The 72,089-nt window shown below is 41.0% G+C and overlaps 1 protein-coding gene across 3 annotated transcripts; it reads right to left on the minus strand.

Annotated features, from left to right (window-relative positions):
- Positions 1-18,567: 18,567 nt before the first annotated feature.
- ZNF831 (zinc finger protein 831) lies at positions 18,568-51,306 on the minus strand. 3 transcript variants are annotated; one of them, XM_030533502.1, is made up of 6 exons: positions 51,171-51,306; positions 32,787-37,138; positions 31,607-31,755; positions 27,522-27,694; positions 22,957-23,126; positions 18,568-22,079 (listed from the first exon to the last, which is right to left on the minus strand). In XM_030533502.1, the coding sequence occupies exons 2-6, from the start codon at positions 37,104-37,106 to the stop codon at positions 21,228-21,230; spliced, it is 5,664 nt and encodes a 1,887-aa protein (XP_030389362.1). In that variant the 5' UTR covers positions 37,107-37,138; positions 51,171-51,306; the 3' UTR covers positions 18,568-21,227. The 3 variants fall into 3 exon arrangements, with proteins under 3 accessions (XP_030389362.1, XP_030389363.1, XP_030389361.1); XM_030533503.1 differs by lacking the exon at positions 51,171-51,306 and adding an exon at positions 43,008-43,090 and having other exon boundaries at positions 31,607-31,752; XM_030533501.1 differs by lacking the exon at positions 51,171-51,306 and adding an exon at positions 43,008-43,090.
- Between the last annotated feature and the right edge of the window lie 20,783 nt (positions 51,307-72,089).

The following is a 72,089-nucleotide window of genomic DNA, read 5'->3' on the forward strand; positions in this document are numbered from 1 at the left end:
ACACAGATAGTTGTTCAGCTGCACAGGCATTTAGTGAATTTCAAGCATCATCTTGGGCTGTTTGGCTAATTAAGTCCTTTCTGAGCCACCATATTGTTGCTTGTGGAGCTTAACAATGCGCTTATAAAGAGAGTTTAAGGTAGCTGTCTCGGGAGACTTATGCAAGTCCACCCCATCTCAGAAAGCATATACAGTGCAAATGGAAAAGGTTCAGAGAAGGGCAGCAAAAATGATCAAGGGTATGGAACAGCTTCTGTACGAAGAGAGACTAAAAAATTCAGGGCTCTTCAGCTTAGAAAAGAGATGATTAAGTGGGGTTATGATGGGGTCTAGAAAATCATGATTGGTGTAGAAAAAATGAATAGAGAAGTGTTGTTTAACCTTTCCCACAATATAAAAACCAGGGACCACCTGATGAAATAGGCAGCAAACAAGACAAAGTATTTTTTTCACGCAATGCACAATGAACTTGTGAAACTTATTGTCATGGAATGTTATGGTGGCCAAAAATATAACTGGGTTCAAATAAAGAACTGCTATCATGGAGGATACATCCATCAATGGTCAGGGATGCAACCCCGTGCTTGGGGAGACCCTACACCTCTCATTGCTAGGAGTTGGGAGGGGAAGACTGGGGTGGATCACTCTAACCGTCCCATTCTGTATACTCCCCCTGAAGCTCTGATACTGGCCACTGTTGGAGACAGGATATTGGGCCGGATAGGGCATTGGTCTGATGTTCTCATTTTTATTCCTGTGGCAGCACTGGTGAGGGGAGGAAGCTCACACCTGCCTGATTCCACATCTGCCAGGGAATGGTTAGGCAGCTGGCCTAAGCCCTAGGTCAGCCCTGGGGCCTGCTCTGAGTTGCACACCAGCTGCTGTGGCAGGGCAACAGCCAAAACATAGCACAATCCCAGCGTCACCTGCCCCCATCCGGACTCCTCTTCCTGCTGAAGTGTAGAGCAGCAGTAGCTCCCTTCTTGCTCTGACTCACCCCAGCAAGCCTTGGGGCGGGGGCTTCTGCAGGAGAGTGGCAAAGCTGGCACAGGGAGGGGTGGGAGTGCACTGCACTGGGGGATGCAGCAGTGTGGTGTGGGGCTGCTTTTTGGACCCCTTTGCGTTGTGTGTGTTGGAGAAAGGACAACACCAAAGCAGGCCTATTTGTGGCAGTGTTCAAATGGCTAGTAATTTGCAGCCAAAATTGAGTCTGGAAACTGGACCCAAGAATGGAGAGGCTTGTAAGTAAGGACTTAGTGTGCTTGCTACGTTCATTTGTGTTGTGCTCATCCACTTAAAGTCAACTGTAATTAATTTAAAAGGCCTGTTGGTTTATTTTGTTGACATGGCACTGCTTGCTGAAAAGGAACAATGGACCACGAGGTAGACCTTCTGCAGCTCAGAAAATGCGTATTTGTATCAACCTATCATTATTCCTTTATCACCTACAGATTTGTATAGTGGGCATATACTAGTGTATAGAGCCCTGGAGAACTTGCAGTCTAACTGGGATGGTTACAGTACATATTTAGAAAGCAAGATGAGGCATGAGAACTGGAACAAATATTCTTAGGGGATAAGGGACAGCCAAGAAGGAACTGAGGGGCAGGGGGTCAGCAGGGCCTTACATTGGGCGCCATGAAGGCACAACTCCAGGGGGCACCCAGGCAGACCCTAAGGAAGCTGCTAAGGGAAAAATCTTCCAGCCGGTGTGCACACAGCGCACACACACCTGATTGGCATGGACATGAACAAGCACTCGAAGAAGAATTCTTCTGAAAACCCAGTGCTGTCTATACTGGGGGTAAGATTGGCTTAACTATGTTGCTCAGGGGTGTGGATTTTTCACATCCCTAAGCGACACAGTTAAACTGATTTAATTTTCTAATCTAGACCAGGCCTTATTCTCCAGATGCTAATTGGCCATATTTAGCTGGCTTATCGCTCCCAGACGCAGGCTGAAGAGAGGCATGACTTGCTGGGGTGCTGCTGACTCATGATGCCCCATCTATCACTGCTGTGGGCTGTTGGAAATGACTGATTAATCTGTTCCTGGGTAGTTTAAATATACTCTGTTCCCGCAGGGTTTCTTGTTGCACTACTCACTGGCAAGAATTTAGAGATAAACTGTCCAGAATAATAAGGAACCAAGATACAATTGGCATGTCTGGGGAAAAAGCTATTTACAGCTATAAAATGAAGGTGGTTGAAGTATTCCACTGAATAATTTCCTGTTGACTCTGTCGTTCTCATTAGTTTTCCTATCTTCCTCAAGGATGTTAGAAATACACATGGGGAAGCATCAAGAAATGATTGAGTCTCTGTACTGTAGTCTCCTTTTGTAGATATTTTTGTTTTTTAACAGATTTTGACTTACTATTGCAACACAGTTGCTGCTTCTATAATCCATCTTGGAAAGTTTCCATCGTAAATTGCTATTTTAAGTACTAATGTTCTCAACTGTGCTGAAACTTGGCATAACCTGATCTTGAGAAGTCAAAATAATAATTTAACTCAATTTCAAATTAATTCTTTGCTGCACTAATGATGAACTGTGTCTTGTTGCATTTTTGGCATAAGCTATGTATTGATTTCCAAGAGGGATCCTCGAGCATTAGGTAATAGAGTCCGATGAACAGCAGCTTGTAATTTTGTAGTGCGCGCCAGCATCTGCAGTGAGAGAGGATGGATCCCGCACTTCTCTCCTATGCGCTGTTAGCTGTCGTGAGGACATCACGCATGGCAGAACAGTTACTCACAAAGTTGGCAGAGGAGGAATCACAGGCACCCAAGTGTCAACTTATCAGTGCTTTGTGCATTCACAGAGCAGCTGCATACAGTAAACTGTCGCTTTTCATCTAGGGAAACAAGCACTGATTGGTGGGATCGCATTGTCGTGCTGGTGTGGGAAGACAACAAGTGGGTACAGAACTTTAGGATGCGTAAAGCAACCTTTGTGGAGCTATGTGCTGATCCGTCCCCGACCTGCGGCTCAAGGACACCAGAATGAGAGCTGCCTTTCGGTAGAGAAACGTGTTGCAATTGCTGTGTGGAAGCTGGCAAATCCAGACTGCTACTGGTCAGTTGCAAATCAATTTGGATTAGGAAGATCCAGGTTGAGTTGTATTACTCCAAGTGTGCAGGGCAATAAATTGCATCTTGCTGCATAGGGCCATGACTCTGGGAGATGTGCATGAAATAGTGGATGGCTTTGCAGACATGGATTTTCCTAACTGGGTGGGGCGATTGATCGCAGACACATTCCAGTTTTAGCGCCAGACCACCTTACCTTTGAATACATCAATAGGAAGAGATACTTCTCCATGGTGTTGCAGGCGCATATGGATCACTGGGAGAGTTTCATGGACATCAGTGCAGGCTGGTCTGGAAAGGTGCATGACACATGCGTCTTCAGGAACAATAGCCTGTACAGAAAGCTGCAGGCGGGGACTTTCTTTCCAGACCACACGTTCACGGGGGGGAATGTGGAAATGCCCATAGTAATCCTGGGAGTTCCAGCTTAGCCCTTACAGCCCTGGCTCATGAAACCTTACGCAGGGCACCTGGACAGCAGCAAGGAGCATTTTAACAACAGGCTGAGCAGGTGCCGCATGGTAGTCAAATGTGCCTTTGGCCGATTGAAAGCTCACTGGAAGTGTTTAAATAGCGGGCTAGACCTTACCGAGGATAATATTCCTGTGGTCATAACTGCGTGCTGCATTTTGCATAATCTGTGTGAATCTACGAGTGAAATGTTTGCTCAGGTGTGGAGCACTGAGGCAGAGCACTTGGCTGCACAGTTTGAACAGCCCGTTGCTTGGGCTGTCAGAGGAGCCCAGAGGGCTGCTATTAACATCAGAGAGGCTTTGAGAAACCACTTTGACAGTGAGGGGCAGTAACACATGTCTGCTTTGGAGTTGCTTCCCTGTTGCATCCATGTAAAAATTCGGGGCCCAAGATCCATGCAACACAATGCTTTAGAAGCCTGTTTCCAAGAGTGAATTGATTGCTCTATGCTTTTGTAGAACCCAGAATAAAAACGCTGTACCATTAAATACCTTAGCCTTTATTTATTGTTAAAAAGGGTAACACCTCACAACTGTGTGTAGCAAGCTGTGAGAGGGAGTGAAGTGATGGGGAAATTCAGGAGTGCTGTGAAATGAAAAGGAATGTGTGAGCATAGAGGCGGGGGGTGGCAAAGAATTGTGCATCTGCTGTAGAGGTGCTTGAACTCGGATCTGCTCGGTCTGCAGCTGTATCAAAGACTTGAGCATTTCTGTCTGATCCTCCATAACTTTTTTATTATGCACTCTGTCGCTTGCCTAGCAAAAGCAGCATTCTCTTTTCTGTCCTGCCTTTTGGCTTCCTAGCACTCTTTCCACTTCCTGGTCTGTCTCTCATCGCGCTGCAGCACCTCGTGGAACATCTCCCCTTTGCTGCACTTAGGTTTTTTTCTTATCTGCCACATCCGGTTCACGGGGGTGCATGATGTGTTCTTCAAGGTCTGTGCTGAACAGAAGAGAGATTGTTACATTCCAGCAAATGATTGAAACATTTTAGTAAAAAGGGCATTTTGCTAGTAGAAATTACTTTCTCTCTGAGACTCTAGGCAGGCACACAGCCCTGCGAGCAACCCAGTCATGGTGAGTGCCGGGAGTAGGGGGAAGGCGGTTGTGCATACGGACAAAAAGGTGACGGCTTTCAGGGAACTCATTCTATAATTATCCCACACTTTTTCACAGGCGGCCAACTTGCTGGCTAACATCTCACTGCTGAAAGTCATCAGAGAAATCAGGGCTCAGCTGCTGAATGCTTGCTGCTTTCACCCTGGTCTATATGCAGCTCAGCCATGTGCCGCTTTGGTCCCAGCTCCAGTGATTGCTAAATGGTATGGTACAGTTTCCTACAATGGGGGAACTAACAAGGCCCTTGGAATCTGTGGCAGAGGATTAACAAGTACCTCTTTGAAACTTTCCAGAGCCTCTCTCTGGAGGATTCCCTGCAGGTCTCGATGTCCATTGACACCCTGCTTGCAAATTAGCTGGACAGAGCAATGTCCAGCTTACAGAAAACGCTATCTGCCTCCCACTTTTCAATTCCCTACACAAGCCACAGCAATTTACCCAGAGTCTCATCTGCTTCCTGCTCCCCATTGAGTACGTCTGGAGTGGAGAAAAGTTCCTGGCTGCTTGCCCCACTGGGTGACCCCGCTGGGAGCACCACATCCTCTTCCAACTCGACTTCTTCATCCACATTTTCAGCCTCTGGCTTACCCCCTTTCAGCTGCATGCAAAGTAGGCACGGGGCAATTGGTGATGGAGGTGGGGTCACCACTGAGGATAGAATTCAGCTCCTTATAGAAGCAACAGGTCTTAGGTGCACCACCGGAGCAATGGTTCGCCTCCTGCACCTTATGGTACACCTGCCTCAGCTCCTTTATCTTCACTCTGCACTGTTGCGTGGCCCAATCACACACACACCTGAGAAATTTGCCCATATGTGTCCCAATTCCTGAGGATCATTCACAGCTTCAAATGAACAGACTCCTCTTCCCATATACTGATCAGATCCAACAAGTCAGCAGTGGTCCAAGCAGGAGCACATTTGGTGCGATAGCCAGCCACGCTCACCGGGAAAGGCAGCAAGCAAGGAAATGAGATTTAAAATTCCCAGGGTTTGCAAGGGGGAGGGGTGGGTTGGCTGCAGGGGAGCGGAGTTCAAACCGCTGCCCAGAGCAGCAGCATGGGAATTGTGGGATACTTTCTGGAGGTCAATAAAATCGAGGAGAGGGGGAAACTGTAGTGTCTACACTGGCTGTTTGTTGACAATGAAGGGAGGGGAAAAGACAAAAGCCTCTTGCAGGGATGGAAGTTTTTTGTCGACAAAATTAAGCATTTTTTTCGAAAAAAGTCACATTGCCGTGTGCACGCTATCGCTGTTTTGTTGCCAAAAGCCAGTTTTTGGCGATAAAATTGCCAGTGTAGACAAGCCCTTAGTGTTTAGTGCAGCCTAGTTGTAAATCACTCAAATGATGCATCTAATAGCCATCTGGCTAGCCAACTACAAAAGCAGTTTCTCCTCCCTTAGTGTTCACACCTCAACTGCTAGAAGAGGGCCTTGTCCTCCCTGACTGAATTAACCTCGTTGTCTCCAGACTGTTTCTTGCCTGCATATTTATACCTGCCTCTGAAAATTTCCATTACATGCGCCCAACGAAGTGGGTATTCACCCACGAAAGCTTATACTCCAATACTTCTGTTAGTCTTTAATGTGCCACAGGACTCTTTGTTGCATCTAATAGATTTCACTGTGTGAGGAAGTGTTCCATGATTTCAGTCTAAATCTTCCTCTGTTCAGTTTAAATCCCATTCCTTTCAGTGATGCTGTACCTCCCTGAAACACTTTACCAGCCCCTGTCCCTCCTTGGTGAATACACCCTTCAAATGTTTTGTGAACAGTTAACATTAGCCTTGTATTGTAGTCACTGTTTAGCCAAGCTCTACTCCCAGTTACTTACATCTTCATTGAATTCAGTGGAGCTACACTAATATAATTGAGAACAGAAGATGGTTTCTTTTAATCATTCCTCATAAATGATCCATTTCCTTAAAGATCTTTTTGTTTCCTCCTCTGAATTCCTTTCACTTTGTCAACATATTGGGGGCAAAGAGGCACACCCAGAGTTAGCACCTGAATTCTTTTTGAAGTATGTAGCATGTTTCCACAAACATGTTATTATTTATGAATAATTCCATCATTCCACTTTTCTGACTATTTTCCAGCAATTCACACCTAAATATGCACATCTGGTACAAATAAAAAAAATCTGATTTGTATGTGTTTCATATCAGACATCCAAGGATAATGACTATTTTTCCTTTGTCCATATATTTTGATCAACTCAAGTTGGTAAATCCTCTCTTGTATAATCCTGTAAGCTTCATAATATTGCACAGGATGAGGCAGCTTTTTTGTGCTTTACTAACTGTGTTTACTTTCGCTGATATGGTCAACTTCTGAAGAATGTCTCATAAACAGAATAACATTTCCAGTTTGAATGTTTTGCTCCATTTGCAGCCAAAATATTTATATAATACCCCAGTCAACAAACTTGCGCAAAACTCTTTCATAAACTGGATATGTCTGCAATTGGAATAAAAATCATTTATGCTGCAGCAGCTGTGCCAATGTACTTTGCACATCTGTAATGCCTTCCATCTGAAGATCTCAAAGTACTTAATGGGCATTAATATCTTCACATTTTAGATAGAGTAAGAGGCATCAAGAAATATAGGAATAGGGTTTTTTTGGTTTTTTTTCCTTTCTTTTTTTGGAGGGGAGGGAAGGGGGAACAAAGCCCAAGGTGTACAGGTGAAAATGTGTTGCAGCTGTAATGGTACTATACAGAATTACACATGCAGGGCCTGTTGTCATTAGGGCTATGCATTTTAATCTAGCTTTGTTGAATAGGGCCTAGAGCTGGTAAATCACTGATGGGGAACACATGGGGTATGTAAGTCAAAGCAGGACCTGGCCTTTATGTTCTTTTTAGCATATGTGCAGTGTGCCTCGGATGGCATGTGACCAGGATTCCTCAGTGAATTTAGTCCACTTGTTGAATTATTAGCTTCCCTGGCTTGGGCTGACACTGACTGGAAGTGTGATGTGAATGCTGACCCATCTTTCACCCCCGCCCCCACCGTCTTTATGTTGAAAGTGCTATAGAGCAGGGTCCCTATGTTTGCATTCTGTAAAGCACCCCATCCATGCAGAGGGCTATGTAAACAATAGCCCTGGTTTAATATAGAATTAAAGATGGCAGAATGGGTGTAAACAGTGACATTTAGGATTCCAAGGTTCAGCTGAAAGTGGGATAGAAAGAATGCAGGTTTGGCATGTCTAGTTGGAAGAAACTGCAAATCCTGTATTCTGAGTGGTGGCTGCATGTGCGGGAGAGAGAGAGAGAGAGAGAGAGAGAGAGAATTCAGTTATTTATCTCCTTGATGAGAAGAAAAGGTTGTGAAAGATCACAAGAGAAAATTAATATCAAATGGTTACTTACCTTTCAGTGACTGTGATTCTTTGAAGTGTGGTGTCCACACAGATTCCACCCATGGTGCACACATGCTGCGCACACCCGAGATCAGATTCTGTTGAAATAGCCATTTCCATTGCACCCTGAGAGTCCTTGCTGCCACTGTAACCAAGGATATAAGGAATGGAGCAGCCTCAACAACGTCTCAGTTCCTTCGCCAATAAAGAACTGTCAGGATTCCCAATAAGCAGAGACGTTGTGGACTCTGTGTGCACAATGCATCTCTAAAAACCACAACTACAGCAGAGTAAGCGACTGTTCGTTCTTCTTTGAGTGATTGTCCACACAGATTTCACTCTTGGTGACTAACGAGCAGTATTCTGTTCGTGGAGGTGGGCTAGAGGAGTCCTGTTTACCTATCAGTCAAAGGACCTCCGTACCCAAGCCTGCAGCTGATGTAGAGGTTTGCACCAAAGTGTGGTGAACAGAAAAAGTGTGGACTGAACTTCAAGTCACTACCCTACAAATCTCAGTCAATGGAACATATTCAAAGAGATGGTGGAAGCTGCTTGGGCTCTAGTTGACTGAGATCTGATGCGCCCAGGAGGCTTTCTGGGGTAGCACATAGCAGGTATATATGCAATCCAAAATGTACTTAAGCAGTCTCTGCAAGGATATTTGTTGCCCTCTCATTCATACAGCAAATGCAACAAACAGTCTTGGTGATGCAGATTTTGTCTTTCTACTGCGACAGGAGTAGATCAATGCTGTAACGATATCCCTCATGTGGAGTTTAGCCTCAGCGAGGAAAGAATAACATTTTGGAGAAAAGACCTGTAGATGAATAGATTGTCTGTCAGAATTTCACATGAAACAATCATGAACAGATATTTTGGATAAGGCCTGTCTTGTGAAAGATGCTGTGGTGGGGAGAGGCTATTAGGAGCACCCGAATCTCCCCTATTCTCTTGAACGAAGTAATAGTCACCAGGAAGGCCATCTTCATGGACAGATGATAGAGGGACCAGATAGCCGTGGGCTCAAAGGGAGAGCCTGTCGCAGCAATTGGCACTATGTTGAGATGCCATGGAGGATGGGGTTCTGTGATTGGTAGAAAGGCATGGGTAAGACCTTGGAGAAATTTTCCTCCTGACAGAATGAGAAGATACTACGTGGTCCTGCACCAGGGTATGGCTCAGTGAGATTGCAGCCAGGTTAACCTTAATTGAGCTGAGACAGTCCTGACTGAGGAAGAGCAAGTAGCCCAAAATATTGGGGATCGTCCCTTGCAGAGAAGCACTGTGTTGTCATTTGGACCAGAGAATTGTTTCTATTTGACTTGGCAAGTTCATCTCATTGAGGGCTTTCTGTTGTGACGTAGGATGTTCAGGACCACCACAGAGCAGTCTTTTGCAGTAGCTGTCAGCCAGCCAACATCCAAGGTGTCAGGTATAAGGACTCTGAGGCTGGATGAAGGACCTGACCATTGCTTGAGATAGAAGGATGAACTTTAGAATGGACAATCTCAGTATTCAGAGTTCCAGAACTGCCTGGCCCAAGCTGGGGCTATTAGGATGATAGTCCCTGCATCTTGCCTTAGCTTTACCCCAGAGAGTACAAGTGTTGATGGAAAGGCATACCTCAGACCTGAACTCTGAGGGATGAGAAAGGCATGCATGAAGCATCTGTTCTTGCCTCGTTTGGAGCAGAATCGCTGACACTTGTTGTTGTGGTACATCATGAACAGATCTATTGTTGGATATCCCCCATCTGAGGAAGACGATATGCAGGATTTGAGGACCACTCGTGGCTCTGGGAGATCCCTGCTAAGCTCATCCACTATAGTGGGCTGAAGGCCAGAGAGATGGAGAGTTGTCATGGTGACATGTTCCAGTTCCTCACACATGGCTTCTTGGCGCAAAGAGGACGACTGTGCTCCTCCTTCATGGAATCATAGACTTTAAGGTCAGAAGGGACCATTATGATCATCTAGTCTGACCTTGTGCACAACACAGGCCACAGAATCTCATCCACCCACTCCTGTATCAAACCTGTGTCTGAGTCATTGAAGTCATCAAATCATGGTTTAAAGACATCAAGATGCAGAGAATCTTCCAGCAAGTGACCCGTGCCCCACGCTGCAGAGAAAGGCGAAAACCCCCCAGGGCCCCTGCCAATCTGCCCTGGAGGAAAATTCCTTTCCAACCCCAAATATGGTGATCAGCTAAACCCTGAGCATGTGGGCAATCCTCCTTTCCTGTGAATGTAATGTATTGCCATGGTGTTGTCTGTAAGCTCCTGCCTGGTAATGCCTCAAAAGACAGGTAGGGATGCCTTGGATGCCAGCCAAAATACTCCAAGTTCAGGCACTGTAACCAGGCGTGACTCACCCCCACGGCTCCTCCTGCTGGTTGTCCTGGGAATTAGCTCAAATTCCAGCTCGGAGCGCCCTCTGCAGGCCAGTGATCCACCTTTTGGCTACTGGCCCCGTGTCCCTCCCTGGACCCCAGTGCCCCTTTTATGTGGGGTTCTGCCCCCTGGCAGTAACCCCTTTCTCTTTCTTAGGGGTTTCCCCTCCCTGGGAACCCCCCACCCTCTATCCCCACTTTGCCTCAGTGTCTTGGCAACTGCCCAGTCATTAGCTAGCCCCACGCCCTGGGGCAGACTGCAATATTAGCCTCTCATCATCGGCAAAGGGGGTTGGACCTGCTGCCTTGGCCTACCCCTGGGTTGCACCCTGCAACCCCCAGTACCTCTTAGCCTTCTGCTAGGCTGCAGCCTGGGGCTTTCCAGGCAGGAGCTCCCCAGCTCCTCTGCCTTTCCCCAGCCCTGCTTCACCCTAGGTACCTTATCTGGTTCCCTGCAGCCAGGCCCTTCTCTCTCTGAACGCAAAGAGAGACTGTCTGTGCTCCTGGCTTCTCTACCTTATATAAGGGCCTGTTGCTCAGTTTGGGGTGTGGCCCCAGCTGCTGCCACTTCCGCCAATCAGCCCAGCCTAAAAGGCTGCTTTCTCCAGCCCCCAGCCCTTATCCAGTGGCTGTTTTAACCCCTTCAGGGCCGGAGCAGAGATCCACTCTACTACAGGCACATTGAAATGAAGGGAGGCCTTGGGGACTGACCAAATATCTCAGTTTTTTAGGTGACCCACATGGGTTCCTTACCCTGAGGTGGAGGTGTACATAACTAGTTTTCGATAGAAGAAACATGAAGAACAGAACTTGTTGCATACCTGATCTGATTGCATCCATCAGTCCAATGATGACAGGATCTCTCTAGGAAGGGAGACCCTCTTGTCCATGTTGTCTCAGATAAACTGATCTCAACTGCCTTTGCAGCAGTGAAAGGTAAAGTTTGGCAAGCTGTGTATGTATGTATGTGCCAGCCCTTGACCCAGAACCTTCAAACAGGTTCTCACCTGCATTGTAACTTGAAACTGTCATGTGATACCTATCACAGTGCAGCCCCTCTGAGGCAGGTATGCTCCCAACAATTTGATGCTGTGTGTTTGGTGTCAGCGTGGATTTGATGCTTTACTTTTGGTGTCATTGTTAATTTGTCCTTGTTGACCCTGTATGCCAAAAAGATCTAGCCTTTGGGTCTTCTTCCCCGGAAGTCTATCTTTACTGTTGCCTGGGATCCATCGGTGGAATTCTAGAAGTTAGTGTTATCCTGAGCCAGCACCTGCTATCTCCTGTATGCATATGTGAAGGTCGCAGAGAGAGATATGGGGAGTGCCATATGACCTTTGCAGGTTCCAAAAGCCCTTTGTCAATAGGAAAGGCTGTCCTTTCCTATTGATGATCAGATGAGATGAGAGTTGGAGGATGTCCAGTTGTTTGTTGTTTTTTCTTGAACTATCTTGAGAGGGGCACCCAAGGTGCCCACTAGTGTTCTCAAGAGATTTTGGAATGCCTTAACTCAAAAGTTAAGTTAAGAAAAGTTAGTTGTCTCCTTTGGTGATGAGGAGGAGATGGCCAGTGGTCAGTGGAGAGATTATCTCTGCTGGGTTCTTATTCTTCTTCCATATGTTGTTGATGCACTAGGGTTAATACCAGAGCCGGCTGCAATACCTGTTTTGGGGAAGGCTCCCTTGGTCTGGAGACATCAGAATAAGCTGGTTTCTTGACATAGAGACTGATACCGCAAGGTGACAATAGGACCAAGTCTAGAAGGGATACTGTGGGAGAGGAGGGCACACTAGCTTGACAGTTCCCTTCTGGAGCCTGTGGATTCATGGGTGCCTCTCAGGGATTCCATCTTCTATTGTCTGTGTCCACTGAGTTATTCATGGTGGACATGGATCTCATTCCAAGGAAGATGATCTGCTGTGTTCCCCAAAGGAGGCCAAAAAGGCAAAGTCATCTTCCATAGACAGGGCATCCCCTGTCAAGTCTACGGCCACCACCACCGAGTTGAAAGAGGGAGCCATTGTATTTATTGCTTCCCTCAGTCGTTTCCAGGATTAGAGACTCTGGTATTGGTCCCACCACAAAGTCTGCTGGCACTAAGAAGTGCGGTGGTGTGAGTAAAGCTGTTGGTATTGAAGCGTTGGTCAGTGCCAAATGAGCGACTGGCATCACTGAGTTGAGTGCCAGTGAGCCTGGTATGGGTTTCCTCAGCACTGCAGTCATCATCCTGAAGTTGTCTGCTGCTGGCGAACCTGCGTCAGTCGCCTAAGCAGTACTGGAATTAGTGCAGTGCTTACTGTGAGAAGCGATCTGTGCTGGTTTCACCATGGAGTTCAGCAAGGCCCAGCCTTGTGGCTCTGAGAAGACACCTAAGGGAAGGGTTTCTTGGGACCTTCTGCTAAGCAGAGCAGAACAGCAAGGTTTCTGGTAGTCCCATGAGGCTGGGATGGTGTCATGGCTCACCAGGGCCCTGGAGGAGTGTGAGTGACCTGAAGGTGGTGATCTCTCTGGTTGTTTCACAGGATCAGATGAAGCTTGTACAGACCTCTCCAGAAAATGAAGCTTCAGTCTCCCTTCTCTCTCTCAAAGTGTGCTTGGAAAATGTGCTGCATGTGCCCATCTCCTAGACAGAGAAGGTCCCTCTGGTGGCTGTCGTTCCTGGGCATCGTGGTATCGCACAGGGAGCCAATCCTAAATTCTGGAGACTTGCTTTTGGCCATTTTAGGCTCTGTATAGGAGGAGGAAGGAGAATATCTTGGGCCTTGTACATGGGGTTGTGGAAGCAAGAACCATTAATCTTATTAAAACGACAATAGAGAAGTCTTAGTTTTTCAATCCATCCTTGTTTTTTAATGATCTAAGAACTATAATTACTAAAATAACAGGTCTGCAGATCTAAGTGGTGAACTGCCAGGGTCTGTGCCTCAGCCACAGGTAGTAAGAAGGAACTGAGATGCAGTTGAGGCCACTTCACCTCTGACACCCGCAGTACAAGGGCTCCCAAAGCATAGGTGTGCCCCCGGTGCATGCTGCTATTTCAAAAGAATCTGTTCTGGCATGTATGGGACATATATGCACCGGCAGTGGAATCTGTGCGGATAGTCACTCGAAGAACAGATTGTTCTGGCAGTTCAAGTCTTCCCTGATGTTGATGCTAAATTATACTTCTACTTATAAGTACGTAAATTAAGTGGCACTTTAAATGCTCCAGAGCTGATTTTACACATAAGAAAAAGTGGAGACATTTTTTCAGATACCTTGTCTAGAAGTAGTGAATGTATGAGATTTAGCAGGTCTTGATTATGCATTTTTGAAAATAGTTTATTTTCAGCAGGACGACAGGAGCCAGCGGCAACCACAGTGCAGGCACATACACTTGGCAATTAGTTTTGGTTTTGGTTTTTTGGAGGTTTTTGGCTTGCTTTCAAATCGGTAAACAGCTGTGGATACACCAAACGATACTCTAGCAAAGCACTACAATAAACATTCCTGATTTTTGGATTGGTCCCTAGTTTTGGACTGTCTTAATATATGTAAAAAATATAATTTTATATCTATAATTTTAAAGACCTCTGTTGCATCACCTTAAAGCCTCAGTTCCTCCTAACTTAGGCTCTTGAGATCTTTGTTGCCCTACACTGCATGTTCTCCAGGGCAATATAATTTTCCTGTCCTAAGGTTACTAATACAGATCACAGGATTCCAGGTAACTAGCTTCAGTACACAGCAAAGATTTCATTTGTTCTCCAGAGGCCAAGCCCCGGCACAAATGTTGAGTAAACAGATTGTGGCAGGGGATCTTCACAGGGACCATGAAGATCTAATCCTCCCTCCCAGGATGTAAGACATCCGTGAGCCCTCTCCCCAAACGCTGCAGCTCACAGGCTTTAGTCACATGAGTGGGGTTTGCACCCTGGAGCCACATCTAGACAGAAATAACTGCAGTCAAAGAAAGTAATACACAGGATTTGAAATAAAAGAAAATAGATCTCCTTCCTGTCTGAAGAGGAAGGTAAGAAACATCCACCTCAGTAAGGTCTGGCCACAAACTGTAGTGGTGTCTCTGGAATGTGATCTGACCACTAAAAACTGGCCTGAATCCGCCAAGTCTTTTCTCACAGGCCACTTACCAGAAGGGAATAACAGCTTGTGGTCAGTGGAATGGATTCATACCTCCAACACAGGTGAAAGGTTATATATTCCAGTGCCAATAGTCTGAACGATATAATCCCTTCCCTCTACGCTGAAAACCCATTTCTTACTGATAGTATTGTTGTCCAGGATGAGTGGATATTTAAACAGGGAATGTAAGCTAAAGTATGTGTGTATGTTTAAGTAAAAAGGGCAAAGAGGAAACCACAATATGAAAACATACTGGTGGCTACCGATGATGTATGTCAGAAGCTATCTACGTATTCCGCTTGGGGGATTTCACTGGCACAAGTTAAGAAATGCCACAAACAGCTGCAAAAAACTGAAACGCTTTTGACATGGTAAAACCACATTAGTAACAATATACTGTTTCAATGCAAATCTTCCTGTGAACCAGATGGTGAGGCAGCAGCAGCGAAAAAGATGGGTGGAAACTTCTCAGAATGAGATTTTGGGTCTCCAGCCTTGCTACCTCTTCTAATGTTGCAGTATATTCAAAGGGCCTGATTTTGATCTCAGGTAGAAGACTTTTATCGCAGGGTAACTCCACTGTCTTCAGTAAAGTTACTGCACTTTTTACTGGTGTAAATCAGATGTCTGGCCCTCTGAATGCTAGTGTGCATTATTTGCAATACTAGTCTTCGATGAAAAACGATTTGATCAGTCATTTCTTATATGAGTTGAGGTTACTTGTTCATAATGATGGGACTAATAATCACCTCAGTGGTTAATGGTAAATTAATTTTTTTATTAATAATAAATGAGACTGTCACATGAAACTACTTTCCTACAAACACAGTGTAGGAAAATGTCCAGTTTACTAAGGGAACTCAGAGTGGAGGCTATATAGGTGAAGTGTTATGATAAGTGAACATGCTGTTAGAAAAGTTAGATCAATGATTGTGTCTAATGGACCATTGTTTCAGTAATCAATATTTATGTCTCAGTTTTGATGTGAGATCACGTATGACACAAAACAAATATCAAAAATCCTAAATATCAAGGATTCCTGAAATCAGAAAATGTACAAAAGAGAGAAAAAATAGCTATGGCTACTCATCAGTTTAAAAGTACATTTCCTTATCTCTCACTTAGTTTTGTCAAAAGCCAGCTGTGGTGCAGCAATGCAATTGGATGCTGTAATATAAAACCTCAATAGCACAACTGTTCCTCTGAAAGCCATTTGTTACCCACTCTCATTGGAATGGTTCCAAGCAAATAATCTAAAATTACACTTTAAAACTGATCATTTAACAACAAATGATCACCCTTTTTTAATCTAACAACCCCCCTACACCCCGATAACTGATTTTATGCCAATAAATCTCTGGCCCTATCAGCAGCTGGAACACAGCTGTGTTGGAGGCTCTGGTCTGATCTGATGGTAGGATATCTTCTCTTCCGGCTTCATTAAGGTGCAGATATGGCTTTTCCCTGAAGCTGGATCAGATGAAATAGATAGGCGCTGGATTTTCCATTACCTCTTTGAAAGCCCAAACATTTGTTGTTTCTGAAAAGTCTCTTAAGAAATTAAAGCTATGAGCAGTTAAAGTTTTGGTTTAGCAGGTTATCAGCTGGAATGGCCAGAAACTGTTTTAATAAAAGTCTAGAGAAAAGAAGCGCTTGTGCCCAGCGTTACTTTTAGATTACAAGGTGATGTTGAAAACGAAGAAGGAACTGGAACTGAAACTAAAACACTGTCAACATGTATAGATTTTCTGATCATTTCATCTAATTAAGCTATTAGACAGAATCCTGAGCTACAATAATGCCACAGCATGTCAGGTTACTGCCTCCAAAGTTAAGGAACACAGTCCAAGAACAGCACAGAGAACACAGAGAGGAAGATTTGAAAGACATTCCAGGGATTTTCTCCACCGGTGGTAGCACTGCTCAGACTACATAGATTTCCAAGACATTGGTAGCATTCAAACATCCATTTTAGACAGGCCAAAATGATCAAGAGTTCAACATGAGGTGCCGTAATTCATGACGGAAATTCTTAAACTAATTTTTTTTTTTTGCAAAATAGGCAGATTTTATCCTGACTGTCAATATAAGCTGTGATCTGGACACCTGTAAAATTACCAAGTTCCATCAGTGCCTATTTTTAAAAAATGAATATTTTAACTAGTGCTTGGTTATCTTTGAAGTGCAATTTTTCCCCCTGTAATACCTCTGTTATTTAAAAAAAAACCACCTGTTTCATTCTCTTCAGAATAAAACTGCAAGTGGCTGGCTGGCTCTGGCCAACTTTTCTATTTGTGTCGTTGATATGTAAACCAGCCATCTGGTTTACTCTGTATGCCATGTAAAGATGTGTATCATATTTTTCTCCCTATATATTCAGGAGCTTGCCATAACTTTGCAGAAGGATTCTGTCTGACTACTCTTTGTAAGGATATTGTCCCTGTCTAAGCTATTGTACTTCTCTGTCTTTTGGGCCTTAAATCAAGACAGCACTTCAGCAAGTAGTTAAAGTTAAGCACATGCTTAAATCCCTCTGAAGTAGATGGAAGTTCGACACGTGTTCCTCAGACGTTTTCCTGAACTGAGACCCTTTGACTAGAAACCCTTCAAGCCTTGATATTTGTTTTGAGTATAGTGCCAACCATACTGTCAACACTTGCTAATCATTACTATAATTATTTGTTAATCATTGCCTCTACAGGTGTAACCTTGAATTAGCACTAATTGGCTTTCTTTATATTCTCTTCAAGAGCAATGTCTAGTGTCAAATTCTCCTTTGTGACAGCACTGCAAGTTCACTGACAACAATGCAGTAAGTTACACCAGTGTCAATCAGACAAAAATACAGTTCCCTATATCTAATCAGTTTCCATTAAGTTCCTGATTAAGTCCTGAAGTAAATGATCACTACCATGTGAACCTTCTCATCTATGCAGAACGTTCACTGGGGATGGCTAGCTCAGTGGTTTGAGCACTGGCCTGCTAAGCCTAGGGTTATGAGTTCAATCCTTGAGGGGTTCATTTAGGAATCCAGGGCAAAAATCTGTCTGGGGATTGGTCCTGTTTTGAGCAGCAGATTGGACTAGATGACCTCCTGAGGTCCTTTCCAACCCTCATATTCTATTCTATGATTCAGTTTCACCCAACTATGTAAACTAAACAGCTATCACTGTAGTTTTCACCAGCAGACTGGTGGTGTTCAAAGGGAATATATGGTAACTGTGATATTCAAACAGCTTTCCTCAACCCTGTATTTGTCTGATTCAGCTTTCACCGCTACAGTAAGAAGGAGTAGCAAGAGGCTGGTGGTGCATGGGTCTTGGACAAAAAATACATTCTTAAGGAAAGGTGCTTCTCTGTGATAAATTATTTGATCTGTTGGAGCTGGTACTGCAGTTCAAGGATATTGTTGTCAATTGCTATCCTTGTACATGTTTTGCCATAACCTTCCCAGACTATAATAGCTTCTTTCCTTAAGGCATTCTTGTAAAACCTTGACTGGGCATTAAGAATGACTAGAAGGTCTCCATTCCTCTTACTTATCCGCTTACTTGGTTTATATGTACAGCAGAAATCCTATATGATCTGAGTCCTGAGCATACATTATAACCTGTCAGTTATTTAAATAATCTGTTTTAAGAGATAAATTCACTTTTGTCACTTCAGTGATATTTATGACTATTTTTAATACAGGATTCTGTTCCCAAATTCACTGCTGGTATAACTGGTTTAACTTTAGAGACTGGAAATTTACTCCTTTGGACAACACATTTTATGTTTAATCTAAAAATTCATGCAATCGTATTTTTCTTGATAGGTGAATAGAAAATTTTCCTGTTTTATATTTACTAGCAAAAGAAATTTGCAGTTGATCAGTTGTAAAACAATGTAAAAAAATACAGTACTTTTTTGTTCATTTAAAGTTAAGATTTTTCTGTACATTTTTTTAAATTTACATTTTTTTATACATTTTGTAAACTTTTGTATAAGTTTATAAAAACTGAAAGAATATAACATTTAGGAACTTACGTCACCATTCACATCTGCACATCCTAGAAAGATGTTTACTTCTACAAACATTAAACTTCAGCGTGTCATTTTTTTGCCCCTTCATTTTTATTTTGGCACTACCACACATTTACCGTTATTCTCTAGAGTGAATTTCCTCATTTCCAGTTGTATTTCTATTGTATAATTCAGGGAAAGATGTCACGGCAGAATGGCAAAGTTATACTGCATATGGTGGGTATCCCTGGATTACCTGACCTTCCCACATTCACCCCATGGTGCATTTGAATTTTTAAAAACCAAACCCTAATAACTACCACATTCTTAGTGTCATTGTGACCTTCAAGTTTAATTTTTATCAAAACAAAATAAGTTAAGAATATAAAGGAACAGATTTTTTAAAAAATATACAAATAAGTCAGTTGTATCATTCTTATCAACATTCAACAAACAAATAGTATTTTAGGTACTATATCTTGCATATTCAACAAAAATATGCAATTACAATATGCAACTTACAGGGCCAGCCAGTCCCCCAGTGTTCATACCTTTCATGCTTCTTAACTTCCCAAAACAGGAACTTCATATCCAGATTTGCTAGTCTTTAGTATAAACCTTCCTAGCTTAATACACTAATTGGCCATCTCATGTCCCTGTTCCATACATAGAAATCCCATTGAAATTAAGAGCAGGTTTGAATAAAGTTTATTTACAGAATGGGGCCCCACTAGTCTCTGACCTATAAGCTTAATGGGCATAATTCTGATTTCATTTACACTCCTGAAAATCAGGAACTAACTCTTCTAAAGTATATGGAATTAATGCTAGTGTTATAAAACCAGCATATAAGAAGTGAGATCAGAATAAGGTCCCAGGGTTTCACAGAAGTAAAAAGGGAAAATAGATAATGCTCATTTTTATTAAAGCAATACTTCCATTGTTTCATGAAATCATGATCCCAAATCCTGTAAGAACCCTACTGAAATCTGTCTGATTTTGGGAAAGAATATCGTAGTATTTTTATAAGGAATAAATAAAGATTTTGTAGGTTATTCTTTAATCTATGTCCTTTACTGCTGAAGAAGAAAAAATCCTGCTAACTCCACTAACCTTTTTCAACACAACAGCACTAGCATTTATAATTAGAAATCAGTATAACACTCTGATCATGATATCAATTTCCCTAACAGTAAAAATATATACCAACATAATTTGATGCTAAATAAAAAACTCTCTGCAGGCAAATTGGAACTATGGTCACTTTCATAATGCATATGAGTGCAAAGGGATGACAGAGCTTAGCATTTGGTTCCATTTATGTGTATCCACAGAAGGGTTGTCATTCTGGCACTTCATTCACTTCTTACAATATGCATATGTTTCTCTGACACACATAGATAGTACACTAGACCTATTTATGACCATGACCCACACAGGCTCACTTGTGCATGACTGCATGATTATTCATTCCTTAAAGTACATGCAGTTATGAATATCACATGAAAGTTAATCCATAAAATCCTGTATATGAATCCAAATTATACAAAAACTCATAGCAAAGTTAAGTATAAAATTTGACTCTAGTACAGCAGTGCAATGATTTCAGACTTTCTCTGTAAGTTTAAACTAGCTTTCTAGTGAATGGTAAGTGTATCTGGTATTTCACTGACTGAAGATGTTTTCACTTAAACAAAGTAAATTTTGGGTTTCAGAGCAGAAGTTGATTTACGTGACAATAGTGCTGCAAATGCCCTGATGCCAAACCCTAGAAAAAATCCATCTCATGTCAACTTTAACCTATTTGCAGGAGTTTGGAGGGAAAGGCAAAAGTTTTCATTTGGGCTAAACTTCAGAACAATAAAACAAAACATTGTAACTTGCTTTTAGAGCACAATCTGAAAAACAGAATCAGAGAAAATCTGTTAAAAATCTCATTACAGAGAAACATTGACATTACCTATTTACACCCCGATTTTTTCAAAGTAGAGCCAAAGAATAAAATATTTCAGTAGATCTCGGCAGAAAAGGCACAAAACACAAAGCAGGGCATGCTTGTGTCATTTTGTCACAAAGAAGCATTGACCATTGTACAACATGGAAAAAGTCAGTATTCGTGTGATATCTCACAATATCATAGATATCTGGGGGATACATACGTAACATATGTACATACATACATAACTTCCAGCAAAGCTGGAAATAATTACTAAAAAGGGGAGCAAAGGGAAAAAAATATACCTAGTGGTTTGTTACAATCTACACCTCAACTTATGCATTAAGGAGGCTGATTGCTGTTTTATCATTATTGGTAAACAAATACACTGCAGTGTGTTTTTAATACAGTCTCTGTGAGCTGGGGATTGTGGGTGTTATGTGGGATTGATGAGGCTTAGTGGAGTTGGGAACCACCTTGTGCATTTAAATATATAATTTAACTGCTTCCTTGCTGCATACAAAAGCATTAAAATATGTAAAAGAAGCCTGAGTCCTTTCAAAGAAGAACTGTTTTCTTAGACGAGAACTTTGCCTAAACTGTGCAGGAATGGCTATTCTGATGTTAAGGTGCTTCAAAAAGTAGATCAATGATCTGCAATTTCCATTTCGCTCTATAATGTACCATCATACATCCATCTGCCATGGCAGTGTCCTGTTTGCTATATTTCTATAACTAGCCTGTCTTCATCATCACTGCTTGTGTCATCGTATTCCACTCGGGTTTGTTTCCTTATCATCTCTAAACCTCTTTTTTTGTATGTTTTGGAAGGTGTTTCAGAGCTAGCTGTGGACTCTGTGGGACTGAAGGGAAATGAGGGCTCTTTAAAAGTATTAGTGCCAGTTTTATTAAGTCTTCCATGGCCATCTGATTGTAAGTAGGCTCCATTCTTGTCCATGCATCCATGAGGACTGTTATTAGAAGAGTTTATCCCCTGTATATTAGCTGTGCTAGGTAAGCTAGTATTTGTGATTGATGTCTCAGGAAGGGTGTTTACCTTTGATCCCAATAAAGCTGAACACACAGTTTTGGAACTAGGAGTAAGTTTCTCCTTCAGAGATGAGTATGAATTTCCTTCCATTGGATGTTCCTCCTTTCCTGAGGTCTGAACCAATGGGTATAATGCAGCAAAACTTTGACCCTGTGACTCTAAATTGAGTATATTTTTGTGGTCAGCTTTTGGCCATAAGGAAAAAGGAGCAGTAACCTCTGAACCCATACTCACATGCTGGCAGCATGTGCCTGTGCCTACTAAATCAAAAGGAAAAGACCAAAAAGAGGACTCCACAGGGTCAGAATGAGCATTTGGTGGTGGCTCCACTGGAAATGATTTCTGACGTATGAGAGGTTGAGTCACTAAACAGCAGATGTCCAGGTCATTGTTGGTTTGTTGCATGGCTGCTTTAGCTGGTGATGAACATGAGTATGTTACCATAGGTAATCCTGGAGTTGCATTAAGGTTCTGAATAAAGAGATTGCCTCTTGAGTGTTTCTCTACTGGTCTAGTAACATCCTGCAGCAGATAGGGTTTGGGGAGAGAGGATCGGGAAGGAAATGAATTTCAACTTATATTAAAAGTTTCAACCCAAAGCAATGTCATCCTTTGTAAGGAGAATGAAATAACAATTATGTTGACTATATCCACACGACTATAAGACTGTATATATCTGGTGTAACTCTGTTGAGATCAACTGAGTTACACCAGAAGGACCAAATATGGTCCTTCATCTCTACAATTGTGATTATATTTGCTTTCCTTTTTGTCATAACTCCAAGATAAAGTAGTCTGGGAGCTGACCCTCTTTGTGAGCAGCCAGTCAAGAAGAGCTCAGCCCCTAGTTGGTTCCTCCAGCACTTGCACGAGGAAATTGTCCCCTACACTTTCCAAAAACCTCCTGGATTGTCTATGCACCACTGTATTGCGTTCCCAGCAGATATCAGGGTGATTGAAGTCCCCTATGAGAACCAGGGCCTGTGATCTAGTAACCTCTGTTAGTTGCTGGAAGAAAGCAACTGAGGAGCATTTGAAGAATTAGATTCCTAAATATAACTAATTTTCATAAAAATGTTATTTTACAATAGTAATTTATACTAATATATTCAAAACTCATAGTAGCTGTGACAATGAGAGAAATACTATTTCAAGTTACGCTATTTTCACTGCAAAAACATTCTAAATTCAATGATTTTGAATGTTTTTGCAGCCACGTTACCTTACCATCTTTGCAGCATTTGTGAAAACACAAAATCCGAGAACCAAATAAATGGACAAAATTAAACTGCAGAAGCTTTCAAATAACAATAGGGTGAAACTAAAGTTTTCTAAAATCAGTATCATCTACTGTGTATTTAACAAATATTCATAGGTGAATTACAGGTAAAACACCTACTTTTCCATCCAGTTTGCCTTGTTGCGTGAAGCTGATTGAATGCCCAGCTGGTGAAAATATTCCTGAGTTATTTTTTTGATTCCTGTCTTCTTTCTTATGATTATTCCCTTTGGACGCTGGCTTGTCTGAGTTGGGGCAAGATAGCTCCTCTTGCTGGGGGAGATAATTATCTATTGGGGAAAAGAAGATGTAGAGAGATTTTTAAGGTTGATACAGTGCCCAATGAGTTTTCCATAAACCCTTTTTTTTTTCTTATCTGTGGACAGACTTTGACTTCTTAAATTGTTGTATCAAATTAATTCTGAACATGATTTATCCTAATGTACTTTAACCTCTGGATTCCTTGCAAACTGTGTTCTATATCAGCTGTGTTGAATGGTTGCTATCTGTAATCTGCTATTCAAGCTGAGTGACTTTTCATGAATATTCCTGTGTGAATACTACTTCAACCCTTCTTTTCAATTAACATTCTTGTGTGCAAAATTTTGTTGTACATATCTTCATGGGAAGCAACTTAAAGGTGGCATTCTCATGAATACCACTGAAACAAATTTGCAGTTTTGATTCCAATAAATGATCTTAAATACTTTTTTCTTCAGAATTTGCTTACCTTTCTATCCTTCATGTATCTTTATACAAAATTTTAAATGATAGAGGCCTGGATGGGCAATGAGGGAGAAGGGTAGAAGGGGATGTATTAATAAGAGAAAGGGAGTAGGAAAAGAAGTTAGGGAAGAAATGTTAATGAGATACAAAACTGCAAGTCAAGGGAATGGCCAGAAAGTATCTGAACTTCAAATTTCAGAATGGAAAAGGGACAGAACTAGAAGGACCTAGTACAGTTAAGCTGCTTTTCCACATTGCAGTGGCAAGTAGTATTTGCAATGTTGTTGTACCTCTATTGGTTACAGGCTGTCAGACAAACAAGCTGGGTGATCTTTTATTGGACCAACTTCTGTTGGTGAGAGACAGGATTTCAAGCTTACACAAAGCTCAGGTAGTACTGGCAGAATCCATCATAAGAAACAGCTCAGCTCTTGTATATTGCAACTATACCAGCTCATGTCTCCAAGATTACTGGCATTAAGTAGCTATCTAATTAGATAAATGAAGAGGATCAGGGAGAGGTTACACAAATAGTCAAAAAAGACAGCAAAAGATTCTTCTGTTGATTTGAATTCTGTGATGATTCGCCTTTTATTGCACTACACACCGCTGCTATGTGTTATTGCTGATCACAAAAGAGAGAACTCGGTAGAGCCGGCTGGAAGTTGGAATTCCTTCCTGCAAGAAGTTTCCAATTTTTGAAAAAATGTTTTGTCCCAAGTCGTGATGAAAACTCAAATTGAACGTTTTTCACAGAAAGGGATTTCTAGAAAAACTCAGTTTTGGGAAAAACAACAGTGTAATTTCTCAACTTGCTGGCAGCCTGCCTGGAAGGCTCTTGTAAACTTTGTTTTCAGAAAGTGAGCTTGACAAGAGCCTTCCAGGTGGGCTGCCAGAGAGGAAGAGAACTGGGGTGCTCAGCCCTGGCCTGGGGGGAGACCAGGAAGCTGAGCACAGAGCTCTCAGCCACTGGCAACGGCAAAAGCTGAGAGCTGGGGAGGCAGAGTCACAGTGCTCAGCCTCTGGCAGATTACCTGCAAGGCTCTTGTCAATTTCATTTTATGCCTGCAGGGAGAAAATGAAATTGACAAGACCTTGGAAGAAGATAGTGGGGGGGCCATCATTTTGGAGTTTTGAATCTGTGAAAATGGCATTTTCAGTTACAGAAAACACTTGAACTGTTCTATAAATTGGTGAAATAGTTGTGTCGTATTGGGTGGATTTACCCCAAGCTGTGGCCTCACAAGATCAAGCTAATGTTTGGTATCAGCCACTTAAAATCCACTTAGCTATTAATAATGTTACAATTAACAGCTATGCAACTCTTTTCATGGTCTTGTGATTAAAACACAGAGTAGGGAGTCAGAAGTTCTGCAGTGCATTCCTGGCTCTGCTGCTGCACTGTTAGATCTTGGTAAAGTCCCTTCACTTCTCTGCACCTCATCACCTTTTCCATCAATATAATGGTGATAATTGTACTTCACTACCTCACATGAGTATTATAGACCTAAATCTTAATATTTGCAAAGCACTATGATACCCCTGGTGGAAGGAACTCTAGAAGGACAATGTATTTATTTATTTATTTATTTATTTATCATTTATTTTCAAAGCCCTGTAGAAACTAATTAATCTTAATGAAAGTCTCTGTTCTCTAATTTTCATATGTTCTGCTCTTTTGATGCTCAGGGATGTGCCAACAGTCACATGCTTTTGTATATTTCACATCCATTGATCAGAACAGTTATTTAAAAGGAAGAAAACAAGGTTTTACTACAGATCGCTCTGTTTACCTACCAACGTAATCATACATCAATCTCATAAACTGCCCTGATTTCAGCACCATGGTCAACACTAATTTCCTATTACAAATGATACATACACCTACTTATCACAAATAATGGCCCAGATTTTCAGCCCTGTGAGCTATACTTAGATACGGATTTTGTGCCTGAACAAGATACCACCCAGGCAGTAGACCTACAAGGCACAATTCCTCCATGCCTCTTGTGCTGAGACTATAATTTTGCTTGGTCTTAGGCAAAGGTGCACATGGGAGATGCAGGCCTTTACCCCTTGCATGGCTGTGTAAGATGAGGGAACAGTCTAACCATGATTAGAGAGAGATTGGCTCATTAACAATAAGAGGATCTCTCTATGTTTACGTTCAGTTTCCATGTGCAACTTTTCTTGTATCAAAACCTTGTCTCTGCTTCCATTCTTTCTGTGTTCATAAATAGTATTTGACTTGTGAGGAATCATGCCCAGAATCTGCAGTGCGTTCACCCATAAAATTCAGCACAGAATGCCAGCAAATTTCTGGAGCCATCTCTTTACTTTAAAAACATATGTCACTTAAACCATAATGCAGAAGCTAATAAAACCTTTCAATCCATGTTTTTATTCATTTGAATAGGTACTACAAGGTTAAGTTATTCTGCAATACAATTACAGAATCTTTTAGCAGAAAAGCAGAAATGCTTAAAAATATTTTTATTGCAAAATATAACAGTGCAGCACAGCAAATAAGCTATAAATCTGCTGTGACAACAATTAGACATGACTCATAGACTCTAGGACTGGAAGGGACTTCGAGAGGTCATCGAGTCCAGTCCCCTGCCCTCATGGCAGGACCAAATACTGTCTAGACCATCCCTAATAGACATTTATCTAACATACTCTTAAATATCTCCAGAGATGGAGATTCCACAACTTCCCTAGGCAATCTATTCCAGTGTTTAACTACCCTGACAGTTAGGAACTTTTTCCTAACGTCCAACCTAAATCTCCCTTGCTGCAGTTTAAGCCCATTGCTTCTTGTTCTATCATTGGAGGCTAAGGTGAACAAGCTTTCTCCCTCCTCCTGATGACACCCTTTTAGATACCTGAAAACTGCTATCATGTCCCCTCTCAGTCTTCTCTTTTCCAAACTAAACAAACCCAATTCCTTCAGCCTTCCTTCATAGGTCATGTTCTCAAGACCTTTAATCATTCTTTTTGCTCTTCTCTGGACCAGTCTCTGAGTCTAATAACAGAATTAGTGATTTTTTTCTACCATATTTGAGTTGTACAGTTCCTCTGTCTCCTATATATCGATATATACAATTTTTATTTTATTTACAACTTGATAATTTAGAGTACTTTATTTACAGTTCACTGAGCCCAGATGTTGCTGGCAGCAGGGCTGGTGATTTAAGAGGTAGCACTTTTCTGAACCAATACTGAAGTTCTGAACCAGAATGCTGAGCTCCCAAAGGCCTCTTTTTCAGATCAAAAGTAAAATCAAGGTTCATATTATCACTAAACAGGTTGATGTGTTCCACTCCAGAAGTGGCTTCATTCAGGTTCTTTCTGTACCTTACAGTGTATTAAGAAACTGAATTATTAATTTTTGTCAAGCACTTCAAATGAACACTGACATAGAAGAACAAAGTTATTGTTAAGTTCATTTATTAATCCTTTGAACTATCATACATTCCTTTATTTCAGGAATAACAGAATAAAACTGACTGTTATAAATTATTGTAAAAATATAAACTTACTGTGTATTTGAGGATACCACTAACTCTTGTGCAGTCCACCCCATGAAGACTTGCAGACTACTTGGGCACTTCCATGAAGAATAGCTATATCTAGTGACTCAGAGATCAGATCTGTCTAATTAGTTGTTCCAATCATCAGGAGATGGGTGGCAGTGCAAGGACACCCATTGTCTACCACTGTACCTGTTCTATTGACACAGTATTTTTTTCCTAGGGCTGGCGCCAGGCTGGTTTATTACCATATAACATATTCTCCCAGTATCTAACCCTGCCAGCTTCGCTTACAAAGGCACATGCAGATGGGAATTTTTGTAGCCATATATGAAACATTATATGTACCAGATAAATTGGTTTATATTAAAAATTAATCAAAGAATATTACACACTTGCAAACATGAATAGGCGAGTTATCCTTACCTTGCAAATTTGATGCAGGAGAGTGGCATTTCTTGCATCGATTAAGGCTATTGTCTGTGTGGAGCAGCTGATGCTTTTTCAGAGACTCTAGTGTCCTGTTTGGAAGCCAGTGTTGCTTGCTCAGCCTGTTAGTTTTCAACTGAGTATATCCATGCATGTGGTTCCCTTTGGACCTGCATTGTAAAATATACCATTTTCAGTGAAAACACAAACAGGTATGTTGTAAGTAGTTGCTATTTAAAAGTAGCACCAGTAGTGTAATATCACAACTTCAGTGGAATTCCACTTGGGCTGAAACTGGTCTATAGAAGGTATGACTATAATGAAAAAAGGAAATGTTACTTTTATGTATGCCACAAAAAATTAGAGAGTCGTAGTAACAATGGGCAAAATCATGAAGTTCTTAGTTTTACTGGAGTTGGTGGAAGCTTTGGCTAAGTAGGACTATGTAAAAATTGAGTACAGACTTCAAAATTTGGTATATCAAGAGGAAAAGTTTGTGTACCCTGCAGGAAATCCACAGATTTTTGCAACCAGGCAAGATATCAAAACAAGATCATACCTCAAGGGCCAGGGTCACACAAGGACACCTTTACTTGTCTGCAAGTGGCCTCTGGCTCAATTTCTTATGTGCTACAGTTTGCTTATCACTACTAAAGAACATAAATATTTCAAGGACTTAAATCAAGGAGTCTGAGTTCTCCGGTTTTTGCTATAAAGTGACAAAAGCCTATTAGTTAAGTTTACCCATCAGAAGATGTCTCCTTGGGGATGCTGAGAAGAAATACTTGTCTAGCTTACAAAACATGACAGCACCTCACATCTGTGTGAGTTATAATGGGTGGGACTTTCAAATGTACCTTAGAAAGTTATTGAAAGTCAATAGGAGGTGTGGTCTTAAATCACTTAAGGTTTGTCTACACTCAGGGCCTGCGCTACCATTTAGGCAGCCTAGGCAATCGCCTAGGGCGCCAGAATAAATGGTAGGCGCCGTTTTGCCGGAGGGGGCGGCAGGCAGCTCCGGTGGAGCTGCCGCAGTGGTGCCTTGCGGAGGGTCCGCTAGTCTGCGGCTCCGGTGGAGCTGCCGCAGTCGTGCCTGCGGACAGTCGGCTGCTCGCGCGGCTCCGGTGGACCTGCTGCAGGCACGACTGCGGCAGCTCCACCGGAGCCATGGAGCACCGGACCCTCCGCAGGCACCACTGCAGCAGCTCAAACTCCTAGCGCTGGTCCTGTCTACACTGTAGTAAAACACCCAGGGCTGGCCCATCTCAACTGGCTCAGGCTGCTGGGCTATAAAATTGCACTGTAGATGTTTGGGCTCAGAAGAATCTCAGAGGCTGGGCTTGCGTGGGACTCAGGATCAAGAACAAGGCTTTGTGAGTGCCAAATTTTTAGCCAGCCCCTAGATTTACATGCACATTTCCATGTGTAAAAATGAACTTGCATTTGTGTGCCTGGTTTGGGCAGCTAGCTCCCTAAATATAAGATCCATGCATTCAAATGACTATCTGCCATGTAAAAGGAGGGCATTCCATTATTTTTTGAAAAATACGTGCACAGATTCAGAAGTCGGGGCAAAAAGTCTGGACCTAAAGGAATGTGACTAGACTATTTAGATGGCACAGGTCAGCTCTATCTCTATTTTTATTCTTCTTTCCTTGGCTGCAGCTTAAGCAAATATATGATCCCATTTTTGCTTGTCTCTAAGGCATTTGGCTCATTGAGCTGCTTTCTCTATGCTCAGCCTGTTTTTTGCTTAACAAGTGAAATCTTTTTTTCAGAATCACTGGGCCTCAGATGAGATAATTTGGCCCATGTATGACAGTCCCATATGGCTATCTGAAGGCAGATTTGGCTTAGACTACTGATTTACGGCCCAGTCCTGGAGATCTGAGGCAGGCAAAATTCCCATTGACTGAGTAGAGACTAAAGGTTTGAGGCCGTGTTTTCTAAATTGTTTTTAACATCTTATTTGAGAATTAAATACATTCTATATACATCAAAATAGCTAAAGAATTAGGTGATGGGAAAGAGAAATGAGAGAGAGAAAACACACAAAACTCAACTAATTCTTTCCAACCACCATGATCTAGCTAGTCCACAGTTTGTGGAACTATGGAGGCAGAAGAGAGCCACAGCTGCACTCTTGGCATAAATTCATTACACCGTTGTTTTATCTATCAGAAAAACAACATAACTTTTAGTTTCAATTCTGGTCTAAATTCATTCTTTTTTCTTTTTAATTCATCGATATAGAGACCTACTTCTTGTCACTTAAGAGGGTTAGTGGGTTTTTTTTAAATCCTTTCCTTTTTTTTACCATGTTACGATTGTTCAAGAGGCATGAACTAGGAAAAAAACATGTGAGACAATGTACGGTGCTACAGGAAAGCTTTGCTGCACTAATAATTCATTTCCTCTAAAACAGAAAAGTGTGTGATAAACAGGAACTGAAAACAGTCACATGAAAGTTTCTGAAAATGTGTATGGGGGGGCAGGGGATTGCCAAGAAAAGAAACGACAAGTAGAAAGAGGGCAGTTCAGCCCTGAGGGCCTGATCTTGTAATTCTGTTAAAGTCAATAGAGATTTTGCCTGTTTCAGGAGAGCGGAATTGAGCACTTTAAGCCCTGAGCTTTGTGTGGACAGACCGTTACTTATACATAGGGCCCACTAATTTTAATTCAGTGAGGTTTTCCACAGTTTTAGGTCTCTGCCTGCACAGAGCATATTACAAGACAGATACAGTCACATTAATGGCAGTAGTTTAGCTGAAAGCAAAGCTTGGTCATCAAACATACACTGACACAAATCAGGATGGGGACATGCATTCAAATTAGGTCCAGATTAGATGTGGCCCTACTGGGGAAAAATTAAGTTGGCCGCCTTTGCCTCAGAGCCTTTGACTCATTCCTCTCAAATAAGCATCAGTTAACACTACTGGAAAATCCTCATGCCTGCAATTTATACCTTCTTATATCCTTCTGTTGGATGCTCCTCCAGTTACTACCCTTTCATTACCCCTTCAATACATGTAAAACACCAGCAGACCCTGATTGTCAGCGGGTGGGATCGAACCTGGGACCTCCTCTGGAGCTTACTGCATGAACCTCTACTGCAGGAGCTAAAAGCCGGCTGGCAGTTAACTAAGGCTGTAGGGCAAACTCATTAATCTCTCTCTCTCTAAGTGGTCTCTGTGCCACTAGATGAGACAGAACGCCGCACCGAAGAGGTGTGTGGGTTACATGTTACATCTATTCAGATTCATTGATGCTGGCTTGTCGTTTTACTGAGGTGTCACTATCATCACTTCTGATTATGTCTCACTGTCTTTATAGTGTTCACCACCCAATTTATCCAGGATAGTCTTATTCTTCATGGGCAAATTTAAATTTAGTGCAAGCGGGCACTGAAGTTTTTGGAGCTGTACCAACTTACTCTAGAGTTAAATTTGTCTCCCAGTCACCAACCCAGGCTTCCTTAGCACAGCAGCAAATCTTGTTCTAAATGCTGTGTAAAAAGATCTTTTCTTGATCCAGAAGAGAAACTCTCTTGTCCCTATTTACAGTAACCAGGAATGCTTGGACTTAATGCAGTTTGACCAAGATTATCAGATCACATGGCTTTTGACCATGCAATTGCTTTATGGGTGACATCTGTCAAGAGCAAAAAAACTGGGATACCACAAAAACAGCAAGTAAGACCTAAATAATAATACAGTTCTTCATAGTTCTGCATTGTACTTCATCTGCAATAGAGAACTAAAGATTCAATAGCTGGGTCCCTCTAGGAAAAAGAATGTTGATTCTTTTGTTCCTTCTTGAAATTATAAACTTCAAACGACTGTGAGCATTAATTGACAAGGTTTCCCTCTACCTCTGACACATTTGTGATGTGCCTAGAAAGCCTTGCACTTTCTTTATAAAATAACATAATTTTTAAAATGATCATGCATTTTCACAGAGCATCATGCTGCTCTGTTTTGGTAAGTCAGCATTTTGGGGGCACCGTTTTAGTTTCTGAATCTTATACCTATTTTAGTAAAATACCACCTATATTGGATGAGGTTGAAAACAACATTCTTTACCATTTTTGGTTGATTTTCATTTTTTTCTGTTTATGGCTCCTCTTGGATTTATTTGTTGTGAATTTTTTCCTTCTGCAAAGTATTTCTTTCTTCTCTCGCTCTGAAATATTTTCTGAAGCTCCACTTCCTCCAGCCTTTGAACTGGACTGCTGAGAATAGTGAGAAAATTATACTTGTGCATTTCAAAGCACATGAATATTTCTGAGTGAGTTACGGAAATTAACTGATTAGATTAATAGAACGTTATCAAATAGTGTAAATCCTAAATTTTACAGCATCATAATGATCTTTGGTAACAAATTCCTTCTGTATTTAAAAAAGTATTTATATGCTGTGTGTTTAAACTCATCACTACCTGTATATTACTCATAAAATTAAAAATAAAACAAGTTTAATATTTTTCTGGGCCCATGCAAAAATAATGTACGTGCTCTAGTACTGTTCTGCTGGGTGTGAGGTTGACTTTAACCTTACAAATTCTTCCAAGAGCTGCACATCTCTTGAACTGATTAGTTATACTTAAACTAAAAATATCCTTCAAAATCTTTAAAACATTTTATAAAGTATGAACACAAGTGTCTCTGTTAAGATTTGAGTCCATCCTCATGAAAGATTTTCACTATTACTTCAAGTGTAAAGCAAAACAGATTCTGGTACAGGGTCTGTCCTTTTTACTTGTTTGTAAAGCACCTAGCACAATGGGTCCCTTGTTGTAATACAAATAATACTTTTAAATGAAAACAGAAAAAAGCACATGCTGGAATATAGGAATCCAAAGACTATAAAATTCAAGTTATGATAAAGTTAAAGCATGCTTTTCTGGCTAAGCAAATTTTATGGCCAAATTTCCATGCAATAGGACATGCTTATTTCCATAAAATGTGCATGTCCTGTGCACAAAGTGAGTGGCTATGTGCAGTTTTTATATGTACTTGTATATTTTATATCTACAGTCACCTGTGTGTGCCCACGCATGCATATTTTGGGAGAACAATTTAGGCACTTTTTTGTTAAAGTAGATTAATTCGAGGCCCTCAATAATCTGGGACAGAATAGGATTTATATGCACGCTGGAATAATGTGTCCCCTAACCTTCACTCTTCTATTCTTTCTAATTAAAGAGTATGCTTGGGGAACTGTGCCCGTATTCTGAAATAGGGAATACAATTCAGGACATTACCTTCTGTGGCTGTTCTCCCTGTGAAAAGGATGAAACCAGTGTTTTTAAATTCCCAGTGGTGTGGCCATAGGGCCCAGTCTTGCTAATATTTTTCACTTTGATAAAAGAAAAGTCACATTTTGACAATGTGCCTTCACTACCAGATTTTTTCTTGCAGATGTGCAAGGAAGAGTAAGCAGAGTCAGCCTTCTCCTTTTGCTCAGCAGGCAGAGGAAGGCTTCTGGTTAAACAACACCAAGTTAATTGAGGCTCAGCATTTAGTGATGGGAAGGAACCTTTTGTGCTCGAGATCCTTGAGTTTCCCGAGAGACAAGTCAAAGTGATTTGGGACAGTGCAGGGAGTTCCTTACGTTGAGTACTGAGGGTGTGGCAATAAAATGTGCCAAAGGAATGGCAAAAATAATTGGAATTGTCCATTGAATGAATAGAATACTGTAAATCCTGCGACCCTGGTGAAGTGTCCTTAAGGATGCCTGAAGAGCTACCATCTGTGTCCCATCCCATGCTTTTCTGTTCCATGTCCCCACTAGAGGTTGCCCCTTTGCCTGATGAAGATGTCATCATTAAAGAGTTATTTCCTGAGTGAAGGTGGTGTAAGACCTGATTCTCTCCTTTGATGTCTGCAGATATGAAAAAGCCACCTGTATACATAGAAGTAAAGCATACTTTCTTCCCTGTGGTTTGTGCAGAGCAAACAGCGGTATTTATCCACTTCTCATCTGCTTGCATTCGATCACTTAAGTTATCTTTATCCTCAGTCTCTTTCCAGGTGTCTTTCATTATTTTCTTCTGCCTGCAGCTTTGGTTCTGAAAGCTGTCATCTATCTTGGTTGTGATATTAGTTGTTGTTGAGTTGACTGGTGAACAAGGTACCAGAGCCTTCCAGTTTGTATGTACACCCCATCTTAGCCCTACTGCTCTGGCCTGGTGTCTCAGTTCAAATTGTAATGGGGACAAAAACACAGCACTGGAATCAGCACTGACTGTCCTGTTGATAGTGCAGGAAGTTTTGGTTATCGGAACTGGTAGAGAAACACCAGGCATGCTCTCCTGCCCTGGTTCCACTAAAAGTGACAGGTCTGTAGTACTCTCTTCTTGCGGTAATTTAAGGATGTACTTTGGAGAAAATGCATTTTTCTTTAGAGGTGGAGTTACCTGACCAAGCTCCAGATTTTGAGTAGTGGAAGATATACCAGCATCATCACCACTATGAAGTGGCACTCTTGCTCCTGCTGTCACCGGACATGTTTTGGCTCCTGTATCCGTCACCTTACTCAAGGCAAAAGAACTACAATTATCTTTCTTTAACTCAGGCACCAGAAATTCAGAAAGTGAAGCTTTTGAGATCTTTGTTGATTGTGGAAGAAGGTTAACAGTATTATCACTATAATATATGGGTTCTATGTGGAGTTTCATGGTTTTCTCATATTCCATGCCTTCAGCACTGCTGATTGATTCATTAATGTCTGTGCTTGAATTCTGCTTTCCTTCTTTAGCTGACTGTTTAACTAATGCTGGGGAGACGGCATGTACGCTATAACAGTCTATCAATTTCACTGTTTCACCTACTATATTATTTTCGCTACTGGGGCTGGGACTAGATTTTAGAGCTTTATTATCTCCACTCTTCAGCTCATCAACTTTCAGTTTTTTTCTCTCTGATGGTAGCTTTTGGAATGCCTGTGTAGATTCACCACTGATGCAGTTGTGTGCCCTTACAGCCATCTGTGCATGTTGAGAAGTTTCTTTATTACTGTGGTTTTCTCCATCACTTTTAAAAATATTTTCACTATCTAATACGAGGGTATTTGATTCACTCCCAGGACATGACTCTTCCAATTGACTGTTATGCATTTGCAGACTATCAGTGTTCAGCAAGTTAGAGTTTAATTGACTAGCTCTTTGCTTAAGTTGAAGCCTCATTCCATGACTGCTTACAGCTAGTAACATATTATTGCCACCTGTACATTTATCTGAACTATGTTTGTTGCTGCAGCCATGTTTTGGGGAAGTTTTGCTTATTACACTCTGTTCACCAGCATTTATTGAATGTGCTGTTTCCATTAGTTCTGTAAATCTGCCTGCATTCTCTTTTGAGGAAACCCCGTGCAGTAAATTATTACCAATGGGACAGGTTTTTGATTCCACAGGGTTTAATTCTGTTGTAGGAATGGTCAGAGGGGAGGAAAGATTCCCACTTAGAGAGCTCCTACCATCTTTTAGCTGAATAACTCCACCACCACCGGCTGCTTCCTTTGGATCAGGGGTGAAGCCTATATTGTCTGTTGCCTTTTCCCCCCTTTGATTCAGTTTCTTAGCAGTTTGACTGTTTTTCATTTTTTGGTAGATTTTCTTGAATGTTTCATCACCATACATCTGCCATTTTTCCTGAGAGAACATTTTTAATTTCCTTTGAGTTGACTTCTTACATTTAGCATTCACTCCTTCTCCTCCAGCTCCAGGCTTTTTAGTTTCTTTCATCTTCTCAGAAGGAGAATAATAATAGACTGCGTTACTTAGTGGCAAATCATCCACTGCTGTTTGTCTGACAAGTGCACGGGGATGGCTGTTAGGAAAATCCACTGAGCTTGCAGCAAGGTTGTTGCTATGCAACAAGATAGAAGAGCTAGTATTCAGGGGCTGCCTAGTGAGAGATGGTAGTTTTGAGCTACCCACTCTGTCGTGTGCCATTCTTGTGCTCTCTACAAATGGCAAAGAGTTGCTTCTTGTAACAGGCACACAGTCTATTGTTGTTGAGAATTGCGTGGGGACTGAATGAAAAAACAATGGCTTGGATTTTTCTATGGGTGTAAAGGTAGATTTTGCCGAACAAAGGGAAAGATTCTTTTTCCTGTTGACATCAAGAGATCTGATGTCAAAATGGAAGGAGTCTTTGTATGTGTAAGGCATAGGCAGATCAATACTGCCCTGCTTGGAAAGCACTGTTTTTCTGGGTCTAACATTGTCTAATTGGGTATCATCCACCACAGCTTTGTTATGAGAGATCAGTTTTGAGATATGCTCTTCCAGCTTCTTTTTCTCTAGCATCAAGGCTGTTGCTTTCTCAGCTGAATCCAGTTTTGCATTACTTCCTGCCGTGCACCTTAAGCCACTGAAAGCAGTTTCATTTTCCAGCTGGGTGCTTTGTTCACAAAGACTATGCAGAGGGCTGGAGGTCAACATCTGTTGTTCTATACTATCAGAGCGTGACAGATATCCAGAATCAGTGCTCTCACACTTCTTTAGCTTATAGTCAGATAGTTTGCTGTTCCATTGCTTATCTGAATAAGTTGCTTGCTGCCTTTGCAATTGAATATGTTTGTTTGCTGTTGAGAATCTTTGTTCCTGTATCATCTTTCTCTGGTGTAGACTGTCTGGCAAAACTACTGGAGAAGATAGATTTTGGGGATCTTGCATTGGTTCTCTTTCAGAGGTACCCTGACTTGCCTCTGGCCAATAGGAATCGTCAATTGTTATCTTCTGACTTTCTGATGTAAGCGATAAAGCATTCAGTGTTGGCAGTGAAATAATGGATGGAAATTTCTTAGTGTCCACTGTGGTATTAGTCTCTGAAATTATTTGTTCAGTCCCTGCCCCCCCCTTCTCACAGATATTGTTGTCTCGTTTTGCACCCTGGTGTGACATGATGCTGTCTGTTGCCTTCTCATTCTCCTCTAATATGCCACTGTTGTCAGAGCCTGAGGGCAGCTTGGTATTGTTGACGTGTGTTTGGGTTCTTCTGTGTTTATATAAATTGCTTTGAGTTTTAAATGCAATACCACAGGTGGTGCAGGGAAAGGGCCTCTCCCCTGTGTGTGAGCGAATATGTTTCTCAAGGACACTTGGCTTCAAGCAATCTCGTCCGCAGTGTTTACAGATGTACTTCCTGGCATTTTTGTATTTCCCTGGGCTTCCAATAGGTGCATTTGGACAGGAACTTGATGGTAAAACCGGTGAACTAACTAGGTTTAATGTCAAAGTTCGCCCTGCTTGTTTCTGAGCAACTGGCTGAGGCTGATCTATCCTCTCCGAATGCAGAAGTGGGCTTAGGATTAAAGGCATATTACTGCTGTCTAGATTTATGCTGCTTCCACCAGCTGCTAACTGGTTGTTTGACTGATAGCATCCTGACTGGATAGGATGATACAGTGGTATGGTAAGAGCTTTCAGGTATATAGTCTGAGGCAGGGCGTGTTCCTGCTGAAAAATCACAGGACTCTGTCTTATACTTGATGAACCCTGTGCAGCCTGAAGAGATGAAACTTTAACTGGTTGATCAGCTAGTGCAACTGTGGAATGGGGTTGCCTTTGTGCCTCCATTTCAAAGGTTGTATGTTATCCAGTTCAGTTATCTATGGAAAACAAATATAACATATAGTTATGTTTGAAATGAAAAACCTTGATTTTCTTCAGCTGTTTATAAATTTGGCATCTACTGTACTAGAAGATGCACAATTTCATTATATTTCTATAAGGTCTTCCATACTGAAGAATATCAAAACTTTTTACACAAACTTTACAGGTAGAGGAATCATTTTATTCACCACTAAAATAGTGTCACCTCTGATTTGTTAGATGGAAGCTAATAAAACACAGGACCATTACACAAAAGTTTAGTATAGCACAAAGGAGACCACTGCTAAAGACTGCTCTTAAAATCTGTTCTGAAGTAGTAGTCAGATATTAAAAATCTTAGTCTTCAGACTGACATCAAAGCAGTTTCATAATATTGGAAATGGCATAGGATAGGATACAGTGTATAGTACAGTAATCTAGAATTACTTTGAATTAGTTTGATTTTATTTCTTTGTCCAAATTACTTTCTCGCTGAGCAGCTTTCAGTGCTCCCAAAGATTCATGATCAACTTATTTTCAATGAACAGTCTGCTTAATAAAATACAATGTTAAACTTTGTAGGCCAAGTCTTCATCAGAACACTCTTGTGCCCACTTGATTTACACATGTACAACTGCCAGCATGTCACAAGTGCACAGTTGCACACACAACTACACTTTTGAAGATCACAGTCTTCAGAAAAAAAATAACAAAGCTTGGACATTAAATCAGTTATAAAATATAAATGATTGTAATTAATGCAGTAACTAAAGGGTACACATATGCCCTGTTTAAAATAAAGCACATGCCTAATGAAGCTTTGATGAAGCAGCGTAGCCTGTTATTTAGAACGGCAGCTTGGGAATCAGAACTTCTGTATTGTATTCCCCACTCCTCTGTTTATCTGTGCTGTGACCCTAATCACACCAGGCCTGATAGTGCCCACTGAAGTCAGTGATATGTTTTCCATTTACTTTAATGGGTATTCTGTTAGAACCTTAGTGCCTAAGTTTACTCATCTGTAAAATGGATTTAACACTTAATTACTCACAAACTTCACATAGGTGTTGAGAATTAGGACTTTGAGATTTTCAGATGGAAGATGCTATAAAATTGACAAATTCATTATATATATATATATAATCAGTCTCAATAGAGTTTTAAATAAATAAACTCTAATTTGTTGACACCATATACCATGTTAGTTCTTTTGAAACTAATCTGGAAGCCACTGAAGTTTGGAAAAAAACCAAAATCATAAAACGCTACATTAAACTCTAATTAACAAGAATTGAGTGTGAGCCACACAATCCCACGTCTTAATTCCCCTACCATTTTGGAAAGTTCATATCCAACTCTGATTACAGCCAGGTCCCTCTCTAATTATAACAAGTCTGTTTCTAATGTAAACATTCCTAAAGGAGAGCTGCTGTCCAGATCTACTCTCCAGTGTGAGACAATACAAAGTAAGGGAGACATTGCAGTTTAATCTGCATTTGCTACTTTTAACTACAGCTGATGCAGACAAGCCATAATTACAAGAAAATTTGCACAGATAGTTATTAAAGACTCACTGCTACAAACAATGAGTGTTCTGCATGGCCACATTTTATGACCTTGTTTAAGTGAGGCTGAAGACACTGTCAGAATTAAACAAGGAATGAAAAGGTGAAAACAAAATGAAACTGCAGATTTAAAAGGTTCCTTTTTCTTACTATCCAGATTTACATACATAAAAGATATAACAGATGTTAGCGGTCACACTGTTGGAGGCAAAAAGTGGAGACAGCTTACAAAGTTGTCTTTATGTGTGTTGAATGAATTAGAGGAACCATGATGGCATGTTGCTTTGTGTTTGTTTATTTTTATTTATTTATTTTATGTAGACAGATATAGTCAACCGTTTGCAAACTCAAAAAGGATGCCACCCTTTATGAAAATTTGTCCCAATATACTTGTTTTGGTTCAAGATTTGGTTACCAGGTCAGAGCAATTTTTATTTTCACAGACCTGATTTGGCTAGCTTTGGTGGTTTGTTCTCTCTCCCTTCCTCTCCTTCCTAAAAGTAAAAAGAAGTTGGGAAGCCATGAAAATAAGGTACTTTAAAATTACCATTAGGAAGGGCAGAAATAGCAGGATAATATCAGCATAATCTATCATAAATAGAGCCTAGCTGAACAGTAGAAAACTTTTTCTGAAAATTCATTCAGATTGTGATTCATCGACATTCACAACCCTTTCGTGTTTAGTTTTTCTGAATATTCAAATACTTAGGTTTACTAGAGCAAATAGTCACAAAAAGCACATTTTTGAATAACAATCAATAGTGACATTTGAAATGTACACTGTATTGGCTTCTCACATAAATCACTATTATAGTTTCTGCTACCTGATTGGATGATCTATGTAGCTAACTGTCACAGAGTAAACAGCAAATATTGTAATCAAATATAACAATCTGAATTTTGAAACTATGCTATGTGACTTGTATAGCTAACCCACACAGCATGCATTGCAGGTATTCACAACAAACTCTTTCTAAGATGTACTCTTGGAATAAATTTGTGAATAATGTTAAATAATTACATTAGAGGACTTTTCAATCTATTTGCAGACAATTCATGATCAGGAAGAATGGCAGTGCTTCTGAACTAAATTAGTTGATCTTAATTATTCACTCAGTTACAGTTGGAATAGCTGATAAACCAAAGATCCAGGAGCGGTTCAGCTATTATGTTGACTGAGAAAGCTAGCACAGAACTCAGTTGAGCTAATATATCACGTGAACAAATGGAGAAGTTGTGGGAATAACCCTGTATGTGTGATCAGGTGGAACTAGTCACAGTTAACAAACATGCTAGGGCTACTTCTACAATCATAATGAAATCCGTAATGAAATTCCTAAGCTGTAGACTAGGAATAAGGGTCAATGCTACAAATTAAAAATAGGAGTTCGAAAGTAGCATGAATAAAACTCAAAGATTTTCTAGAGACCCCTCTATACTATGATATTGAACCACAAACAGCAGCATAGCCATCTATAGAGGTACAGCTACATCAAGCCAGTTATAGCCCATGGAACAAACTGTACTTCTCCACTTGACCAAAGGGGGACCAATCAATCTGCTTCAGTGCCTCAGCAGATACAAATTACTTCCCTACCCCTGAACCAGCTCAACTCCACTGGTTGGCAAATTGGGGAGGAATAGGCAGAGACAACGAGTGCAGTAGAAGCCCCAAAGCACCTTCACTCTCCTTCGCGCATTTGGGAAGCTGCTTTGGTAGGGAGGGAGTCTTGCTTCCCTTTTCACACTTGCACAGTCATGTAAGGCTGGGTCACAATCTAACCCAATGTAGACACACATCCGATAATGGGCATGGTACATATGAACTGTCTTGCTGTATGGTGTACCTCTACTTAAGGAATTTCTGTATCCTGTGTTACACAGGAAGTCGGACTAGATGATCACAATGGTCCCTTCTGGCCTTGGAATTTGTGAAAACCCAACATCTGACATGAGTCAACCCAGAATACTTTGACATACTCTGCCCTTTCACCTCATTCCCATGGCCAATGCTTTTGTGTGTTTAAACGCAGCTGTCAGGCATGAATTTCACTTTTCCATGTTCAAGGTTACTGTAAGAAGCAATCATTCTGTGGTAGGGTGTTTTACAGAAATGGGAAGTAGAACATAAACTGTACTCACCCCCACGGCAATATAAGCTAACAAAGACAAGACACAATTTCCAAGTAAGACTGTGCCTTTCTATAAGAATGACTAATCAAACTGGGTGTTTTCATGATTACTTAGGACTTATCAAAACATTTATTAAAAAGGTTGTTACTCTGAAATACCCATCTGCACTACAGAATAGCAATTTATTTGTTAGTGTAGAAAATAATGGGACAATGGATACATATATCTAGTAGTTCAGTTTTTATGCAACAATATGCCTATAATAATACTTTCACTGGTAGGTAGACAATATGATAACCTAAAAAACACCACAGATAGATAAATTAAATAAATAAATAGATACCTCAGAAAGATAGATAATAAGAGGTTTACATTTTCAGAAAAATGTCTGTGTGACTACTATGCACTGTACACAGTTACCATGAAAAGTCTGTGGAGGGTAAGTTCCTGAGAACAGCCCCAATACTTTAAAATGTAATAAAAAGGAAAAAAGTCAGCTATCTCCTGGTTCTTTTTGTAAGACTAGCATTAATCATCAACTATATGGTCACAGTATAATTTTGGGGAAAGTTTTAAGTAATGCTAAACTTTTGAATTAAATGGTAACACACATGCAGCTTAACTGATGCATTTAAGTGACATTATTTCTATTTGACTCTGGCAGTTCTCTGTTTTCCATACCAACTGATGTTATCTTTCTTCCTAAGTGATATCCTGTGTTGCTTACATTTTAGTGTGGTGAATAAGATCTCACTTTTCATGTCTTTATAGCATACAGATACTTCTACAGAAAAAAAAGCACAATATTCTTTTGCACATAGGCTGTGCATAGGACTGCCCCACAAGGTCAAAACCTGGTCCCATTGAAGCTAATGAGAGTTGTGCTATTGGCAAAAGTGGAGCAGGATTTGGCTCACCCTGATTTTTTCCAGCTTCAAATTTAAAAAGTATTACTTTTAAATAGGCATTAACAGAACTGGTCACTGTAATTCCATTAAAACACATTATTTCAGTCACTGGTCCAAATCATGCCGCTAGTTACTCCAGTGTAAATAGATCCCATCAAGTCAGTGGAATAGCTCAAGACTGACACCGGTGTAGCCAGGTGTCCAGCTTTTGACTGGAACGCCCTGCCCCAAGCGCCAGCTCTGCAGCTCCCACTAGGAGCCGCAGCCAGTGGGGGCAGTGCCTGTGGATGGGGCAGTACACAGAGCAACCTAGCCACACCTCCGCATAGGAGCTGGAGGGGGGACATACCACTGCTTCTGGCAGCCACCTGAGGTAAGCACCACCCAGAGCCTGCACACCCTCCCGTGCCCCAACCCCCTGCCTCAGCCATGATCCTCCTCTTGCCCCCCAAACCCCTCGGTCCCAGCCTGGAGCACCCTCCTACACCGAATACCCCTCATCCCCAGCCCACCCCAGTGCCTATACCCCAAGCCGGAGCCCTCACCCCTTTCTGCACCCCAACTCCTAAAGCCAGCCCAGTGAAAATGAGTGAGGGTGGGGAGAGCGAGTGACAGAGGAAGGGGGGATGGAGTGAGCAGGGGGCAGGGCCTCAGAGGAGGGGCAGGGTGGGGGAAGGGTTTTCGATTTTGTGCTAGTAGAAAGTTGGCAACCGTAAGTGTAGAAGAGATTGGCATTTAACTCACTGTGTTAACTTATCAGTTACATTAATATTAGTTAAACACACAAGAGCACTGGAGAATAACAGAACTACATTTTCCTATATAAACTGCTTTTTTTGTTATGCCATTATTATATATCCTTGGGTTTCTGAGCACTACAATATACCCCCATTGTAATCCTAAATTATACAACCAAAGGACTCTTTCTACCCACTGGGTATCTAACACCACATACAAACTGTGCTGTAAAGCTGCTATCACATTTTTTTAAATATTGCTAACAGTCCAGCATGCAATCTGTTTCCGGTATTTCTTCTTTACATTTTTTTACACAGTATCTCACATACCTCTTATGAAGAGTAATTTTTAAATAAACACAATATTAAGTCACCTCACTTGGCACAAAAAGCTTGATGTGTTTTATCACACTGAAGTAGCTGTTGAGCATTCTACACATGCATAAAGTACTATAGTATACTAGATATTTTTGGCTGCAGAGTATAGAAGACATTAAGATATCCTCTATTGTATAGAAATAAGAATTTTTTTAGCTTACCTACCTTGCATGTAACTAAGTATTTCACCAAAAGAAGTCTCATTGCTGTCAATATTTGATGCAATCAGAGAGAGAGAGAGAAATGGGGACAGACTTGAAACAGATAAGAAGTAGGAAGTAATTTTTTTCTGTATACATTACTAAGTGTCATAGTAACAACCTTCAAAAAACAGGAAGAGATGAAACAGGAACATGAAACAGCGTTTCAACCTTTTTCTATCATTATCATTAGTCATCTAACAGCCCATAAACAGAATCAGCAGCCTCAAAATGTAGGTGTTTTATAAACTGCATTACTGGTAACATTGTTAAGTGAAAGATATTAATGTGATACAAGAAAACTCCTACAATTGTATTTGACTAAAGCTAGTTTTCTTAAAATACTTTTTGTACAACTGTAGCAGGTAGTTCTTAAAATTGTAGTGGAAACGAACAATGAAAGAAAGAGATGTTTGTTAGACAAGAATCCTAAAATCTATCCAATGTGAGTATGATACAAGGGCTTCTGATAGTGCAGCACAGTTAGGGAACAAGTGATAACTGGAATGGTATAGGACACAGATACTTTAACTATGTTGGAAAAATGCAGTTAGCATAGGCTGAGAAAAAGAGACTTTGACATCTAAAATCAGCTTAGAGTTATATAGAAACAGGGTGAGGCCCAGTTGCAGGCAACACAAGTGAAGAGAGAGTCTTAATTGTCCAGATCTTGAGCATGGGAGTTTGCTTCATCAGGTCAGACACATTATCACTCAAGTTCATTGCGACATGACAGCTTTCCAGCCCTTAAGTGACATAGGCGAAGAGGCCATGACCCCTTCTAAAAGCTGTTTTACTTTCAGCACTCTTCCCTCCAGCTCTCCATAGATGTGAATGGCCCTGAATGTAACAGAACCAGTGTGGTGTGTCTGCACTAGATGACATGCTGTGAAAAGTCCTAGTAGGGGGTTCACACACCTTGTGCTACTGAGGCTTGATCCACATTATCACCCAGAGGAAGACTTTGACATAAGTCAGGGAAGACTCATCAGTATGGCCAGTAGACTCATATAGTAGGAGGCACTGTAGTATAATGTTTACTGTGTTTTTATGGAGCAGCCCTTAGATGAAACATGAATTTCATTGCTTTGAGTGATTCTCTCTGCTACATCTTTGAATTGTACATCTCAAACTGGAATATGTGAACTTCATTTCCCAAGCTGCTGCACTTAGCTATTTCTTGGATTGCAAATGGTACATGCTCATCACTAATACCTTAGAGATGTCATGTCTTGATGATGCACATTTTAATTTGGCTATCATCACGTGTGCTGACTCATTTGGTAAACACAGAACTTATGTTTCTTTTGATTGCTTGGTCCATATTCCCTGCGTTTCCACTGGGGTCTTTGAGATCAATGGTTCAGAGTTTGGATCATATCTAGAGGTGGAAGTGGGTTTTAGTTTTGCAAAACTTCATTGATCTGGGTTTTTTGTTTTGTTTTCTCTCACACACACATACACACACACACACACACACACAACTGAGAGTGACTTACATCCTGGTCCTATTTACTAAACCCCTAGATTCTGGGATGGTAGCCAGGTAAGTGGTTCTGGGGTTAGTAAATCTCTAATGCTTTCCTTTTATTTTTTTCCTGCTTTTATTTATGAAGAAACAAGTTCTTACTAATAACCAGTATAAAGTATGGGAACTGTCCACTCCTGTGGTATATTCTTAGCAATAGTTACACATTACATTAATCCATGCAGTTAAAATAAAATCAGTGAAACTAGAAAAACACATGCTTTGTGCCAGCAATGACTCTTGCTTCGGGTTCACACATTTGCTTTTATGCATATGTGTAAGAATAACTACAATGCAGCAATTAGTTCCTGCTCCACTGAGGATACTCTCCTTACTGAATCTATCCCAATTCCATACATACAGGTGAGAACTTCTGAAGGACTATCATGTGCTAAGGCCAACAAACTGAGTTAAAAGAAGATATTAATCTTAAAACAGTGGTTCTGCCCTTAACTTAAATGAGCCACACATACTATTATGGGCACTTCACAATCAATTACAAATGGTTTCTCTTAAAAGACAGAACCTTCTCTAAAATGATTTAAGCTTTTGCTTGGGACTGAGATTATCATTATTACTCTCACTGAATACATTTAAAGAACATTCCAGTGTTAGAAGTATTGCCAATTCCAGCAATATTCCTTTTCTTTAAAATGGGAAATACTGCTGGAACTGGAAATATCTCTAAAACCATCATTATTTCTGATAGTCTATAGTTTGTAGTTTTTTATAGTGCCAGCATTATGCTAGATCATTTAAAAATAAACATGCATGCAAGGTGCCTTCCCTGAGGAGCTTACAATTTAATTTAACATGGTACAGATTGGGGATGGGGTACAAGTAAAAGCAATGGAATGACCAGTTGTTTAGCAGGTATCATTAGCTACGCACTTTGTATGGTTATTCTTATGTTTGTTAATGTGTGTTTCAAGATAAGATTAAAATACACAGGCTTCATGCCCAGGCATGCAGAGCACTCTGAAGCTTCAGCAAAGGCCTGATCCAAAACCTATCAAAATCAGTGGCAAGGCTCCCACTGTCTTCCCTGTGCTGTGGATCCGGCTCATAGTGCAGAATATAGTAGGAGCAGGGCAAAAAATTGTTCTCTTTAACCTCTGAGGATAGGACAAGAAGCAGTGGGCTTAAATTACAGCAAAAACAGTTTAGGATGGACATTATGAAAAACTTCCTAACTCTCATGGTGGTTAAGTTCTGGAATAAATTGCACAGGGAGGTTGTGGAATCTTCATTATTGGAGATTTTCAAGAGCAGGTTAGACAAACATCTGCCAGGGATGGTCTAGATAATACTTAGGCCTGCCATGAGTGCAGAAGACTGGACTAGACGACCTCTCTAGGTCCCTTCCAGTCTTATAATTTTGTAATTCTATCCCATCTGTATGGCCAATGCATATTACACCTGTGTACATTTTGACCCATTCCACTATCCAGAACACAGTAGCATGGTGCGCTGCTTTTCTGTTTGAAATGCAAGAGACTGATTGGGGGGGGGTTTAAAGCCAATCTGTTTTTAGATGTCACCAAGCCTTCACTGCCTGTATAGGAATCTTTAGGCAAGATCATTTGTGTGCATTTCAGACCAAATCCTGGTCCCACTGAAGTCAGTGGCAAAGCTCCCACTAACTGGGCCACGATTTGGCAGCATGATTTTTATAATAATTCATAATGATGAGCATAGAATAATAGAAATAATAATAAAAATAAATAATGTGTTATCCACCAGGGAATGCATGGTGCTACCAAACACTTCACATGAGTAAGATTATGGAATTCTGAATATTCATTCTAACCCGCAGAATCAGAAAATTCATCCTGAAAATGCCACTGACTACCTAGACTTCATATTTGTCATTTTCAATATGCCTATCCAAATTATTCCACTGAGTCACTGTTCTCAAAAACAAGAAGCCTGCACATAACAAAGCATTAGATCTTCTTAATACAAAAATAAGTAAGAAAGAGGGTTTTTTAAATAATTCATATAATTGTTTAGAGAAAATGAGTTGAATAGGATAAACTGTACTTTTAGTTATTTTCAGATCCATAATTATTGTGATTTTTGTTCATCATTTATTATCCATGGACATTTTTACATGTATTCTAGAAGTCATGGGGCCAAATCCTGTTCTCTAATATACCAGGGCAATTCCTGGAACTTCACTGTAGCCTGTATCTTAGCATTTGTAAATATAAACCAGTGGTCTCTATACACTTTTAATTTCAAACTTGAAAAACTATACATCAGACAAAAGAAAAATCTTGGACTGAGGGTTATATATCATGCTTCAGTCCATTATTCTCTGTGATTTACTTTTTTCATATTTATTTTTTAAACTGAATGGCACCACCTAAATACAAACTGAAACACAAAGTTCATCTAATCTCTTAGCCACTGTGTGGCTTGTTCTGCTACTGAAATTAATTAGTGAATCTACAGTTTGTTGAGACAAGACTAATTTACCTGGTTTCTGGGAAGACATCAGAAAAATCCTTGTATTTATAGTATTTTGAAAGTACGCGTACCCAACTCTCTTGGCTTCTTCCAGAGCAATGAGAACATGTAAAAGCTCATCCCCAAGATCTACCCTTAATCTAAATCAGAACTCAAATAATTGGATGCTCTTGGCCAAGGATTCTCATGCCGTCTTCAGTAGAGCTACACCAATTTTACACCAGCTGAAGATCTGGCCTCCTGACTGTTACAAAAAAACAGTTGCAATCTCTTGCTGTTTAAAGGCCATTTTATGCTGCTTATGACCTTAATGGACCAGAGAATCCATCCCTCGGTGTTCTGAATGAAAGACCATTTTACCAGGGCTAAAATATAACTGCAGGCCAGCTATACTTAGTGGCAGGGAGGGATTATTTGTTTTTGGCTTTTACTCCTTATATAATCCTCTTGAAAAATTAACTGGTTGCAAGATGTTTCAAATGGAAAAAAATACGCTGGTCTTTGGAACAAAGAGCTGATTTTAAAAGCTACATTCTACATTAGTACTGACAAAGTACATCTGTGTTCTGAGAACTCATACATTTCCTCTTCTGAGTTTTAAAGAATGCACGTTTATTTACAAAACAAATGCTGACCACAGTTCACCAAGCACATTTATACTTTCATCCTTGCCAGCACAAGATACTTCTGGCCACATAAAAGATAAATGACAGCATCTCTCACAAGGAAATGCCATTGTCAACTGCTTGAGTGCATTGACAAGCTGTACTCATGAAATGTTAGGGCCAACCCATTTCTGCAGGAAACATTCAGAAAGTAGGATCACACTTTCTCTCCACAGCCACTTACCATAGACAGAACTTCACATCCTACAAAGCAAGTCTGGCCTGCACTTCCTGATTATTCCACTAATTTAGTTAATTAAACTGACGAGTTTTTAAAAAGTAATGCATCATCCATCACCCTACACATTTGCATAAGAAAACTATTGACAAATCTTATGAAGCCAAATGAATGATGAATTTTTCTTGAGTCATTAAAAATTGAACAAAAAACAACAAACTCTAAATTTACCCCTCTCCAGTGCTTGTGATAAATGATTGCCCTGCAGTTATCCTGAGGGTTAATAGACTCTGGTTGTGTCAGACCAAGGGAAGAAGCAGTTGCAGAGTTGAGGATCCTCATTCAGATTGCCATATCCCTACCTCACCATGTCTAAATCAGGGGACTGCCAGCTAAAGAATCTCAACTGATCTGTACTGTCAGAATATCATATGAAGAGAGAGTCTCTTGGACTGCAAGGTCCTTTTATTTTCGTGTATTGTTCACATTCCAGTAGCATCCAGAGGTCTCGATCAGGAGTGACACTCCATTGTGCTAGAGACTATACAAAAATAAAACCGAACCATCAATAGATCTGTAAGTTGAAAGTTGGCACTGTCATATTTAGTAAGCACCTATGAGGAAGGTAGCTTTTATTAACTGCACGTTTAGCAGCTCAGTCGAAATGTTTCAGCCTCTGGCAGCATCATCTAGTTCCCACTAGACATGTTCAGATACTTCAGACAGGTATTTAGCATAGTCAGTCATCCATATGTGAAACATGATACCTATATTTACAACAATCAGCACCTTAAAATGCACACACACATTATTCCTCTTAAGTAGCTGTAATCTGGAAGAATGGGATCTTTGATCCTCTTCCTTTAGGAAACTGAAGTACTTCATAACACCCAGATACCAGACCGAAGACATCTCTGAAATATTAGTAATAATATTGGATTTTTCAGGGCTTCCTATATGTCCAAGTTAAATATTAAATAAGCACAAAAAGACCATAGCTACTGTTAGTCACCAATTTTAGAGTTATCTGGATGTTTGATTTTCAGACAAAACTGCTTGCTGTACCGGTACAGTCAAGTACAATGAAAATTTTATAACTAATGTAAAAAGCTTTTAAGTGACTATGTGAAATAGATGAAAATACTGATTTGTTTCTTCAGTTGATATTTTTGTTACATGTACATTGGGGGCAGAGCAGATGCTTTCTAACTGTTTTTCATTATCTCTTACCGGTGTCAATGTTTTAATCCAGTGGTTCCTAAATGGTGGTTTGTGATCCATTTAGTAGTAGCAGTGTCATGGTAGTACTGAAAGGTCCCAGGCAGAAGCTGGGCCCTATTGGACTAGGTGCTGTAACATCACATAGTAAGTTTCTTGGGGCAGTTGGCTGGGGGACCTGGGTGGAAAATGAAGGGTAGCTGGAGAAAGCCCTGGGTAGCTATCTGAATAAACATGGATTTGCTTACACTGTTCACTTTATCTGCCAGATAGTCCCAGACATCTATATAATAAAGTTGCGCTCTGATTAAATCCATATCAAGTGTCTCCTCCTTTTGGTACAGCTGGTCAATGTTTATTGGAGGGACTTCCTGGAGAATAGATCACACTTGTATTCAATTACATTTTCATACACAGTATGAAAAAGTAATTGTACCGTTAGTAATAAATTAATTACTAATGGTGCAACAAATACCATTTTGTTTGGTAGAATAGAAGGGTGTTTTGGGCCTGTATTGTTTTTAGAGTGCATGCGTTCCATATACTTCTACACTTCAATTCTAATTAGTAACAGTGGTGGCTGGATGGATTTTCTTACTGGCCCAGAAGTGACTGCTAGTCTCGCCCAAGATACCTTTTTTCACTGTAAACAATTTCTGTCTCTGGCATTTATCCTCATTCTTACCTCATCCCTGAAGCTGAAATCATACCCCAATGCCTCATAACAAAAGTGCGTATTTGACTTCAGCTCTTCAGTTGTTCTTCAAGAGATCTGATTCTGTGAAATTCTGAGTACCTGCACTAGGGTGCTGACTGCTCACAACATTTGCTAAAGTTAACAGAGTTGAGGGTGCTCAGCCCGTTGCAGGATCAGGTCCCAGGTTTAGGTAATCTTTCCCAGGACAATTAGTTTTAATCATAGTCTGACCCAAGACATCTGCCTGCTCATTGTGATATCAATAGTCCCTGAAAATCACACACCTTACCTCAGCTGTTATGATACAGCTACAAACATTATCTAGTTTTGAAGTCATGGGACCACAAGAATCTCTCTTCAGGTACTGTGTATGAACATTTGGGGAAAATTTACCCTTACTAATTCCACAGTATGCTCCTACCATTTCTTGGTTTACATAAGTGGTTTCTTTTTGTGGATATTGCCACCAGACTATTATAATCCCTTTCAGAGTATACGAAAGAAAATTAAACCTGTAAAATCAGAATACTCCAGATAAAATGTAGCAGCTGACTTAACTTTCTATAACAACGAAATATATACCACTTATGACAGCAAAGAATTTAGGTTTATCTTGAATGGTTAATAAAAGTACATCAATTTGTGCTCTTGTTTCTTTTCCTCTTGGATATTTTTAAGTTTTGAAACCTCCAAAAGGTTTGACCTCAGGATAAACACTCTATAAGCTAAAAAATATATATTTAATATGTAAATAAAACATTATTTTGACTTATAGTTATCTCAATCAGCATCATTTGTACATCAAAATATTTCCATTCTAATTCCTACATCACTTCCAGCTCAGCTGAATCATACAGTACTCTCTGGATATTCTGTGTCTGTACTTCTATTTTAAACTTAGCTTCTTTCTCTCAAAAAGGGAAACATATTTAATACTCTGTGCACATTGCTGGCAGCTCTGTAGTGACCGGACAAATAGGATGTTTCTAGTTGCACAACAGAAAAAATTAAGGGAGTTCGTTTTTTTATTTTGTCGCATCATCAAATTCACTGTGCCTTTTCTATGCTAGGAAAGATTAACACCTTCAGTCAACCTCTGCAATCAACAGGTTGCACTAAGAGCAAAAAAACAACCCTTAATCTAGCTTTTAAAGTTTTGGAGGCTGGACTTACAGATGTAAAAAATACTGATTATAAAGCTGTCTCAGACAGACGTGGGACTGGTACTAAAATGCTCTATGTTTTGGAGAAAAGCTTCCCTCATCTCGAATTGAAATAATTACTGCATTAAAACAAGCACAACTTAATGATCTATCTCATTCCGTATAGAATTTCTATCCACATAAAGTAACAACAAAGCACTTGCTAACCTTTAGGCGGTCAGTCCATAGGCAGGTGGAGTGGTACAGGTCTCTCTGGAATACCGTTGAAACAAAAGAAGCATCCTGTTTCCTTTTTCAATTTTCTTTTTTTTTTTTAAACTGATCATTGAAGGCTTTACGGTGGGGTGTGTGGGGGTGGGGGTGATTTCAGCCCATGCTTGGCGTGGGAAGAGTTTTAATGGCTGTTGCTGGTAATATGGTTTGCCTGTTACAGTGTCTGCACTACTGCAGCTCTGTGTGGGCGTAAAGAAATGACACGACTGGGTTTCAAACCATTACAGTGAACATTTGCAAACAGATAAAAAAAAAAAACCCAAAACCATCGGGTACAAATGAAAAATTCTTTTTTTCTCTCTTATATTCTCTTTTGGTTTTTAAAGGAGACTTCTTTTTTAACCTGAAAGACTTAATAGATCTAATGCCCTTTCATTCCAGCCAGGTCTCCTTCTGGGCCTGTAGAATAAAGAATGTAGCTGAAATATATAGGAAGATTCTTGGTTTTATTTTGCAATAAATGTTTCACTATCATCTTTATTTCCACTCTTTAAGGGATTACAAGAAGTTAGTCTTTTTAAAACTCCTTATCAGAATAATTTTTATTTTGTATAGCATCATTTACATATGCCTCCTAAAACACTTCAGTGACTTAATCATACAGAGTTTTAAATTATACAGAGCTTTATTCAATATAAAAGCAAAACTTTGAGATTTGATTGAACAAGACTCCAAAGGGCCAAATTTTGCCCCATCTTCTGGGGACACAGAGGTCCCTGATTCAGTCAGACAAGTGGAAAACAGGTGGCAGAATTTAAGCACTGTGCAGGAGATCCAAACTGCCTTCACACATAGAGCTCTGCTTTATCTGAGGCTTCCTGCACTTCAGCATTAAGGGGGGATTTAGAGGTGCCCTATGGAAGGAGTGGAACTAGCAGATTCATAACTATGGAGGTTCATCAGTTATACTTCTGCAAGGAGAGGGAGTGCACTAGCCACTAGAACTACTGTATATTCCAAGAAAGAGTGATTAATAGGCATAGTGCAGTTCCAGTAGTCAAAAGTGCAATTTATCACAAGGATGTGCAATCTGTCACATTCACATCACCATCACATGTGTGAGTATGAGAGACCCAGATTTTTAGAAAAATATGTAAGCATTTGGCACACACAAATGCAATGTAATGCAGTGAGCCCAACTTTCATGTGTTGTTAACCCGATTTCATACTGTTATTATTTATTGCTTGTATTACAGTAGCACTTAGAGACTCCCACCAAGAATGGAGCCTGTTGTGCTAGGCTCTGTAACAAACACCATACAGTCCCTTTCCCCCTAAAGAACTTCCAGCCTAAGTGGATAGACAAAGGTGGGGAGGGGAAACAGAGGTGAAGCTATTTGTACAAGATCACATAGCAGATTAGTGGCAGAACTGAATTAAGAATCCACATATATTTATTCCCAGTCCAGTGCCCTATCCACTACATCACCCTGCCACCCCCTATACCGTGCTGTAGCTTTTATCCCAAAGAATCTGTGTTGGGGTGTCCTCCCCACACAGGACTTGAAAGGGTTATGGTGGCCAGGTAGACCTATTAACACCACAGCCTGCACCCAGAGAAAAAGCCAGGGAGCAGGGAACTGATTGAATGAAGGTTCAGCTGTGCAGGAATAGGCAGGGCCCATAGAGCCAGGAAGCTGACAACAGACAAGCTGCTACTGGGAAAGAGTAGTCACTCTCTGGGAAGGAGGAGGAGGGTTTGGAGCTGGTACTCCCAGGGAGGGGGGAACCAGCAGTCCAGGGAAGGAGCAGTGCGAGCTGGGAGAGTAAAGTCCAGAACTACTGGGTTGTGTGTCCCTGGACTGGAATATGGTGTAGAGAGCGGGCCCAAGTTCCCCTACCAGCCACTGACTGCCTGGTACTGCTGAAGAAAAGAACTGAATATACCCCAAAACGGGGAAAAGCTGAGTGACCTGGAGACAGAGGTGAGTCATGAAGAGAACTATGCAGTTCCTGGAGTGAGAGCGGAGCTCCAGACCAGAGAGAGACAGACAGAGTAACGATGTGCAATGGCGAGAAGGCGCATTGACCTCACGAAGTTAATCCCCAGAGTAGCCAGGGGGAGGTGCCACAGTAACAGTGAGTGGGCACCCCATCACAGGATCCCAAAGTGCTTTACAAATTATATTCAGATAGCCCCACAGAAATGCAGCTAGCTGACACTGCATAACAGTAATGAGAGGGAAAATTTTGGCCAATGTACCAAAGACACCTACTCTTAAGAACTGTGAAAACATTCAAGTTCACATAACAGACTAATGCTGGTGATTGAAGTCTCACCAAAAGACCCACCCTAACAATAAACATCATGGAGTTCAGTTTATTTGCCTCCAAAGGAAGAAGTGTTCACTCACTCCTACCGGGACTGGAATCTATGGTTCCAAGGAGTCAGTGTTTTCACACCTTATTGTTATTTATTATTTGTATTTTAGTAGCACCCATCACATGGTAAGCAATGTCAATGTACAGGAAGATAAGGTGTAAGTTCTTGAGAACAGGCACTAAGAAAACCAAGAACCTCACTCATGTGACCATGGTGAAGCATCACTGAAAGAGTTGTTTTCTTCTAACACCAGAACACGGGACTTTGTTGGAGTAAGGCAAAAATCATTATCCCTAAAGCTACTCTGTCCCTCTGCTTCGTACTTGAGAGTCTATCTAGGATGCTTCTCAGAGCCCTTCGTGCCTGGCTTTTTGCTACAGATTTAATGTAACAATACACATATCCTCATAATCTGATACTGCAAGATTATTCCTTGTCCCTGCAAGTAATCTTATGAGTCAACAGAAGTAAATGTATGAGTAAGAGTTGCAAGATTAGGCCCATGATGCTCTGATTAAAAAAATAATAATAATAATTAATAATTGGAGATATACCAATCTTCTAGAACTGGAAGGGACCTCGAAAGGTCATCGAGTCCAGCCCATGCCTTCACTAGCAGGACCAAGTACTGATTTTTGCCCCTGATCTCTAAGTGCCCCTTCAAGGACTGAACTAACCCACTCCTTCAAAACAGAAAGCCAGAATGTGATATATCATAATGTAATTCATTTTTAATAAATGTATTTAAAATACTTTCATTTCCATATCTTCCTGGTAGGACATACCATAAAATATCTAGTGCTGATTAAAGAACCACTGTGCTTGTGATGGTTTAGGGTCTGGCAGCAATGGATAACTCAAACTCTTTGAATGACAGATGATAGCATGTTATAGCCAACTCTAATGGAGCTTTTCCAGACAAAGATGTCAGTGGCATCAGTGCTGACAATCAAAAAGTTCCCTGTGCAGAAGTGAAAAGACACAGACTTCCCAGCAGCATTATATTCATGTAGACTCTGACAAGTCTGAGTGTGATAATATAGTATAATATGACTCCTAACTGAAACTGCTTAAGTTAATTCACCTAAGATTGTAGATTTCCTAGAGCTCTAACGCCATGTGTGTTACAGAAGCAACAAGTCAGACACTTATCTCTTAAATTATCTGTTCCTTTCAACAATAATGTAATCTTTGTGTAGATAAAGGGACTGCCTCAGACTACTCAACACAAACTCCTGACCAATTAAGCACTTTTTGTGTCATGGTCATTGAGATTTTGCAGCCCTCAAGACATGTCCTAAAAGTCCTCATTTTCTAATTACATTTCACATGACAAAACCACTTGGATTTCTGAGGTCCAAGGTTAAAATCTGTGCTGCAGCTCCTGGAGCGGGGAAAAATTGGGAAAGGGAGCCAGAACCAGAGAGATTGTGGAGGAGGAGCTAAGATATGGATCTGAGGGGAAATGGAGACTGGCTAAGAAAGAACACTGGTGTGTGGAACTCAAGTAGGGAATCTAGCACCAGGTACAGTACTGAGATGGGAGTAAAAACTGAGACTCAAAGGGGGAGAATAGTACTGGCTGGGGGAAGGGACTGGGACAAGGAGTCGGGGATGGGACTAGGACGGGGACCTGGGTGGTGTAGAAAGACAGGACTAGCACAAGGACAGGCTGGAGGGGACACAGGAAAAAGAGGTCTGCCTTGGGGAACAATGGCGGAAGTGTTTGTGCCCACAACAGCACATTCTCCTCCAGAGCCTGTAAGGTTACCTCTACACTACAATTTAAAAACCCACTGCTGGCCAATGCCAGCTGACTCGGGCTCGCAGGACTCAGGCTAGGTGGCAGTTTAATTGCTATGTAAATGTTAGGGCTCAGGCTGGAGCCCAAGCTCTAGGACCCTGCACAAGTTTGTCTCTCCCACCAACAGAAGTTGGTCCAATAAAAGATATTACCTCATCCACCCATCTCTAACCTATTACTTCTGTCAGTTACTCTGTTAGCTCAAGTGGCAGAGATCTGTGTTGTGGATCTAAAGAATCCAACCCTGCTAATGAACTGTGTAGGACTCAGTATAGGTCCATATGATGTAATTTCTGGTTTTTAGTTTGCTGTTTCAAAATGCAAGGTAAATTATGCTACTAAAATGGATGTTAAACTATGTTTAAAAAAAATACTATCGTTGCAAAGTCAGGCACTCAAAAGTTAGGAAATGCCCATGCAACCTTAATTCAGCCTCCTTGTGCATATACAGTATGATACAGTCTTTAATTATGTGATTATGTATTATTTTTTCTAAATGGCCCCTGCCTCATTTGCAAGTTAACTGAAAACCTTTAAAGGAAGCATTCATAAAATGGAGGTATTTGAATATGTCATAGATATTCAAAGCAGGAGAAATGAACCTACCACAGTAAACTGACAGCCATCTGTAGCCTCATATTATTACTACATAATAGCAACAAATAGAGACTAATGTTAAACTTTAATAAGAGCTAAACACAACTCCTCCATTTGCACAACTTCCAACCTGTTAATATTTTGTCCACATATAAAAAATAGTAAATTAGCACTTTAAATTCTTATGGCAAAAAACATTGAGTAGTAGCCAATTTCAAGGTAAAAAATTTGGAGATTAGATTCAATTATTCCTGGTTAGAATTCAAAAACTCATAGAGATATTAATAGCAATATGTTGTTTTCTTTTTTTCCCCACTTGGTAATTTATTATAACCCATTGGAATTTAATTTCACTCAAACTATTCTAAGATCCTACTAGATAACAAAGTAACCTGATGAGAGAGAGTAGGAAGAGCACACTACAAAAGCAAATGCTATTCTATTACACTTTAATCCTGATTGTTTTCATTTTTTCCCATTAATACCATAATAATATCTTTGCACTTCTAATGCACTGCTATAACGGCTCTCAAAGCACTTTACAGAGAAAAATTAAGCACGTCGCAAACTCTTTGTTCTATTATACCAATTTACTGCTGTGTAACTGGTTAACTGGAAAAAGAAGTATGTGATTTAACCAAAACCACGAGGCAGGGGCAATGCTGGGACCAGAAACCAGGAGTCCTGATTTCCAATTCCCTTCTCTGTTAGAACAGTGGTTCTCAACACCAGTCCGCCGCTTGTTCAGAGTAAGCCCCTGGCGGGTCAGGCCGGTTTGTTTACCTGCTGCGTCTGCAGGTTCAGCCGATTGTGGCTCCCACTGGCTGCGGTTCGCTGCTCCAGGCCAATGAGGGCTGCAGGAAGTGGCACAGGCCAAGGGATGTGCTGTTCCACTGTTCCCGCAGCCCCCATTGGCCTGGAGTGACGAACCGCAGCCAGTGGGAGCTGCAATCGGCCAAACCTGCGGACGCGGCAGATAAACAAACCGGCCTCGCCCGCCAGGGGCTTTCCCTGAACAAGCAGTGGACTGGCTTTGAGAACCACTGTGTTAGAATATTCACTGTGCCAAAACCACTTTTCACAAATTTCTTCTGCTATAATTACTTATTAACATTATTATAGGAAATCCTTGTAGTTTCAAAAGTTCATTATTTCTACTAAACTAATTTTTCATTTGTCATTGCTAAAAGGATACTAACATCATTATTTTTTCAAGCTCTTCTGAAAGAGCCCCTCATCTTGGGACATGTAAGAGTAAATAATAATAATATGTACTAGGCTAGCCATAAATCTTTGAGCTTAATGGAAAAGCCCTCATGTTTTATGAAAAATATGTAAATTTTAAACAATTCAGTACATTCATCATTTTAAAAGAAAATTATATATATTTAGATAATATAAAAGTTTACATTTGTATCTACCAAAGCTAAAGTAAATTCACACTCAGAGCCAGAGTTTCCAACAATCGCCTCCATTTTTTGTGCCTGCACAAATAACTGCAGACACAGTTCTGCACCAGAAATTATTTGCAGGCACAATTAAGGTCACTTAGGGTATGTCTACACTGCACTCTAAGCCCAGACTCTGCCTCAAATTTAAGCCCAGGCTCCTGCTCTGTCCACACAAAAATCAGGTCAGCAAGCTTCCAGGATGCAAGTCCTAGAACCCTGCTAAGGGGGGTGGGTCAGAGCCCCAGTCCTGCTGTGACACGAGTCCAAACCCTGTCATTTTGCAGTGTGGAAGCAGCTCAAGCCACAGGCCCAAGTCAGAAGATCTGCATAGTGCAGTATGGATGTGTTAGTACAGCTGTGAGACCCAGATCCAGCAATTGTAAACACAGGTTTACAATGCAGCATGAATGATGAGGTGCAGCCTTAGAAACACTGAGTCCACAAACCTGGGTCCCACAGACCTGGGTTTACGTTGCAGTGTAGACATACCCTTAGATTGTTAAGTACCTGACTTTCTGACTTAATAAGATGCTTGGATGCCAAAGTGATACTAATCACACCTGCAATAACTGCAGGTTCAAAAGTAGATGCTCAGTTGAGGCCAATTTGAAAATGTAGGCTAAAATCCTTACTACACTGAAGTAACTTGAACACCTTATCTTTGCTTCAGTGGGGCCAAGTTTTCATCCTTAGTCTCTAAGGATCAGAATTCAAACCTCTTGTTAAAATACCTAGATCTCTACTGCCTACATACTGGATGTTTAATCCTTAACCACTGGTGTTCTTGCTTTTCTAGGTTTGTCAGAACCTTAATATTAAAAGGTAACTTTTCTTCACTGAATAATTTATTTATTATTATTAATTACTATTATTTACTGACTTATTTGTATTTAGGTCAAGTTTGAAGACCCCAGTCAGAACTGAAGCCACCTTGTGTTAAGCACTGTGAGAACACATAGGAAGACAAAGTCCCTAAGGTGAAGAGTCTATAATCTAATTTAAAACAAGACACAAAAAAGTATGTAACAAACAATAGGAGTGAAAAAAGAAAGGAGACGGAGGGGAAGAGTAAGAAGGACGTGTGTTTATATAGGCTAGCTGTGGACTTGATCCAACTCCCATTACAGTCAATGGGTGTTTTCAAATTGACTTCAGTAGTCCTTAGATGAGGCCCTACATGCATAATTTAGTGGTTCTGAATCATTAAATTTAATATATATATATATATATATATATATATATAATTAAATGCCTATCTGTAATTCCCAATTTAGCTACTGTTAGCTGCATTTTCCTTTAGACCTCCAAGTACAAGAGGGTCTGGAGAAGGACACCTTTATGGACTAAATCAAAAAGGGTATTTCATAGCTAAAAGGCAACATGCAGGAAAAGTGAAGATAAGTAGAAGAAGCAGAGAGCAGAGGCTGGCTTCAGGGGTAGAGCAGAGTGGATGTGGGTTATAATGAAGAACTCCCCTTTCTGCACCAACCACCCCCACACTGAAACTGTCAAGGGGGGAGGCATTGGGGGATACATCCTAACTCTGAAGTACTCTTGTGCTAGAAAAATGCTACTACAGAAACTTAGTGGGATGTATTTGGAGACTCACTGGAGCATCTTTGTCATGTACTGAGTATCTTCCACATGCCTGGGGTTTACAAATATACAAGAAATTGTGGTTCATGTCCTACAATCTAATTCAGACATAGATAATTCAGTGCAGACACAAAAAAATGGATAATGGATTAGACTAGAAGCAATGTTGATCTCATGGAGAGATCAGAACTGAAGGCCTTTCTGAGAGAAGTATATTTTAAAAGAAGGGATATAAATGAGAAGGAGGTTGTTTGTCAAAAGAGAAGGCAGTTCTAAACTTAGGTGATGATACTGGTACAAGATAAAAAGGAGGTGGTTTACAGTAGCTTGTAAAGTGGGAAATATTAGGGCTCAGATGTAATTGATTTTGAGATACTGAAAATCTGTGCCTATCTGAATCATCACCCGTTCAGCAAGGTAAGAAAATCCAAGGGGACATAGGACTGGTATTACTAATACATTATACCTCTGTGTCCTATTTCCCTCTCTCAAGCATGTATGCTTTTACAAAACTGAGTAATCTGAGCTGTATCCACTACAAAGGTCAATACTCCACAGGAAGTACCCTAATAAGTTTTGAATATTTCTGTTCTGAAGTATCACGGGGGCAGGAGGGAGGCAGGAGTGTGCAAGAGAGAGAATTAGATACTGAGTATCTGATTTTCACTGTACCTTACCCCTCTAAATATAGGTAGAATTATGTAAAAAAAAAAAAAAAAGAAGAAGGCCCAGTTAAGTTTTGGATTAGCAAAGAATGCAGCATCAGGTTCTAACAAAAAGATTTTGGTAACTCTTAAAAAAAGCTTAGTTCTAAGATAAAATTTGTCGCTGGGACCTCAGAAATGGAATATCCAAAGCAAATTTATTTTGCCTTTCTTGCTCATGTAATGAAAAAGTGAGATCTCGATCTGGGTAACTCAAAAGCAAAAATACTACTGTGTCTGTGAATCACCAAGGCTACTTTTAATTTGACAGATACTGCTCAAAGAGAAAATAATGCAAATAAATAGTGTTGAGGAAGGATTATCAGTTTACAAAAAAAAAAAGGTAAGTCAATCTCTGAAGACTAAGAACATTCTTTGATTCTGATGCTCAAGGTCAATATGTCACTTGGAGTAAGAAAACAAACCAAGGGTCACGGAGACCAAAGTTAGAAGAATTTTCTTTCTTTCACTTCTTAGATCACTGACAATTAGACAAATAATCAGACTGAATCCAAAATGTCCATATATGAATGTTGTAAATAAAGAAGCTAAAAATCAAACTGTGCTGTCTACAAACTATGTACCCTTATTATCACTTAGAAGGAAATACAAAATGATGGCTAGTCTAACAAAAACATTCAGCGCACTTTACAATATAGCAATATATAACATCAGAGATTAAGGCAATTAAACACAACAACGAGAACATAGCACTTTAACCTGCTTTTAAGATATGTTATCAATTGGGAATTATAGATAATCAAAAACATATTCCCAAAAAAAGCACTCACTCCCATTATCTCAAGATTATCTTGTGATAGTGCCCAAAATTGAGGGCCCCATTTTGTAAGGTGGTGTTATACAAAGACATTATAAAAGAAAGTTGTTTCCCCCAAAAATGTACAAGCAAGTTTGAGAAGACACAACAAGTGTAACAAATAAAGAAAATAAAAGAAGCAGCATGAAGACAACACTGATTAAAAAAAATATAGTTACTAGACTAACTTTATGTAGTCAATTACATTTGAAAAAGTATAAAAAAGGCCCTGCTTTAATTGCAGGATGATTGTCAAATAATTGCATCTGAGTTGTGGACAAGCCGTGGAAAATTGCAGAATTGCAGTAATAAAGTCCATTATTACTTTTCCATGATTTTCCACTGTCATCTGCCTGAGGCTAACAGCAGCGTCTCCCACTGTCCACCACCCAGGGCCCGCCTGAGAGCAAGGGCCCACAGATGACAGCAGGGGCCATGGGTGAGGCGTGGGATGGGACTGGGGCTGGAAACACGGGGCTGACAGCAGGTGGGGCTGTGGATGAGCAGTTTGGGGTGCAGGAGGGTGCTCTGGGCTGGGACCAAGGGGTGCAGAGGACAGGAGGGGGAATCAGAGCTGGGGTAGGGGGTTGAGGCATGCAGGGGCCGTGAGGGCTCCAGCAGGGGTGCGGGCTCTGGGGTGGGGCTGGGGATGAGGGGTTTGGGGTGCAGGAGGGTGCTTCAGGCTGGAACCAAGGGTTCGGAGGGCAGGAGGGAGATCAGGGCTGGGGCAGGAGATTGGGGCACAGGGCATCAGGGGTGCAGGCTCTGGGCAGCGCTTACCTCAAGCAGATCCCAGAAGCAGGGGCATGTCCCCACTCCAGCTCCTATATGGAGGTGCGGCCAGGTGCCTCTGTGGGCTGCCCAGTCCACAGGCACTGCCCCTGCAGTTCCCATTGGTTGCAGTTCCTGGCCAATGGGAGCTGCGGCAGCGGCGCTTGGGGCAGGGGCAGCATGCGGACCTCCCTGGCTGTCCCTATGCGTAGGAGCCAGAGGTTGGACATGTCACTGCTTCTAGGAGCCGCACAGAGTGGGGCAAGGCCCCTAATCCACTCCCTGGCTGGAGCGCCAGAGCGGGACAAGCCCCAGACCCCACTCCCTGGTGAGAGCTTGAGGGCCAGATTAAAACATCTAAAGGGCCAGATGCAGCCCCTGGGCCATAGTTTGCCCTGATTTAGAGAGTGTTTAAAGCTATTGGGGGTTTTTTATGTTTTCTCCGTAATGCTTTTATCTTAGAAATAAATGTGCTTGCTTAGAGAGCTGTGTGGTAAACTGCAATACACTGTTCAGAGCCTTCAGAGATAAAGCAAAGCACAGGTGCTGGCCTTTAGACAGACTGGCTTGCTTGAGGTATCAGTGTAAATGGGGACTCCCAACACTTCCTGGAAGCATCTGTTATCAGTGCCTTCCTGGCACTGGAGTAGCAATGGCATTCCCTGACAGACATCTTCCTGATTTGTCCACCGATGAAAAGATGCAAGTAAGAATCCTGGAACAAATACTGGCAACTTCACGCTTTGCTTATTTCAGTGGTTCTCAAACTTGGGCTGCCACTTGTTCAGGGAAAGCCCCTGGTGCGCCAGGCTGGTTTGTTTACCTGCTGCGTCCACAGATTTGGCCAATCGCGGTTCCCACTGGCTGTGGTTCGCCGCTCCAGGCCAATGGGGGCTGTGGGAAGCAGCACAGGATGAAGGATGTGCTGGCCACCCTTCCCACAGCCCCCATTGGCCTGGAGCAGTGTACCACGGCCAGTGGAAGCGGCGATTGGCTGAACCTGTAGACACAGCAGGTAAACAAACTGGCCCGGACAGCCAGGGGCTTTCCCTGAACACGCAGTGGCCCAAGTTTGAGAATCACTGGCCTATTTGGTTGATAGGCCGACTTCAGCCATCCCTGAAATGTCTCCAACCAGCTTGAGGCATGTTCTCATTGATGTTAATTGGTGATCTTGAAAATCTCCTCTAATTCAAAGGATGGCACAAAAGCTTTCTTGAGGCAAGAAGTCTTTTACTGTCTTTGAGCTGAGAATTGCCCCTATGAATTCCACCCATGCAGGCCTGTAAAGATAGAATGTGCCGCTCCAAACAACTGTGCAGGTCAGAAGATTCCAGTCTTGCACATGGGGTCCATGGACTCCAAGAATGGGATCCACATATACAGATACTCAAAAAAGTGGTGGATTTGCCTTATCTTTATGTCTTTGTTAGTCTAACATACCAATTACTCATACAAATTCAGTACAGGTAGGTAACATGTAATGACCAGTAATATACAGGTCAGACTGGATGATCTAATCAGTGGTACCTTCTGGCCTTAAACTCAATGAAACCTTAATAATGTTCTTTTAACATAGGTGTTTCTGTGTCCATTCACACCTATATAAATAATATTAAATAACACTGCTCTACAGCCAAAATGCTTCTGAAATAAATGTAGTCCAACTTTACTAATTCTGGGTCACTGAGAATGAAAATGATGCTTAAAATTGTTGATTGGCTCTAGTTTTCAAGATATACTATTGGGTCAGTATATACGACCCTTGACTTGGGAATGGCGGAGGATAAGTGAGTTATAAAGGGAAGGGATCTCAATTTAAACCAGAAATGACTAAAATACATCTTTGACTGGATCTATGAATAAATCTATGACTGGGTTTGGACAGTACTTGCTTTTTAGGCAAAACAATGAATGATGCAATCTGAAGCTGGTATTGCATCATACATGATATGAATTGCATCATGTTATTCCTAGAAGTCATGGATGATGCAATCATAATGAAGCTTACATCACTCTGCTGAACAAATTGCCCTGTATCAGCTCTAGAAATCATACAGTGCCGTGCTCTCTTATTTGTCAGTATTTGATTTTGCAAAGGGACACATTTCTGTTTAGCCAAAGTGAGCAGAGATGCCTCGTACTTGTGTGAAGAGTGCAGGTAACTTCTGCTATGTTTGTGGTGAAGTGACTTTTGCATCACAAAACGCAGTATAACCACTATGGTTAAGAAAGCCTATCACCTTTATTTTGGCTGCAAAATTGGAGATCAGGACAAGAAGTGGGCCCCACACATATGCTGCAACACTTGTGCAACAAATCTTCGCCAGTGGTTGAACAGGAAAAGGAAATCTATGCCTTTTGCAGTGCCAATGATTTGGAGAGAGCCAACAGATCATACCAGCAATTGTTACTTCTGCATGGTGCCTCCAGTTGGGAAAGGTGTGTCAAAGAAGAAAAAGTGGACTGTGCATTATCCAAACATTCCATCAGCTATACGCCCAGTACCCCACGGAGAAGGACTGCCGGTTCCTGATGCACCAGAATCATTCTCACTTGAGTCAGACGAGGAAGAGGAAGAGGATGAAACTTCTGGTCCTGAACCATCAATGTCACAGGACCCACATTTTCTCCCATCCTCCTCTGAACCACACCTCATAACACAAGGTGAACTGAATGACCTTGTCAGGGATTTGGAACTACCCAAGAGTAAGGCAGAGCTGTTGGGCTCCAGACTACAGCAGTGGAATCTCCTGGCAGGTTATCAGGGCAAATGGAGCCCATCAATGCTTGCGGACTATTGCTGGACAGTGACAAGAGATGCTCCATTTAATGAATACAAGAGACAAGCAAAGAAGCGCCGAATAGACACTGAATAGGACTAAACTATGTACATAATAGTTTTTTGCCTTTTGTTTCATAATAAATTTTATGTATATAACCCTTTTGCTGATTTTTAAAGTGTTACATAAACAGGACAGGTGAAATATTATCATATAAAGCAACCATAAACACATGAAAAGACCTAGGTTTACAATTTATGATTAAAACTCTGCTATCTACACAATATACATAGACATAAAATGTTAAAACTTAAATATCTTAGAAACAGTAGCCAATCAGTTGTTTTAATTGTCATATTTTAATTCAGCACATCAAAATACATAATAAATATCACATTTTATCTCTGAAGCAGATGACTTCTCAAAAATTGTAGACCAGTGTAATCTACATGAGTAAAGTGCCCCAGATAAATCAGGTGAAACTCGGTTTAAGTCAAGGGAAGTACACTGATTTAAAACTTTGTCAGGGTTTGTCTACATGGGGAAATTGTTTAGAATAGCTAGTGCATAATAATTCTACATGTGGAGACTCTTATTCCAGAATAAGAGTGTCCACACAGGGAGTTATTCCAGAATAGCTTTAGCGCTTTAAATTCACGCCCTACTTTACTCTGGAATAATTTACCTGAATAGACAAGGCCTAAGTACAAAACCTGATTTTTATTTTCAGAGGCATCTTCATAATAAAAAATAAGCAGAGCAGCTAACTGCAACTGTCGTGACTCAGCTGCTTATGGTATTTTAAGATGGTTTTCATGTGCACAAGTTCATTGTTATGGTAACTACCTGTCCTACAGCCCACAGTCACTAAATCCTTCTGTCTGATTGCTTTTATCATATATGTAAATCACTACTACTTACCTTATTCCTTCATCTTGTAGTAATTTATAGAACAAAGGGTTGCCACGTCCTGTTAAAGCTTTTAGCTGCTGTCACTTGGCACTAGCAGCTGATCTTAAAACCTTCCCTAAATTCACTTTTCACTTTCTCTACTACCGAGAAGTATTTTTCTTGTTGTATTAAAAAACACAAAGTTTAAATACATAGAAAATACTATTTTCTGAACTATTTTTAACGGAGGTGGGGCCAAGTTGAAAAGACCAGATCTAGAATTCAAAAATCACAGTGTTCAGATCCAGGATTTTGATTTAAGCTCATTTTTAGTTGCTATTGATTTTTTTGTTTTTAAACACAAAAATATATAACTGAAACGTATTAAAGGGCCAGATTTTGCCTGGGCCTTGCACAGAGAGGTACATCTTGCTGTGTCTCACATGCAAGAACCAAGGATTTATAGTCACTGTGCTCTCCTAAGGGCAAGGACTTCTTGGTGCAAGCCACCCTAAATAAGTCCGCCAGTATATGGTTCCCACCCCTCCTCACCAGCCAGCTGAGTACATCTTTTACTTTTATACTGCGCTTTCATGCAGTATTTTTTTCTCAGTTGTCAAGGAAACACTATACTTCTCCACTTGCAATTTAATGTTTAGATCTATACTGCCACAAAGACAATTTAGGATTCAAAGGTAATTGATCTACTTCCCCAACAGTCTGATTTGGTGCCCTCGGTACTATGACCCAGGTTTGCCTCAAGGAATAACACTTTTTGAAGACACTTCTTTGTGGTGCCTACAAGAAACATGGTCCCTTGAAATTCATGCTATATTTAGCTGTGACACTGAGTACATTTCCCAGACCTGAAGAGCTCTGTGTACCTTGAAAGCTTGTCTCTCTCACCAACAGAAATTGGTCCAATAAAAGGTATTACCTTACCCACCTTGTCTCTAGTACCCTGGGACCAACATAGCTGCAATACTGCATACAAGAAATGTGTCAATTACGTCTTCTACTTATTCATTGATTCATTCATTCACGTGTTTTTAAAAAATCATTGTTCCATTGATTAGGCCCTGAAACCAAGTGGTGTTGTGACTGGGCGCATGGGATCCGAGTGTCACTCGAGATTGACCCATTTACCCGTAGATGGGTGGATGGGCCAAACCTAAGTGGTGCTGCAACCCCATGCGCCAGGTCACAACACCTGGAAGAGGGAGCTCAACCCAGTAGGACAGGAGCTGCGGGGCGAGCTTGCTCTCCAGCACCCCCACCCAGCCAGGTCTCATCGTTCAGACCCACTATACTCTTGTGTAGGTTGATATAGTGATATAGTGAAAACTACATTATTTGGTGAGCCTTCCATGACTTCTCCTCTGCCATGAAATTTATTAAAAATTGCCATGCCAAAATCATAGCCAAGTGTCTGAGCCACACTAAGAAAGTGCAGTGCTCAAGCAGGGGTCCTTGGAGACATTATGCTTGTTGAAGTTAGGAGCAGGCATAATGTTTCCTGTAGCATGGTCAATGAGGGCCCCTATGATTCCCATAGGGCGATGTGTAGTCTGCTTCCCTCAGCACAGCCTTGAAACTGGTTGTTGTGTAAGGCTCTGGCTACACCCCCAACCCAACAAACAACTCTCTCTTGAATGATGCATACTACTGATGGCACTTGCTAGCCTCCCTTTTGCTCCAAGAGCACAGACAGCCCAGTCATAGTTGCCTTCTGTGTAGGAATATTTTGGCATAGAAAAGATTCTCTTTGTTTTTCTCTCCCCATTGTACAACCCTAATTTGACCAAGAAAGATTTATCTACAGTTATACAGCAGAATCAGGAATAAAATCTAGGCCTCTGATTCTTGGCCCTTAAATTAATCCCTTACACCATAGCTGCCCTCCCTTGATACCTTACAGAGCTCAGTGGAACACCCACCTCTCCATTCCCTCCAGTCTTTACCCCATTATTCTTAAGGCTCAAGTATGTTACAACTACCATCCTTCCAGCCAATGAAAACTGGACTAGACCCTCCCTCCTTGAGTGTCTGGTAATGGGGTCACAACAGAGCAGAACAGCATGTGGGATGCTGAGTGGGATGAGAAATAAGAGAGAAACTGATTAAATCAAAAACACTGGATTAAATTCTAGCACAGTACTATATACATCCAGATAACCTGTGCACATAGGGTGACCAGATGTTAAGGGGAAAATATTGGGACCGCTGCAGGGGGGGCAGTAGTTGTTTTTGGTTTTTTGTTTTTTTTTTTTTTTTACACTCACCCATCCAGGAGTTCGGCAGCAATTCGGCAGAGAGCCCTGCAGTCATGGACGGTCTTTGGTGGCATTTCAGCGGCGGGTAATAAACCTTGCCGCCAAAGACAAATAGTGTCCCAACTGTACTCTGGTCGGGATGCAGGACAAACTCCTCAAAATCGGGACAGTCCCAAGTCTGGTCCCCCTGTGTGCACACTAGGGAACCAAGGGGCAGAAAATTTCCACTTATGGCTCCCTTCAACTCAGGTTGTTCTGTAGGCTCTCTGCTAAAGGTGCCATGGAAGGTCATTCTGGGGGCAGAAAAAGGAGTCAAAGATCATGATCTACTTCTTTTTCTCCTGACAAAGCAGCAGGGATAAATGCCTTCTGAACAGATTATTCCCATTTAGGCAGCAGTGAGCTCCATATGTGGAATCATTGCTGGCCAGACAGAATATAGATGTTATATTAATGTTTCTTTGTAGTATTTGTGTGCATCAATTCTAGAATCATTTAGACATGCAACTAACCATCTATTTTTGACCAGTTTCATTTTGTATAGCATTAAGATATATTTGATCAATTCTGTACAATATTTTGGTAGGGAAGAGACCATCAAATAATAAAACAAACTAGAAGAGTAGTGCCTTAATCCACCAGGTTTGCTATTCCTTTCTTCTTACACTGCTGAGTCTCTCATCTTCAAATTACCATTGGTTCCCACTCTGTAAAATTCCAAAAGTGGCCATGCATTGAAATTATTGAGTGCCTCTTTGAACATATATCCCTTAACACATCAATGACTTCAGAAGGGAGAAAAATGTTGTCTATTAGATAGCATCACAAAGCCAAATAGTCTAAAAATATATTGTGATAAATCTTAACATTAAGGTGTTAGCTGTATTTACAATGTTACTTTTTTTTCCAAGGTGACCTATGAAACACAACTAATGGCACAGAATTGCACCGCATAATTTTAATATTAGAAAATGTAAATGATCCTGTGAAAAAAACACTTGATAATTTGCAGGTAGAGTATTTTCACTTATTTATATACAGTATCTCACAAATCATTGAAAGATGTTATTGCACAGAGGTTATGGTTCAGTAAATATGATTGTAAAAGTCAGTCTCCCTAGGTTTCATGCAGTTGTGCTTTCATCTGTTGTCAAGGAAACACTGGGTTTCTCCCCCTTGTGCATTAATGTTTAGATTTTTATTTCCACAGCTACAATGAAATCTTAGTATTTTAAGGTAACAGTATCATGACATTAATTTATCAGCACTAATAACAACCCAAATTTTCAACTACTGAAAATTACTTTTGTAGTTTTGCAGCTACATGTGTTTGTCCATGCAAAATCCCACATTTGCACACGCTAAGAAATGTATTGTCTAGCTACCCAGGCTCTGTACATCAAACTCCCTCTGAAGTCAGTTAATACTTACAGGAGAAAGCCCTCTGTTTTCACTTTTAAATATAAGTTTCTGCATATGCTAAAAATTAGTGCATGCAAAAACTGTAGGAACAATTGTATATGCTCTTGATCTATCACAAGTTATTCATGGCTCCTTATATTAGTACAATGAGATTTGACAGATGCATTTTCTTTGAGTTTTACTGATCATGTGTGTACTGCGTGAGTACCACATGGCACTGACTAAACCAGGGGTCGGCAACCTTTCAGAAGTGGTGTGCCGAGTCTTCATTCATTCACTCTAATTTAAGGTTTCGCGTGCCAGTAATACATTTTTAACTTTCTTAGAAGGTCTCTTTCTATAAGTCTATATAATATATAATTAAACTATTGTTATATGTAAAGTAAATTAGGTTTTTAAAATGTTTAAGAAGCTTCATTTAAAATTAAATAAAATGCAGAGCCCTCCGGACCAGTGGCCAGGACCCAGGCAGTGTGAGTGCCACTGAAAATCAGCTCGTGTGCCACCTTCAGCAGCCGTGCCATAGGTTGCCTACCCCTGGACTAAACTCTCAAAGTCCTGTTCCAGTATAAAACTGGTCTCTTTGGAAAAATCTGAGTGGGTTTCTCTAGAAACAGTCTCTTTAGTTGTTCCAAAGTCCTGGTTAAGAAACTGTAGGTATCTTAAGATATTACGGGTCCTTTGAAAATCTGACCCTATGTGAACAAATACTGTTTTTGTTTTGTTGTTTTACTAGCCAGACATGGTTGGACCTAGCTGGATGAGTGATGTGGGGAAGAACAAAAGGAACCCTCCCCCTAGAACATCTGCATAGGAATGGGCCTGATCCTGATCTGTGTGTTCCCTGAGTGTTAGGAACCAGGAGCATTAAAACTGAAAACAGACATCCTAAAATGGTTGTGCCATAGCCCTGATGAACTTTCACTGCAGATGGCACTGCAACTGGCTCCTGTGGGGAGGAAAAACTGCCTCTGAATATACTGCCCCGTCACCAGAAGCATTCTGTATTTGTGTGTTTCTCTGAGGCTGTTACTAGGAACTGATGCTTGTGTGGTGTTCCTTCCCTCTCATTGCAACTGTGCCTAACTGAGTCACAACAAAGCCTTTGTGTTTGGTAGGCCAAATACTATATTTGGGGGGAAATTGTGAAAAAAATAATACAGGCAACGCACATGAAAAGCCTCCTGCTATTTTGCTTAACAGACTTTCACTGAACTGTGTTGGTTAAGTAGAAAACATTCAGCTATAACTGCCATCCTGTTGGGGCAATTTTGCTGTTCAGGACTAGTGTGAAGTACTGTATCAGAGACAGAAAAAAATAATTCGAACACTACCTGAGTATGCCTGTAAGGCAATGTAATTAACATATTTGTCTTCCATTGTTCACCACAGTAACAGTAATTGCAATGTACTTAAAGAATTTTATACCATACATAAAGGAAATGCAAATGTAAAACAGTTACATCCAAATAATGGCTAACTTTGCTTTAAAAGGAACTGCAACTGTTCAGGTATAATGGCTTTAATTGTCTCTGTTGTCCAGAGAACAAGAACTTAGGGTATGTCTACACTACAGGATTATTTCGATTTCACAGAAACCATTTTTTTAAAACAGATTGTATAAAGTCGAGTGCATGCGGCCACACTAAGCACATTAATTCGGCGGTGTGCATCCATGTACCGACGCTAGTGTCGATTTCTGGAGCGTTGCACTGTGGGTAGCTATCCCACAGTTCCCGCAATCTCCCCCCCCTTGGAATTCTGGGTTGAGATCCGAGTGCCTGATGGGGCAAAAAACATTGTCGCAGGGGGTTCTGGGTACAGCCTCACCCCTCCCTCTGTGAAAGCAGCAGACAACCGTTTCACGCCTTTTTTCCTGGGTGAACTGTGCAAACGCCATAGCACAGCAAGCATGGACCCTGCTCAGCTCAAGACCACAATCGTGGACATTATACACACCTCGCGCATTCTCGTGCAGTCTATGCTGAACCAGGACCTGCAAAACCAGGTGAGGAGGAGGCGGCTACGGCAGTGTGGCGACAAGGGTGATGAGGACATGGACACAGAATTCTCTCAAACCATGGGCCCCTGCGCTTTGGAGATCCTACTGGTAATGGGGCAGGTTCTAGCCATTGAACGCTGATTTTGGGCCCGGGAAACAAGTACAGACTGGTGGGACCACATAGTTTTGCAGGTTTGGGACGATTCCCAGTGGCTGCGAAACTTTCACATGCATAAGGGCACTTTCATGGAACTTTGTGACTTGCTTTCCCCTGCCCAGAAACGCCAGAATACCAAGATGAGAGCAGCTCTCACAGTTGAGAAGCGAGTGGCGATAGCCCTCTGGAAGCTTGCAACGCCAGACAGCTACTGGTCAGTCAGGAATCAATTTGGAGTGGAAAAATCTACTGTGGGGGCTCCTGTGATGAAAGTAGCCAAAGCAATCATTAAGCTGCTGCTACGAAAGGTAGTGACTCTGGGAAATGTGCAGGTCATAGTGGATGGCTTTGCTGCAATGGGATTCCTTAACTGTGGTGGGGCGATAGATGGAACCCATATCCCTATCTTGGCACCAGAGCACCAGGGCAGCCAGTACATAAACCGCATGGAGTACTTTTCAATGGTGCTGCAAGCACTGGTGGATCACAAGGCACGTTTCACCAACATCCACGTGGGATGGCCAGGAAGGGTTCATGACGCTCGCATCTTCAGGAACACTACTCTGTTTAAACGGCTCCAGCAAGGGAATTACTTCCCAGACCAGAAAATAACAGTTGGGGATGTTGAAATGTCTGTAGTTATTCTGGGGGACCCAGCCTACCCCTTGATTCCATGGCTCAGGAAGCCATACACAGGCAGCCTGGACAGTAGTCAGGAGTTGTTCAACTACAGGCTGAGCAAGTGCAGAATGGTGGCAGAATGTGCATTTGGCCATTTAAAGGCGCGCTGGCGCACATTACTGACCCACTTTGACCTCAGTCAAATCAATGTCCCCATTGTTATTGCTGCTTGCTGTGTGCTCCACAATCCCTGTGAGAGTAAGGGGGAGACCTTTATGGCAGGGTGGGAGGCTGAGGCAAATTACCTGGCCGCTGATTATGCGCAGTCAGACACAAGGGCGATTAGAAGAGCACACTAGGAAGCGCTGCACATCAGGGAAGCTTTGAAAACGAGTTTCATCATGGGCCAGGGTACGGTCTGACTGCTGTGTTTGTTTCCCCCTGATGAACTCCCCCCACCCTTGATCGACTCATTCCCTATAAGCAACCCACCTTCCCGCTTCGATTCCAGCTTGCTTTTTAAGGAAATAAAGTCACTATCATTTAAAAATCATGTATTCTTTATTAATTCATTATAAAAAGAGGGAGAAAACTGACAAGGTAGCCCGGGTGTGGTTTGGGAGGAAGATAGGAGGGAAGGA

Source organism: Gopherus evgoodei, chromosome 14 (genome assembly GCF_007399415.2).
Source record: "Gopherus evgoodei ecotype Sinaloan lineage chromosome 14, rGopEvg1_v1.p, whole genome shotgun sequence".
Classification (NCBI taxonomy): domain Eukaryota; kingdom Metazoa; phylum Chordata; order Testudines; family Testudinidae; genus Gopherus; species Gopherus evgoodei.

Coding starts and splice junctions, on each gene's coding strand:
- ZNF831 (XM_030533502.1), bottom strand. CDS start 37,106: ATGGAGGCACAAAGGCAACCCCATTCCACAGTTGCACTAGCTGATCAA. Junction 31,756..32,786: donor AGGGAGAACAGCCACAGAAG/GTAATGTCCTGA, acceptor CACTATTCTCAG/CAGTCCAGTTCAAAGGCTGG. Junction 27,695..31,606: donor ATGAAAATCAACCAAAAATG/GTAAAGAATGTT, acceptor TTTACAATGCAG/GTCCAAAGGGAACCACATGC.